General features: G+C 44.5%; 1 protein-coding gene across 1 annotated transcript; it reads left to right on the forward strand.

The window, feature by feature from the left end:
- Nucleotides 1–5,593: 5,593 nt before the first annotated feature.
- Nucleotides 5,594–52,523, forward strand: GPR174 (G protein-coupled receptor 174). Its single transcript, XM_072627141.1, has 3 exons — nucleotides 5,594–5,928; nucleotides 24,225–24,463; nucleotides 40,948–52,523. Exon 3 carries the CDS (start codon nucleotides 41,444–41,446, stop codon nucleotides 42,563–42,565), a length of 1,122 nt encoding a protein of 373 aa, XP_072483242.1. The 5' UTR covers nucleotides 5,594–5,928; nucleotides 24,225–24,463; nucleotides 40,948–41,443; the 3' UTR covers nucleotides 42,566–52,523.
- The last annotated feature ends 19,566 nt before the right edge of the window (nucleotides 52,524–72,089 follow it).

The following is a 72,089-nucleotide window of genomic DNA, read 5'->3' on the forward strand; positions in this document are numbered from 1 at the left end:
CATCCTGCCTGTCTGACATTTTTCTTTCAGGCCCTCCTCCTGTTCTTTTCTCCCTCTGCCTCAATGACCCTCTTTTGCTTTTTTTTACCACCCTGTCCTTACCCCTCCTTGCCCTCTCACCTCCTCACACTGTTTTTTTGAACCCAAATCTCTGATAATAAATATACTTAGCAAGCAAAACAAATCCCCACATTGGCTTTGTCTGGAAATGTATGTGTCCCTCATCCTGCATCTTGAGTTCACCATCTTGGTCAGGAGGTGGGTAGCATGAGCACATTGTCAATATTTTTTCCCTTCCATCTAGGCTCTCTTTCCTTCCCCTCTCCACCTTCATTATTATCCTCTCCAGACTCCAGCTGTCATCCAGCTCCCTGCTCTCTTCACCATCTGATCGCTGTAGGCACTCTCTTCTGACCTTGGTCTTACTCTAATGAATTTTCCAAGTTTGAAATTCATAAGAGGGAGCTTCCTTCCAGAAGGGGCCCTGCCTGCATTCACTCCATGGCAACAGAAGTGTTGCAATGGTGAAGCATACAGAGGAACATTGGCTTAGGCAATCTCTTTGAAGTGAGCAAAGGCAGATCTGGGAGGCTTCCTCATAATAAGGATGGGGTCAGTTCTAGGCTCTTACACCTTGGACTAACAATGAGGAAGGCCCAATTTTTAATTACAAAGAGGTTCTAGGAAGAGTTTGAATTGGTACATTTCTGTTCTATGTATGTATTTCAAAACTCCTTTTCTTGCTGCATCACTGTTTGAGGCAATGGGAAGAGGGTTTAGGCTCAGGGGATCCAGGTTTAGGTCCTGTCTCTGCTATTTTCTACCTGCAAGACCTTAGTCAAGTCCCTTCCCCTGTTCTGGGCCTCAGTTTACTCGTCTGTAAAATGAAGACATTGATATAGATGAAAACAGGAAACAAACATTTATTAAATGCCTTGTTGTTTCTCCTTCATATTCTAAGAGCACCAGTGACATCATGAGCGATGTCTTGAGTCTCAAGTGAATTGGATTTTGGGGATGATTGGCAATGGCCCAGGATGCAGTGGATGAACTCGGCATCTTTGATGTCTGACCAAACTTGAAGCGCTCCACAGTGCCTGCTTCAACCTCCTTCATGCCTCTTGGAACAAATTCTTCTCATCCCATTCCACAGGGGAAAGTCTTCACATGCTTGGGGTAGACACCCTCCAGCTCAGGGATGTGCTTGAGGTCTTTTGCTTACTGTCAACCTGGTTCAGCCCTTCTGCCTAGCCAGGTCCTGTGCTAAGCACTTTACAAATGTTATCTCATTTGATCCTCATAGCAACCGTGCAAGGTAGGTGCTGTTATCATTCCTGTTTTATGGATAAGGAAACTGAGGCAGACAGAGGTGAAATGACTTGTCCAGGGTCACACGGCTCATCTGAGGTTGAATTTGAACTCAGGTCTTCCTTACTCCAGGCCCTGCACTCTATTCACTGGGCCACCTGGCTGCCTTGGAGGGTGATATAAGAGGTCCTGACAGGCATCACAAAAAATAGGGTTCTTTGTTGTGCCAACATAACAAGGTAGAAAAGCAGCAAATGAAACTTACTAAGGTTGGAGCCATTTACTTAGGGCTAGGCATTAGGATGAAGCATAATTACTTCCAAGAATAATTGAGAAAGACTTGACTGGTCTTCATTAGGAGATCCTGATAAATTCCCCTGCCAATTCAGATCTATGACTGCTTTGCCATTCGTGGTCTTAGAGAGTTGCTTTGGGCTCTTGGAGGCTAAAGGATTTACCCAGGGTTCCGCTGTGACAATATGTCATAGGTGCCTTGAACCCATATCATTCTGACTTTGAGGTCATCTCTCTAGCCACTACTCAATGCTTCCAAAAAGAAGACCTGGTGAGGAAACTGAGATCCAGAGAAGTAAGCTCCATCACCCCTCTCCCAGCTCCACTCCTGACATTCTGGGCTTCTCCACCATGACCTCGGAGTTTTTTCACCCCTCTTCTCCTTAGTGTCCTCCTGCCATTGGTGAGATCTTCTCAGAACAGCCATTTTGTGAAGTGCCCAAGCCAGCCATGCTCCTGACATCTCCACACTGTCCTGGTTTGGGGGACTTTCTCCTCCCCTCACTCTTTCCTCTCCCCACTTTTCAACTCCCTTTTATGTGTTGTCTTCCTACATTAGAATGTCTTGGCACATAGTAAACACTTAATAATTACTTACTAATTTGTTGACTTGAAGCGATTTGTCCTTGTTCACATGTTTTAGAGGCAGGAGTCTCTTGACTTTGCATCCAGTGAGATTCCTGGGCCACTAAGTCACTGCATGCCTTCCACTCTCTGGGCTTCAGCCTCCTCAACTGTAAAAAAAATAAGGAGGTTGGACAATAGTCTGTAAGATCTCCTCCAACTTTGTTCCTCTCTGATTCGATAATATTGTCAGCTCAGAGCAGACTTGAGCCAAAGACCTGTAGGGGGATGGTGCTTTATTCCAAACCTAATCAAGCCAGACTCTTTTTGATTTGCATAGATCAATTGGTATAGTCCAACTCAAAAGTCTTGCCATTTGGCATCTCATTATAATGTAGATATGGGGTATTCAGGGAGTATGAGCACCTCTGGGGTTGCCAGAAGGCTGCTGTGAACTTTTCAGGGCTGCTCATCTACCTTTGGTGTCCACCTGTCCCCCAACTCTCACCTGTGACTCCAAGAAGCTATAGCACGCTCAGTGGCCACACCCCAGTAAACTATTTCAGCAGATGGGCTAAACCAGATTGACAATAACTGACAGGCCTCAAACCCATCGGTGATCTAGAGGGATGTCTACCCCAAGTATGCAAAGACACCCCCCAAAGGAATGGGTGAATGAGAATAACTTGTTCCAGTAGTGCTGTGGAATGCCTGGAGCTTGGTCAGGCATTGACGATGCCAAGGTCATCCCCTGCATCCCAAGCCATTGCCAAACTTTTGTTTTACCATTGCATTTTAATGATTTAGGAAGAGAGTGAGGATAACGATTTTGTGCAACTCTGCCTCACTGAAATCCGCTTCACACACAAGTCAAGACATCACCCTGTGATGCCATTTGAAAATGAAGGACCAACGTCAACAATAATGTAGATACTACATCCTACAAGTTATATCTGTCCCACAGAACCAAGTTCTTCTCACCAAAGGCTCAGACTCATGCCCAAAATGAGAAGGGATTGTATTTGGATACACTAACATTGAATCTTCCTCATGGTGGGCAGGAGACTCTGGGTTTTCAAAGGCTCAGCCAGTGGAAGGCCAGCTCTGGTGACATACCAGACTTGGAAAGCTTCTTGCATCAGCCTGATGATGACTTCTATCATCTTTGGAGAGCCATCCAGCTAAAGGTGAGGAGGCTCACTTGCCGCAGGTGGCCATGGGGGTGATGGACTATTTGGTCACAACAACTCAGGAAAACTTTCCACCAAAAGGCATGATTTCCAGTAGCATCAGAGAAGTGAGTATTCACTCTGATGAAATCACAGATCCTTGGTGGATTACCTGCTTCTTGTCTCTCCTTTCTTCCATCTATCTTCCACACAGCTGTTACAATTACCTTCCTTAAACACGACTCTGTCACTCCCCTGCTCAAAAGTTTTCAGGGGCTCCCTATTGCCTTCAGAATAGAACAGAAATTCCTCAGCCTAGTTTTGAAAGTCCACCACCATCTGGCTCTAACCTGACTTAGGTTAGATGATGATGACAGATGATGGACTATTCCCCTTATGTTGAATGTAAGAAAAAGAACAAGGACCTTGGAATTGGAAACCTTGGGTTTGATCAAATTATTGTATTCTTCTGACCCTTGTTTTTCTCATCTGTAAAATGAGAACAATACTTATACTCCCTTATCCACAGTGGCTGTAAAACTCAAATAAGAGAATAGACATATTTTGTAATCATCACATGGGAGCTATTTTTTCATATGTCTGAGATAACTAGGTGGTACACACTGGATAGAGTTGGGAAGGGAAGCCATGAGTTTGAATCCTGCCTAAAACACATACTAGCTGTGTGACCCCAGGCAAGTCAATGTAATCTCTCCATGCCTCAGCTTCCTCATAGGTAAAATGGGGATAATGGCACCTGCCTCACAGGGTCATAGTAAGGATCAAATGAGATGATATGTAAAGTATTTTGAGAACCTTAAAGAATCATGTAAATCTTAGATGTTATTATTATTAGACTTTAATACACCAAGGATCCAAGGAAGTGTGGTACAGTAGAATGAATATTGATTCTGGAGGATGAGGACCCGGGTTAAAATTCCACCTCTGACACTGCCTGTATGACATTGGACAAATCACTTCACTTTTGTGTGCTTCGGTTTCCTCATCTGTAAGATGAGGGTATTGGACTAGATGGTCTCTGAGTTCCATTCCAGCCCCAAGGATGCCAGTCCCTGCTGTGCTTTGGCAGATAGCCAGGTGAGTTTCTGGGCCCAGAGCAATCTTCCCCCTGTGGCTGAGTCTCTCCACATTGAGTTAGGCCCATGCTCAGATGAGAGGTGCTCAGCCCATGGTATGGTCCTTCCTCAGTACTCTAGGGCTTGTACTCCATTAACAGCATTTTCAAGAGCCTGAGGTAAACTCTACAGCACAATGAGACTCAGGAGGGCAAGGGGATGAGTAAGATAGAAGGAAGAAGGTAGGATACTTGGTCTATAGAAGTATAAACTCCTTTCTTTAATATGATCATCTCATCCTTGATACTTTCTCCACCAGTCTTGTGAAGCCTAGCTTCTCCAAACTTAGTGGTAGGATCCAAGGAGCAGGTTTGGTGCTCAGATGTCCCATGCCTTATTCTTTGGCTTAGGGAGTCACAGTGGTAGTGTGGGGTCTGTGGGGCTCATAGGTTATGGCTGCAGCCCTGTGTGCCTGGGAGCATCTCAGCCCAAGGCCCCAAGCTCTGGGATGTTCCTAAGTCACAAGGTAGGCACATTTGAGCCTAAGAACCTTTCTGGAGGGTGGGAGAGCTAGGGGTCCACTCTGAGTCTCTGATCCAAGGGCCCTGGGGATGGAAGGAGCAGTAGAGTAAAATCAGTCTAGGTCCCTCTAAGCTGCCTTTAGGGATAATTAAATTCTAAATCAATCTTGGGGAAAAGAGGAAATATATTGCTGCCCCCCCCCCCAGTAGCTTAGGGGAAGGAGAGTTAAATTTGGAGCCAGAGGACATGTATCTGAATCGTGCCTCTGCTACTTTCTCTCTGGGCTGCACTGTCCCCTTCTGTCAAATGAGGGGGCTGGTCTAGATGAAGTCTCTTCCATCTCCAACATTCTAGGTCCTGACTTAGGGAGCAGCAAATCCTGCTGCTCTTTTCTATGAGAACCACCTCTTATCCATCCTGAGAGAAGTGAAACCCAAAGTACCCAAGGGCTGCTGGGAGCTTGGCGTACCCCACCTAGAGCCTTTGCTCTCTCAGTGGAACATACCAAAATTTACCCAACCACAGTGCCCATCTCTAGAAACAAGTAGGCTGGGCGATACCACAAACCCCACACTGAATGTGACCACAAGTTCAGAAGACAATACACTCTGGCCTTATAAATAGAAAAGATAGTTGTGCCCCCCCAAGTGTTAAGCTGTATGGCCTCATCCCATGGGTCCCAGGGCGCAGCCCAGCCTCATTAATCAGAGAGAGGGAGCTGCCCCCGGGGAAACGGAAATGCTCAATGTGCACTCAGTCTCTTGTAGATCTCACTCTGACATTTCCCTACCATGTTTTATAACATGGTAGGAGGTTGAGAGCTGTGAGGTTTTTTTTTTTTTTTTGGTGAGGGAAGGAAGACCCACAGTCCCTCTCAGGCTAGGGAGCTGGAATCGATGCACAGATCAGACTGTCGGGTCGGACTGGCTGTCAGATAAGCCCTTTGGGGAGTGGGGGGAAGCTCACTGGAGAAGAAAGCCGAGAAAAGTTGCAAGGTAAGCACCTCATTTATTTTCTGCCATACCATGACTTCCATTCAAGATGCCTCATCCGTAGGGCCCTGTCCCCAGCTTGTTCCATCAGCTCCCAGGGGCATTTGAGGAATACCTTGAGCCTGGACTGGCTGTGGGGATCATTTCCTCTGGATTTATCTTACTAGGGTGAATCTGGTGGCTGGGTGACTGCTGAGGAATAGATGGGCCTTTGGGGAGAGGAGAATTTTATAGACTCTTGGAATGGGTTGGGGGGACTCTATTCTGACCTTTCTCCCAATGGGTCTCAAGCAATTGATGCTCATGAAATGGCCCTAATGGATTTTCCCCGGCAAAGCAGTTATGTGTGGTCTGACTAACTGTGTATCACACACAGAGCTGATGCTTGTCGAAGACAATTCTTGGTCCACAGTCCTAGATAAAACTACAGGTTTTCTTCTTTTTTGCCATCTACGGAGTAAATAAAGTGCGTAATCTACTTTCCCATCCATCCTTCCCCCCGCCCAACTTTGCGTCTATAATAAAAAACTCTACTGGGTGAATTAGGCTGTCTAGGGACCCCAGTGCACATGGCTGCTGCTCCCTCACATCCTACCCTATATATACATTGGATGCTTGTACTGTTAAAACTCTTTACTTTCTCCAAGGCTATCTGGAGAAATTATGCTTTTAAAAGAGGGGAGAGTGGGGGCGTAAAGACTCAAACAAACCATTTTTTATAATGAGAGAGAGGGGAAACAAGACAGATTCCTGCCGTTCCGTTCTTTGTAGATAAGCTTTATCTATTGGAAGAACTATTTGGCGGTGGTCAAAAAACAAAATCAACAGTGATTCTAAGGAACTGGGCTTCAGTTTGCAGTTTGCAAACACTTAAACAACCTTAATTTGTTTGCACCAAACAGAAGTGTCAGTTTACTGGTTTTCTCAAGAGAATTATCTGTGAAAATTCCCTTTAATTTGAAACCAAATGAGTCAAGCTGGAAGGGATGTGGGCCGAGAACTGCACAACATAGGAGAAAGTGGAGGGGATTTCTCCTCACTGAGAAGGGACGATGTTGCCCCCCCAGTGCTCCCACATACTTCCCAGTTCCATTGTCAACTGGGCTGTGCCAGGACTGCTAGCTAGTGTTTTCTCTTCCTGCCTGAGAAGGAGAAAACAGCAAACCTACGTAAATGTGAGTCGTTGCTGCTACAATTACTATCCTATTTGATTAGTAGGGCTAAGTATGTTGGTGAACCGAAGGGTAGCCACAAGAATTCCCAGGTGTGTGGGTAAAAGACAATATGGCAGGCAGATCGGCATTCAGCCCCCTCCCCAGGTCCAAGGTGCCAATAGTAGTACCAATCAGCCAATATTCTGATTATAAAAATCAACCCTCTAAGACAAAAGGATATGTGTGGCTGAGGGATGCCTAATTGTTCTGCCAATTGGCTTTGAAAAGACTCCACTCCAATGGACCCGAGTTCTGATCCCAGCTCTGTAACTTCCAGCTCTCTGACTTAAGAGTAAGTTCCTTCCCTAGCTTAGTCCTCAGTTTCCTCAAGCATCAAAGGAAAGTATTGAGCTAGATGATTTAATGAAGTCCCTCCAGCTCTTGATCCTATGAAAACCTTGGAAATGGAATCATCAGGGACTTCCTTCTGTTGGGACCGCTGACCTCTGGTGTTATATACTGCCAAAAAGCATAGCCAGAGAGTGGGTCATCAGTTCTGTTCCATTGACATGGAACAAATGAAATTCATGCTGAAAAACTAAGAGTAATGAACAAATTAGATTCACTTCTCATTTAGGTGAGGAAACTGAAGCAGAAAGAGGTTAAGTGACTTGCCCAGGGTCATACAGCTATTAAATATCTGAGGTTGGATTTTTAACACACTCTGCCATGCTGCCTGTCCCCAGGGTCATGTGGTTCGGATGGCCTGAAAGTGTGTTCAGCTCTAGGAACAGAATTCTTCTCCTTATACCAGTGGTTGACCTAAGGGTCACAATAGGTGTCCTCGAGTCTGATAAGTCAGGAAATGACTCCTAGGACTTTCTGAGCATCAGGCTGAAGATGGAGGCCCAGTAGCAATTTCCCATCTTTTGGGTTACAGTATCCACTTCTGCTTGAATGGCAGAATACTTTTATAGCCATTATTTCATTTCTTTCTCACTATAGCCCTTTAGATTTGACATCTAGAAGAGCTGAGGCCCAAGGAAATTGGGTGACTTGGCTTGAGTGAGTTTTTTGGGAGAGCTGGGGATAAAACCATCATCCAGGGCCCTTAACACTATGCCGATGCTACCTATCAAGGTAAGTAGGAAAATGGTACAGGGATAAGACAGCCTGGCTACGAATGCTTGCTACTCATGTGACCTTGGGCGAGTGATTTCCTTGCTCTCAGTTTCATCATCTGGACAGTTAGGGTATTGGACTAGATGACCTGTATGCTTTCTTTCAGTTCTCCACCTTTGATTTTTGGATGATATTCATTGAGAAAAGTTAAAGGAGCTCATTGCAAAAAGCCCTCAGTGGCCCCTACAAACAGGGGGCTTTTCCCCATAGTCTAGTCAGCATAGCCATCCTTCATTCCTGTTCATCCATCCATCTATGCATCTATTCTTTCATCTGTTCATTCAGTGTGCATTTATTAGGCATCTGTTATGTGCCAGGCACCATGCAGGTGCTGGGGGTGCAAAGTCAAAAAGAAAATGGTGCTTGCCCACAATGAGCTTCTATTCCATTGGGTGAGGAGTATAGAAAAGTAATGCCAAATATGGACAGAGTGATGACAAAATCATTTGGGGAAGAAGGACACTGACACCTGGGAACAAGGGAATGACGAAAGTCCCGGAGTCAGTTCACGTGTTCAGGGGCAGGGTTTCAGTAATGGCAGGAAAGAAGACAGGGTTTGAGCCAGGTAATTGGGGTTGCAATTCTGGCTCAGCCACTTACTATCTGTGTGAGCTTGGGCAGGTTATTTTAGTTCCATGGGCCTCAGTTTCCTCACCTGTAGAGGGAGTATGGCTTGTCATGTTCCTTCAAGGACATCCTCTGATGTCTGATGGGCTATCTCTTCCTTCCATTGTCTACTCCCATGGCAGAAGTGGCCTTTCAAAGGTTCTGCCAGCAAAGGGCTTGCCCTGGCAGGTCCCACCAAGCACCATAGGCCTGGCCACTAGGTGATGAATTTTTATCGACAGTTGCTCATAAAACCAGCTCTGGCAATGTGGAGGAGCTGCTATCTGTGTCAGAGGAGGGAGCACCCACACAGATGGAACCACACATGCTGAGGGGGAGGAGGCAGCAAGTACCTCATAATCAAGTGGGCAAAGATTGGGAGGAAGGAGGATTGTTTCCTCTGCCTGCTTTTATATTTGTTTCCACTAGCCCTGTAAGTCTAAGGTACCAGATTGACACTGAGGGGGCAGCCCTATCTCCTGACCAGGGCAGACATCCTTTTCCCAAATCTGGTTGGTTCTGAACTGCCTGACTCACCCACTTATCTTTGATGACTTTAACCTTGGTTTACTCATCTGATAAATGAAGAGCATTATGTAGCCTGTAATGGATCCCCAGTCTCTGAGTCCCCATGGGTTTGGCTTTGGGAAATACAGCCTGATTTGAGTGCCACTCAGGGCCTCTGGCTGGCATAAGGTCATAGATTATAAGAGGAAAGGATCTTAGAGCTCATCCAGTCCAATCTTGTCATTTTACAGATGAGATAAAATGACTTACCTAGGGTCATTCAGATAGTAAGTGGCAGGGTCAGGATTTGAACTGAGGGTTTTATAGTTTAGAAAGCTCTTTTGTACCCATCATTTCATTTGAGCCTTACAACAACCCTATGACATGGAAGCAAGACAGGAAATATCCCCATTTTTCTGAGAAGGAAACTGAGTCTTAAAGGAAGGAAAATGACTTGCCCAAGGCCACACAACTAGTTAGTGGTAGCACCAAAACTAAAGTCTAGACCTGGGGTGGGGAACCTATGGCCTCAAAGCCACATGTGGCCTTCTAGGTCCTTGAGTGTAGCCTTTTAACTGAGTCCAAGTTTTACAGAACAAAACTTTTTATTAAGGGGATTTGTTTGGTGAAGTTTGCATTCAGTCAAAGGGCCGCACTTGAGGACCTAGAGAGCCACGTGTGACCTTGAGGCTGCAGGTTCTCCACCCCTGGCCTAGGTCTTCCAACTCTACACCTTACTAGTTGTGTGACCTTGGGCAAGTCTTTTTCCTTCCTCTAAGACTCACTTTCCTCCTCAGAAAAATCAAAAGGCTGGACTAGATTTGTCCAAGGTCCCTTCCAGCTGTAACATTGTGTATTCTAAGATCCCTTTCCCCTCGGACATTCCCTGCCCTAAGGTCCCCTCCAACCCTAATACTTTGCAGTCCATATCTTATCTTCCTAGATTTTCACATCAGCAGATAATGGGAAGCCAAATTGATTGTGTAAATGAGAAGTAGTAATAAAATTCCTCCAAACTGTTGAAACATCTTTTTTTTTTATTCTGAATTAAAAAAAAAATAAGATTCCTCCCTCTTCTTCCAGGAAGGCAAAAGCTATTGAGCCTAATGCACATTTGGCACCAGGACAGGCCTAGTGGATTAAATTTAAGCATCAAGGAGCTGCCCTGGGCAGATTTGTAAACAACCCCTCCCCCTCCCAATAAAGGGCACTGGAATTATCTTTAACACAATGGGGCAGTAAAACTGCTTAAAAATTAACTATCAAAATAAAAACCTGCAGTCGGGCAGAGAGTGTGGCCAGAAATGAGGCTGGGTTGACATTTGCCAAGGTGCTTGAAGAGTTAAGGGATTATCCAGTTCATTTGGTCATCTGAGAAAGAGGACTTGAGCAGTCCAGGGTAATTAAACACACCTTTGTCCTCGAAGGAGGGGGAAAATGGTGTCGTCATTCTGCACAAAATATCAAAGGATACTCAAAAAAAAATAAAAAACAAGTAGAAATTCTTAAAGCTTCAGAAACATTTTTAATCAAAGATACTTCTAGTTTCTTTGATACCAAAGATGTCACCCACTTGGCACCATAAGAACAGAACCCCTTGCTTTTTCTGGTGACCTGTGCTCTGCCCTTCATTCTCCCCTCTCCCCTCTCCTCTTCATAGGCCTATGATGACATCATTTCTTGAGTATTTCTTAAGCACCTGCTGTATGCAAAGCACTCTCTTAGGTCCTGGAGCCTCCCAAACAAAATGCAAAAACAGCCCTTGACTTCAAGAAGCTTATACTTCTTTGGAAATTCCGGAGTCTGGCATTTTAGCCCCTCCACAATCGAGCTCCCGCCTATTCCATATTTTTTTTTCTTCATGCACTCTCATTCCATTCAAATTGGCCATCTCCACCTCTGTGGCTTTGCACAAGCGACTTCCTTTGTCTAGAATGTACAGTCTCCCTCTTCATCTTTCCCTTCTACAATCCCACTTTGCCTTCAACATACAGCTCGAGGGCATTCTCCTACCTGGCCCCTTTCCTGAATAAGATACAGATATATATAGATATGTGTGTGTTCAGCCATTTTCAGTCATGTCTGTCTCTCTGTCATCCTTTATGGGGTTTTCTTGGCAAAGATACTGGAAGAGTTTGCCATTTCCTTCTCCAGCTCATTTTACAGATGAGGAAACTGAGGCAAGCAGGGTGAAGTGACTTGCCCAAGGTCACACAGCTAGGAAATATTTGAGACCACATTTGAACTCAGGAAGATGAGTCTTCTGACTACAGGCCCAGCACTCTATCCAGTGTACCACTTAGCTGCTAAAGATAGATATAGATATATATATCTATATGTATGTATATATATATATATATATGTAGACACACATACATGCCTACACACATATATGCATGCATATGTATGTATGTATGTGTATACATACATACCATGTATAGCATTCCCAGTGCTCAGGTCCTGTCTCTATCCAGACTATCTCTGTGGCTCTGGGCAAGTCACTGAACCTCTCTGGGCCTTCATTTCCCCATCTGTCAAAGTTTCCCATATTCCCTAGCCCAGAAGCCATAAAGGCATAGTGGCTAGGGACCTGGACTCCAAACCAGGAAGACCTGGGTTCAAGTTCAGCTTTTGACACAAGTAGTTGTTGTGATCCTGAGCAAGTCACCACCTCTCAGTGCTCTAGGCAGTTGCAGAGAAGGTGCTGACCTATACTGATAGAAGAAATTCCCTCACCTGGGAATTCATAGAGCCAGCCCAGATCTCTCTCCCTATTACTTCGTTTGCAGGGTTGGGGGCAGGATGGTGGGGAGAAGGTGATTACATATGTAAAGCTCTATGGAAATGTTTGCCATCAGGATCAGGACATGGACAAGAACCAAGAGCCTGGAGGGGCTGCTTGGAGCCATAGCCCAGACTTCCAAAGAGGAGAGGACCAGTTGGTATGGGCGACACAGCAATTTTTTTTTCCAATTCTGGGCTTAGGAACTTGAGCGTACAACTTTGAGAACATTTTGTGATTTGCAAAGAACAGTGCTGTTTCTCAGAATAAATAAAGTATGACCCAGGTCATACTGTACACAGGCTTTCAAGGTAATAAGCGTCTGTTCAGGAGAAATAATTGCCTCGCGTGTGGAGAAATATTTGTATTCACTTAGATCTTTCCAAAAGGAACAGAAAACTAGTTCTGGGAACATTAAAATAGAAAATGTCTGTGACATGACCCCCATATTTATCTGGCCCAGTGATTTCACTGGGGCAGGGGATTCGATCAGTCAATCAACAAACATTGATTAAGGGTCAGACCCTGCGCCACTTGCAAAGACAAAAGTGAAGCAATTCCTGACAGCAGGGATTATGTTCTATTGGAGGAAGACGTTGTGTACACGTGTCACTATCTACAAAAACTTGGCGGAGGAGAGCACTAGCAGCTGGGAGCCTCAAGAAACCCTTGGTGATTGTGGGAGGTGGTGTATGAGCTGAGTTTTGAAGAAGCCTAGGAGTTTGAAGAGGCAGAAATTAGGAAGGAGAGAATTCCAGGCATGAAAGCCAACCAGTACAAAGGCGTGGAGTTGGAAGGTGGAGTATGCTGTGGAAGGAACAGTAAGAAGGCCAGTTTGGGTGGACCAGAGAGTGTTTTGTGAAGGGGAGTAAGATACAATAAGGCTGAGAAAGTAGGTGTGAAACTCTCAGTGGGGAATTAGCCACCACCAAATATGGGTCTGTAATTTGGCATCTTCCAATCTCCCAGAATCCTCTAAGAGCCCTGACACAGGAAGTCACATAACTAGTTTGTAGCACAAGGACTCAACCCTAGGTCTTCCTACGTCCAATACACATGGGCTGCGTCGTGGAGCAAAAGCAGGGTTAATTACCCAAGTTTCTAAGTTATTTCCTGGCTGTCATTTGCTCAAAAAAATGTAGCTAAAAGGGCAGGCAGCCAATATCTGGAGGCTATGAGCAGGCCTCCCCCCACTCTCAATTCATACAATTCTATAGGTTGTCTGAATTCCCTGCTCAGGGGCACAATCAGAGTTCAGTTTTCCCCTCTATTCATTCCCCAAAACACACACACACACACACACACACACACACTCACAGACACACAAGTACACACACACACCCATGCACACACACATCCCTTTTTCATTTTTTCTTTTTATAGTGTATCTGAGACCTTGATGCATTAACTAGGATCAGATGCAAAGAGAATGGGCCAGGCTAGCAGGAACCCCCAAGGTAACTGAAATAGATGTGGAATATGCCCTTAAACCAAAGAAAAATGGCCTTTTCCAGGGGTCTGGGAACCTCAAATCAATCATAGCCCCATATATGTGTAGATGTGCTGTCCTATTTCATTCTGAGTTGCCTTGGGAGGAGGCTGAGAAAAGTTTGTTCTCCATCTGTAAAACGTCAGGGTCTTTGCAATTTAACAGCCAACAGGACTTAATTCCCAAACTCAGAGCTTGATTTGGGAAGCCAGGTTTGATTTTTGGCAAAGTTTCTCTTTGCTCATTTGAAAAGATTTCTCAGGGCTTGGGATGTGAAGGGGCTTTTCTTTGCCTACCCAGTCTCCCTGGCACTGCTGATGACCCCATCTACTGACTCAGGGTGCCAGCCTGGGAGCTGGGTGAAGCAGCTGGCAACAGCTGGTGGTATAAGCCACTGGCTGCTACCAAGGGATACAAAGGAGAGGACTAGAGGGCAGTAGATTACCACAGAAAAGATACAGAGAGATGGTAGAAATAGGGAAGGAAACACAATGAGCATTTATATAGGTCAGTTGAGAAACTGAGGCAAACAGAGGTTAAGTGACTTGCTCAGGGCCACACAGCTACTGAGAGAGTCTGAGGCTGAATTTTAACTCAGGTCTTCCTGATTTGAGGCCCAGTACTCTACCCACTGCGCCACCTAGCTGAGCCAAATGGTAGCATGGCCCTCTAGAGAGGACTACTAGGGGCAAGGAAACCCAGGCCCTTGGCATACTTCTGATGTGCCTTCCATTAAGTGCTTTGTCTCTGTGGTTGGTCACTTTGGTCCAAAGTTCAGTCCACTTGATTGTATAGCACTGTATAGACCAATCAACTGGGGGACAGAATGCTTCATAGGATCACCAAGGTAAATCTGGAAGGGACCTCCAGAGGCCATCTGATTCAATCCCCTCATTTTACAGATGAGGAAACAGAGACTGAGAGACATAGAGAGATTTGTCCAGAATCATACAGCTAGTTAGTAGCAGACCTGAGATTTGAAACCATGACCTCTGACTCCAAACTGTGTTCTTTTCTACTGTACCATGCTACAGATAGCTATTTTTTGTTGTATAGATATCATCTCACTTTGGAAAATAAACTTATTATTTTAGACTATTCTAACATATAACATAGTTCTCCCCCCCCCCCCCCCGACCCTCCCCGTGCCTGGAAACAACAGGCAGACCACTGGGCCTCTGTGGGCCTAGGTCGGGAAGGGGGAGTCAGACAATTGTACAAGGTTGGAAGGGAACTCAGAAGACAGCCATCTCAACCTCTCCTTGAGCAGGAGCCCCCCCCCACTTGAATACTTCTAGCAAGTGATCTTCCAGCCTCTACTTGGAGACCTCCAACAAGATAGAGCCCACCCCCTCTCAAGGCAGCCCATTGCATTTTGGGACCGTGGCAGCTGTTGGGAGGTGCTCTCCTTACATCAAGCAGAAATCAACCTCTCTCTCTCTCTGTCTCTGGAAATTCCAATTTAATTCTAGTCAGAGAGCATTTAGGAAGCATGTACTATGTGCCAGGCACTGTGCTAGCTGCTAGATATTCAGAGACAAGAGTGGAACCATCCCTCTACTCAAGGAGCTTCTTTTCCCAGAAGAGGTTCTACCAGTGCATAGAGAAGTAAACACAAGATAATCAAAGGGGGTAGAGAGCACCATGAACTGGGATCAGTCCATGGGGATGGTTGTGGCTCTGCCTCCACATTCTCAGCTGTATTACCTTTCATCTACTTTGAATCTGTCATGTAGATACATAGTTGTTTATCTATCATCTCCCCTATTAGAATGGAAGCTCCTTGAGGACAGGGGCTGGTTTTGCTTTTTCTTTGTATCCTTAGCACTTAGCATAGTATCTGAACATAGTAAGCATTTAATAAAAGCTTATTGACTATCTTCCCTGAATTATGAAACTGGCAACTTAAATCACACAAGGAAATATGGAAAGACTTATGTGAAGATATTGTGTTTGAAATCAACAGAAGTAGATCTTCATACACACTGATGACCCATGAAATTAAGGAGAAGGAGGAACCGAAAAGGAGACCAAACAGAATAAGTCTAATGTTTCTTCCATATCACAGTCCTTCTGAATACTTGAGGACAGCTATCAGGTTCCCCTTGAATATTTTTTTTCCTCCAACTCAAATATCCCCAAGTCCTTTGACAGATTCTCATATGATATATAGGGCAGCTAGGTGGCGCCATAGTGGATAAAATGTCAAGGCTACAGTCAGGAAGACCTGAGTTCAAATCTAGCCTCAAGCACATACTACCTGTGTGACCCTGGGCAAGTCACACTGTTTGCCTCAGTTTCCTCATTTGTAAAATGAGCTGGAGAAGGAAATGTCAAACCGCTCCAGTATCTTTGCCAAGAAAACCCCAAATGCGCTCACAAAGCGTCAGACATGATTGAAAAATGACTCAACCACAACGGCATATGACATATGAACTGAAGGCTCTCATGAAGCTACATTTTTTGGAGTTCTCATAGGGAAAACTGTTGACTCAGTATATGACATAGTAAGAACAGAAGAAAGAGAGAAAGATAGAAGGAGAAAAAGAGAGAAAGGAAGAAAGAAAAGAAGAAAGATAATGGGCCCAAAGCGGTACAGTTTCTGATAGCCTGGAAGGAGAAACAGATCCAAATCAACCATTTGCTTATTTATTGTTCATTCCTTTGGTTCTGTCTTGTAAAAGGTCAAGGGACTGGGACAAGATTTGGCCTTTGTTTTCCATGTTTGTTTTTGTTAGTGGTTATAAAGTTTATTTAAATTTTTAAAAGAAAATTGGTGACTAAAAAAAGTCTTGAAATATCAAGTAAAGATTCAGCCTATTTCCCTCCAACAGACTTTTATCAAGCATTTATTATGTCCCCAAGAAAGACAGAAGTAGTGTAAGACAAAGATGGCCATGGGTCTTGGAAAGTCTAGTACAATGAAGAAAGTGCTATACATGGAGGCAAGAGACCTAGGTTTGAATTGCAAGTCTATCACTTACTTGCTAACCTCCTCAGCCTCTCTGAGTTTCAGTTTCCTCATCTGTAAAATGGGAATGGTAATACTTGTACTATCAACCTCCAAAGTATGTTACAAGCAAAGTGCATTGTAAAAAGTGCTGGAGAAAGATTAATTGCTTGGAAGAGAAACAATTACATATCAGAGCATCAGCCTTCTTGCTTTGTAGAGGTCACAGGATTTTAAAGTGACAGGTAGGAGGAACTTTAGAGATCTTATAGCCCAATCCTCTCACTTTGCGAAGGAAGAAACTGAGGCCTAGAGAGGGGAAGTAACTTGCACCACGTCATGTAGCTGGTCCAACTGGAAGAAGTTGGCTTACTTTTTTGCTAATCAAGTAGATAATTTTTGAAAGTTGGAATCTGGATGCTCCCAGATCCAGCCCTAGCATTTTGTCATTGACTATGGAAAAAGAAAAATTTTCACTTTAGAGAAGAAGCTGGATGAGATCAAAGGGAATCTTTTATTTCTAGAAGAAACAGGAGGAAGAAAGGATGAGAAAAGAGGTATAGAGACAAAGAATAAAGAATTGTACAAATACAATTCATCACAAGAGGTTTGGGGTAAGGATTTAGGGTCAGTCTTTTAGACAAGTTGTCTGATATACATCCTTGCACTGTCCCACCTTGAGATTCCTAATCTGGGGGTTGGGAGTTAAAACTACAGGAAAACTGTGTTTTCTTTCATATACAAAAATAGAGGAGGAGGAGGAGGAGGGAGAAGAGGAAGAAGAGAACAAGAAAGAGAAAGAGGAAGAAGAAGAGGAAGAGGAGGAGGAGGGAAAAAGGATTTGGAAGAATAGGAAGAGAGGAAAATGAACAGGGAGGAGAAGTAGGAGAAGAAGAAGAAGAAAAAGAAGGAGGAGGAGGAGAAGGAGGAGGAGGAGGAGGAAAGAAGGATTTGGAAGAATAAGAAGAGAGGAAAATGAACAGGGAGGAGGAGGAGGAGAAGAAGAAGAAGAAGGAGGAGGAGGAGAAGGAGGAGGAGGAGGAGGAAAGAAGGATTTGGAAGAATAAGAAGAGAGGAAAATGAACAGGGAGGAGGAGGAGGAGGAGGAGAAGAAGAAGAAGAAGAAGAAGAAGAAGAAGAAGAAGAAGAAGAAGGAGAAGAAGGAGAAGAAGGAGGAGGAGGAGGAGGGGGAGAAGGGGGAGAAGGAGAAGAAGGAGAAGAGGGAGGAGGAGAGAAACAAATCATTGAACCTCTCAGTGTTCTATGACCTTAACACTCCCAACTCTGGCAAAATCAGATTAAAATGTAATTGGTAATACCTAACAGAATAAATAAAAATACAGTCGAACATTGATAATGTTGACACTTGGTTTTCTAAAGCAATATGCAGCCTATAGGCATCCTTGTGGACAGTTTAATGGCCTCTGTTTCTATTTGTTTGACACTCTACACAACTCTTTAAGACCTTGAGTTGCATGGCAGGGGCTGATCTGAATTAGTGGAGGGAATTTCCTCACCTGGGAAGGGAGAAGAAGGGAATATGCATTTATTAATCACCTACTTGGTGGCAGGCACTGTGCTATCCACTTTACAAATATTAGCTCATTTGATCCCTGCATCCCCCCACACCGATGGAAAGGCCGATCCAGTAAGCAATAACGCATCTCCACGATAAATAACATATTTACATAGCATTTTAAAGTCTTCAAAGCACTTTTTACCAACACGGTCACAGTTGAACCTCACAAACCACAGATGAAGGTTTCCCTAAACCAAAGCAGCCTATTCCCAATGGGACAGCCTTGGTCACTAGAGAGCTTTTCCTTAGGCCAAACCAAAATCTAAGTCCCAGTAATAGGCGTCATTCCTTTAGAATTGTTAAGTTTTCCAAACTGCCTTCCTCCCAACAGTCTAAGCTCTTGGCAGGTGGTGTAAGTATTATTACATTATCCCCATTTTAGAGCTGGGGATTATCCATCCTTATGGCTCAGAAAGGTGAGCTGACTTGGCCAGGGTCACAGAGTCCTTGAACATCTCAACTGGGGCTCCAGGCCAGGTCTCCTGACTCCAAATCTAACACTCTTTCTTCTGTTCTACATTGGAGAGTTGGAGGGGGTGAAGGAGCACAGCGGGTATGCCTCTGTGCAAATTCCCGATCTGCTGCACGCTGGGCTTTATCCATTTAAAAACACCCCAGAGAGTTCCGTTGCATCTGTTGAACTAAATTCATCTGTCTTTTACCTGTTATTCTAAACCAAATTATAGTGTAAAACTCATGGGAAACAACTGCTGCTTCTCTCTCTCTCTCTCTCTCTCTCTCTCTCTCTCTCTCTCTCTCTCTCTCTCTCTCTCTCTCTCTCTCTCTCGCCCCTCCCTCCCTCTACTTTTTTTTTTCTTTTAGCTGAAAGGTTTCTTTCAGCACACAGGGACAGCACACTTGGCAAGGCTTATGGCGGGGGATGCCAGGGAGGGACCAAATGGTTAAAAGGTTTGCAGCTGGAGGAGCAAGGAGGATCATGGGAGCATGGTTAATCCATATGCAGGAGAATTGAGAGCCAAGTGCTGTTTATGGTCTTTCTGGTCTTGAATTTTCCAAATAGCACATTGAGGGGCCCCATGTTGTTCCGGATTCGAGCTGGACTTTTGCCCTCACCCTGGTAGCCCAAGCCCTTCTACAGAGCTGAATAGTTCCTATACAAGGAACACTTGGCATTTTCCAGTTTGAGTGTTTTCTTCATTATCTAGCATGATCAAATGCTTCTTCAATGCTCCAAGCTCCTCAAAGACAAGGGTTGTTTCATCTTGCCTCTGTATCCCCAGTTCCCAGCCTGGTCCCTGGCACATAGCAGGTACTTAATAAGTGCTTGTTGGATTGGATTGAGTTGGATCTGCAAGCTCAGTGATTGATATGAGTGGGCCCCCAATGATACAAATTACAATCAAACCAGCCCTTTGCATCTTGGGTGACTTGGGTGACTATCCTCATAGAAGTTCTACATAGGCGAGCCACCCAACCCTCTGGAGGATTGCCTCTGAGACTTTTACCACTTTGTGAGTCAGTACTGTTATAGCTCAATTCCTCTATTGGTATGTCTACTCATTGGCCATTGGGAAGGGAAGGGAAGGGGAACAAGAATTTATATAGAACCTACTATATGCTAGGTACTGTGCTAAGAATTTTACAGATACCACATTTGATCCTCATGACCTATTGAGGCAGGTACTATTATTAGCCCCATTTGACAGTGAGGAAACTGAGGCAACTAGAGGTTAAGTGACTTGCCCAGAGTCACATAGCTTATAAGTGTTAATTCCTAATGCCAATGAAATCTCAGGTCCACTCCCTATCCCTATAGCCATAGATATATTGGACCTGGGCTTGTGTTTTCTTCAACGAACATGGAAACTAGTATGGAACTTCCCTTTGCTGATGACGCCCAGTCAAATGCATGAAGGCAGACCATGTGAGGATCCGCATCACTCCCAAGTCCAGTCCAGACCAGATTAAAATGTAATTGGGAAATGTTGAACAGGATAAATACAAACACAATAAAACAAAGATAATACCACATTTAAAGACTAAGTTCATCTGTGCCCCATGGGGATCCTTCTGTACAGATTAATGGCTGCTGTTTCTATTTGAATTGGACACCTAGTCTTAGAGAATTGCCTGGGCCACTGAGAGATCATGTGATTTTCTCAGGGTCACGTAGCCAGTACATGTCAGAGACAGGTCTTGAATCCAGGTCTCCTCACCCCTGGCCATGCTTCCCTTTATGTCTTAGACTCCACCCACAACAAAGGACAGAGTGAGTCAGAAAATTGGAGAGCTTCTTTCTGTAAGGTACTTTTCTGCGGACCTGGTATTTCATCAGTGTAGGTATGCTCTCTCTTGGCACATCATATCCTCTTGATGCCTTAGTAGATTATTTTCATGAATTACTGGGGAGGGGGGGAGTGAGGACCTTCTGGTGTCAAGCTTCTTTGAGTCTAACAAGGCTGGCCCCTGGCCTGTTGCTAGAACCTTCTAGAAGCCTTTCCAGCTTGGTGGAAACTATCAGAGTTTATGCTTCCCTGCCATAGCCTTCAAGATTGTATCTGGAAGGAGGAAGCAGATCTCTTCCACGTTACCATGAGGTATCAGAGGAGGAGTCTAGTGGAGAAAGAGATTCACTTATTCTGTTAAAGAAATGGACTGGGTGCCCCAAACCAGAACCTAGTATTTGTTATTCTGCCAGACCCTCATCTCCAGCATCCAAACAAGAGGTAAGCCATTTTAATAGAACCATCTAAGCCAGCTAGCTGCGTTTATTTGGTGTTTATTCAATGGCAAAGATGAATCAATCCTTGACCCCATTCAAGCACTGAACTCTGTCCCTATGAACTCTGTTCTGGATTGTGCCCACTGACCTGTGCTCCACTTGGGTGGCATCTGGCCAGTCTGGGTTCTGGCCTCACACAAGGAAAGAGGGAATAAGCACTAGGCCAGTTTCCACCTTCCCCACCTAGGCTTCCTTTTCTAACCAGACTTCAAGTCACAGAATTTCCAAGCTAGAAAAGGACCTCAAAGTCCTCTCTGATCCAGCCAGTCCTCAAACAGAACTTGCCCCCATACCATCCTGAGCAAGTGGCCAGTGGTAGGATGGACAGCTCACTACCTCCGGAGGTGGCCCATTCAACTTTTGGACAGCTCCATTGGGAGGACATTTTCTTACCACAGGCTTAATTTTCCTCTTTGCAACTTCTCCCCATCATCTGTAGTTCTGACCCTGGTCTGCCAAACAGGACTTGGCTAATTCCTCTTCTGTAGCCCTTCAAGTCCTGGAAGACAGCTATCATATCTGCCCCCAAGTTGTCTTTTCTTTGGTCTTAGCATTCCTGTTTCTTACTTGAGGTATAATCTGGCACGTCATTTAACATTTCTGAGGCTTAGTTTCCTCATCATTAAAAAGAAGGGGTTGAGATAGATGGTCTCTGAGGATCCTTTCTAACTCTTGATCTATCATCTTATGTGCAACCTTGGACAAGTGACTTCACCACCCTGGACCTCAGTAAAAGGAGGGTGTTGAGGTAAATGGCTTCTGAGATACTTACTAGCTCCTTATGTGGGATAGTCTCCAGGCTTCTCACCATCCTGGTCACCCTCCCTTGGGTGGTCTCAAGTTTGTCAATGGATTTCCTAAAATGTGTGGCTTAGAACTGACCACAGTTGGCCAGATGTGGCCAGACCAGGGTGGCCCCTCCTGGGTAAACAGTCAGAGACATCCGGACTCTCTAGACCTGGCTTTGTGTTTGTTCATTGACTTGGGGGGCTCTGTTACCCTCTTTGTTGGATGCTTCTGTTAGGGGCAGCAGACTTTAGAAAAGAGCTTTTGTCTAGCTCAGCCCTTCTCTCCCCTACTCCAAGGGTTTTTTACACATCTACTTAGCAAGCACCTGCTATGTACCCATTCCTGTGCCATGTACTGGGGGATTCAAGAAAGAGAGGAGCTTGTGTTTTACCAGATAGACTTGGCCCAGTTGGGTGTTGCCTACCCTCTCTCTCATGCATTTTTCTTCCTCCCAGACCCATTTCCCCAGTGTTCTCTACCCAGGGATGGCAAAATTCCTTACTGAGTTTCTGTAAATGAGCTTGTCACTGCCACACACTGGTGATATGATAACTGACATCTAGGGAGTCTTAATAATAAATGTTTGTTGACTTACCTTGACAACCTCATAACAACCTTAGGAAGTAAAGGCTACAGTTTTATATCTATTTAACATTGGGGAAACTGAGCCTTAGAGAATTATGTTGACTTGCCCAGGATCACAAGGCTAGCAAATGTCTGAGGCAAAATTAAAAGCCAGGTCTGAAGCCAAGTCCAACACTCTTCCAGTTCCACTATGCTGTCTCTCACTACTATTCCCTGCCCTTTTCTCTCCCCAGCCTTGGATCCCATGGTCTCAGGGTCCTGATCTCTGCTTTCTAAGGTGAAATTCATAGGGGCCTCCTGGTGACACAAAGCCTTAACCCAAATAAATGACTCTTTAATGGTAGGATTTCCAGACCAGTAGGGGAGATATTTGTGGGCATGAGGACCTTTTGGTGACCCTCCAATCAAGCCATACAGACTACTGCCTATTCTGTTTGCACGTCAGGCTGGGAATATTTGGGGTACAAAATGTATATTGTAACACAGCTGTACTGACAGGCTGCTAGGCCTTAATCCATTCAATCAACAGGCAGTGAAACAGCTGTGGTCGTGAGAACTTCCTCCTAAGAAGATTCCTGACTGAGAAAACACATTTGTTGCCCTCCAGTCACAGTGAGAGTTGGGGAGGGGGGCTGTGAGATTCTTTTACAGTAGATCCGAGTAGCTGAGGGCCTTGTGAGTCACAAGGGACCCTCCAGCTGCCCCATGTTTGAGAGTTTTACCTGTTCTCTCACCCATCCCCCTAGGCACTCTCTAAGCTCAGGGGGACTCCTAGAGGCAAGGGGAATTCTCTCCTCTGTGTTACCCATCTTGTCCCAAACTACCTCCCCCAGTCCCCTTCCATCAGGAATCTATGTGTCCATGACTCCAGAATCCAAAAGATGCCAGTACCTTACCTGCTGGACCTGGAGTCAGGAGGCCTGCCTGACAATCCTGCCTCTGCTGGGGAGGCGCGGAACAAGTCATTTCAGCTGGAGAGCTTTGTTCTATGATCCTTTGATTCCTAACATAGAAGCATGGGCTATAGAGCTAGGAAGGACCTCAGAAATCATTGAGGCTTTTAGATGAGGAGAGTGAGACCCAGAGAGATGACATAACGTAGCCAAGGTGCAGAGCTTGGATTGGAATTCAGGTATGTCTTGAATCCAATCTAGTGCTCTCCTAGTGACATTGGCTCCCCTCTCTGAGCCTAAGTTTTCCAATCTGTAGAATGAGGATCCTAATATACTACTTTCCTCACAGGGTGGTTGTGAGGGAAAGAGCTAGATGGTGTAGTGGTTAGAGCACTCTACCTGGAATCAGGAAGTTGTTGGTATTAAGTGGTTTTCCAGTAGCGTCCAACTCCTTGTGACCCCATTTGGGGTTTTCTTGGCAAGGATATGGGAGTGGTTTGCCATTTCCTTCTCCATCTCATTTCACAGTTGAGGAAACTGAGATAAACAGGGTTAAGTGACTTGCCCAGGGTCACACAGCTAGTTAGTATCTGAGGCCAGATTTCAACTCAGGAAGATGAGTCTTTCTAGGCCTGGTACTTTATCCACTGCAGCGCCACCTAGCTGTCCTTGAAAGAATCTAGAGAATCTATAAATCAGAACTAAGGACAGTAACAGTGCTATCCTGGTTCAGCTGATGCAAGCACATGGAGGCAAGAGATAATGTGCCTAGGATGGGGAATGGCATGAAGGCCAGTTGGGCTGGAATGTAGAGTGCCCAAATTGTGGCAAGGCTAAAAAGGTGGGCTAGAGTCAGAGAGGAAAGGGTTGTAAATGCCAGGCTATGGGACCTCCTGCTACCCACCCACTGGGTTCGCATCTCTTTCTCCCAGGGATGTTCCCAGATAATGAAGCAGGCCATGATGCAGTTGTAGCAGGTGGGGTGTAGACCTGCCCAGATGAAGCTCACTGGTTCAGTAACGTTATCTTCTCTTTCCCAGGCTTCAAAAGGATGCCAGAAAATGTGGAGACCCCGCCCATTGTTCCTCTTCTGAAATTGAGCGTCTTTGAGCAGATGACATAGATAGTCTCACTGTTAGCCCTCAGACCCAAGTTTCTTTTCCTGTTGCCCACATTATTATATTTGAAAGAAGGAACATGCAGAGGGAAATACATTGTGTCCTGGGAAGGAAAATTCAAGTCCATCACTGAAGGCCTGATGATGCGACCAATAAAACTGGTAGGTACGGGGCCCTAAATTAAACAGTGGGAACTGGGCTAACTCCAGAGGCTCATTGATGCCTCTGAGTTGGAATTGAGCAGGAGACAGCATTTGGAGGGGGTATTGTCAACCCATTTTTGTGTGAAAGTATTTTTATAAATATGATCTGAGGATGCCAAACACTTTCTACGAATGCAGTCAGGCCTCTGGGGTCACTGAATGGAGAGAGAGAAAACGAGAGACAGAGACAGACGGAAAGATACAGACAGAGAAAATAACCTAGAAACCTAGAGAACTAACTGGACCTATCCTCCCATTGTTGAAAAAGACACCCATTTAGTAGCAATGAATCAACTCACTCTGGAAACAACTGGGGTTTGAGTTAGTGAAGTGTAATGGATAGAACGCAGGCCTCAGAGCCAGAAAGTTCCAGTTCAAGTTCCAACTCTGGCACTTTCTGGCTATATGACCCTGGACAAGTCACCTAACCTCTTGCCCCAGGCAGCTCTCTAAGACTGTAAGTTTCAGAGAAGGTGCTGGATTGCATTTGTAGAGGGAATTTCTTCTGCCTGAAAGTTCTCTATGCCAGTGAAATCATGTCTAGTCCTTATCTCTATATATAGTTATGTGTGTATATGTATGTATGTATGTATAAACCAAATTATATTTCTAAACACACTTTCTTGACACAACCTACTATTTCTGTTGTTGAGTATCATGTACATATACATACATGCACACATATACATATATGTGTGTATATATACATATACATATAGATATATAGATATATAAAATATATCTATATATATATATATAGATATATAGATATATATATATTCTTCTCTGTAACTTTCAGTCTCAGAGAGTTGCCTGGAGCACCACGAAGTTTAGTGAACTGTCCAGGGTCACACAGACAATAAGTAGTAGAGATAGGTCTTAATTTTGAGGTCATCCAGAGAATCACAAAATCTGAGGATTGGAAGGGACTCCAGCAGCCATCTAGTCCAACCTATGCATGAAAGAAATGCATACTATGAGATACTTGACAAGAGGTCCCTCCACTCTTCCTGATGGAGGAGGATCCCACCATCTCTCAAGGTGATCCGTTCTACATAGGGAGAGCGCACATTGTTAGGAAGGATTTTCTGACATTAAGCCTAAATTTTCCACTGTAACTGCTTTCCATCAGTCCTGATTCTCAGTCCTACAAACAGTAGGATCCCAGTTTCTCCAGCTTATCCTCTGTTCAAGACCCTTCACCATCCGGTTAAGTTTAGCCATGAGTTAGCAAGAATAATCAGCCAAGGAGCAGCTAAATGGTGCAGTCAATAGAGGACCTGAGTTCAAATCCGGCCTCAGACACTTGACACTTACTAGGTCGGTGACCTTGGGCAAGTCACTTAACCTCAATTGCCTTACCTTCAACCCCCTCCAAAACCAAAAGACTAATCAGTTGAGATAGGAAGCTAAAAGACTATGGGTTGGGGTGTGCTTCCTCCTCCTGTCTTACACCATTCAGTCAAGGGCCTGGACACAGCTTGTACTAGGACCCCAGATGTGAAAATTTCAACTTTTAGCTCTGTTTTGGTCATTTTCAAAACACAGGAATTAACATTTGCCATTATTGAGGCCTTGAAAATAATTCTCAAGGAGAATCTCAGAGTTAGAGCTAGAAAGGACATTGGAAGCCCATTGAATCCAATTCTCTGATTTATAGATGAGGAAACTGAGGCTGGAAAAGTGATGTGCCTAGGGTCACACAGCTAACGTGTCTGAGGTAGGATGTGAACTTGGGTCCAGCATTCTATCCACTCCAATATGTTGGATTTAAAGTTATAACAGAGGCCTGAGATAGAATTTAGCCCAACCAGTTAGAAGCAACTGATTTTTGGTCTCACAGCCAGCAAATATTGAACATCAACTGGAACCAAGTGCTCTCTCCTTGTCATGAGCCTGCATGTTTGGGAAAATGGAAGCGTGACTAGAATGACGGTGATGTGTTCCCCCCTCTCACCCCTGAACCCCTGCTCAGTCTTTAAGGGGACACAGTCATGTGACACCGTTCCATATTTGTTTATCTATTTGAAAAAAATCTTCATATTTTATAAGCTCCCCTCATACAAAGTAGAAACCAGAGAGATTTTGTGGGGGAGAGGGAAAGGCCAAAGGGAGGGTGCTGTGACCTCGCTCAGATGATGTGCTTGCCTCCTGGGGAAATCCCCTTAACCTTTCTGCTGAAGGGGTTTTCCTTGGCTGGGAATTTGTTGCCACATGTAGGCTATATGGATGGGGTAGGCGTCAAGATTATGGCCACATCTAGGAGTGAGGGGGTTCAGACGAGGCAAAAGGCTCTGGGTGCACAGAAAAAATGCTGAGCTGAGAAGCTGTGCCAAGGAGGAAGCAGCAGGACTGCTTAAGGATGATCTGCGTGTGGGGGAGGCTGTGGGGAGGGGGTGTCAAAGATGATTTCATGGTTTCCAGCCTGGGGGACTGGGAAGGCAGTGTTAGCACTAATGATAGAGCAGGGTGGGGAAAGCTATCTCAGCTTAGCTTGAAATCAACTTTGTTTGGGCTTTCTGGGTATCCAGTTTCACTTCTGTGACAGCGACTTGGATAAGTACTCTTAGTATTCAGTGTCCATCCATCATGGCCTAATGGATAGACTAGATTAACTTGATGGTCTGCAAGCCAGCAGTCAAGAAGATACTCTGAGAGGAGGTGGTTGAGCTGATCACTGTATTTGTAATTACCAGGAGGGCAGCCTAGTATGATGGGAAAAGCATGGGAATTGTAAGCACAAGACCAGAGTGAAAGTCCCAGCTCAGACATGTACTAGATGTATGACATGAAGTAAGAGCTTTCTTCTCTTCTCCAAATCTCATGAAACAAAGGTTGAACCTTTAAGAGTCCTTTGAGCTCTGATGTTTTGTCATGTGTAATTGTTTGGTGACCACCTGTCAGAAACACTAAGACAGTCAGTTTGACCCTAACTTTGGCAAATTAGTGGCATCCTAGAAGTTCTGCTTCAACTGGCTCCCAAGAGCTTTCTTTACCAGCATAGGTGGTGTGTTCCTTTGGCTGGAAAATATACGGATCTACACGTCAAGAAAACTCACTTTCTGTACTGGCACCATTTTGGCATCAAAAATACATTCCAACTTTCAGTTTTCCTAGAATATACTTAGTGTAAGGAAGTTTGGTGGGAGAGGAAGAAATCTGGGACAACCCATCCCAGTTGAAGATTTAAGAGGCTAGATTAACCATCTTGCCCCAGTACAGGGATTCTTAACATTTTTGTGTGTCATAGATCCCTTTGCTAATCTGCAGAAGTCTATGGACCCCTTCTCAGAATAAGATTTTTAGATATATAAAATAAAATATGTAGAATTACAAAGGAAACTGATTCTATTGAAATAATGTTCTCAAAGTATTAAAAAATAAGTCATGGAATACAGGTGAAGAACATCTGTCCTAAAGCTATCTTGAGAGGCAACAGGGTATATGTAGTGGACAGAATGCTATACTTGGTGTTAGAAAGTTTGGGGCTTTTTTGTACATTCTTTGTTTGCCTGTTGTCTTGCCCCACTAGATTTTGAGCACCATTCCCAGCCTTCTAGCACTGTGCCTGCTGTTAATAAATGCTTATTGACTGACTGATTCAAGGCCCCCATCAGACACTTACTACTAGATATGTAACCCTGGGCAAGGCTCTTAATCTCTCCTGGCCTCAGTTTGTCACCTATAAAGAGGGGAATGTATTCAGTGACCTCTAAGACACCCTCTAGCTCTCCATCTGTGGTCCTATGTTTCTGCTCTTCCAGAAGGCCATGCTTCCATCTTCTGGGCAACAATGGGGAGACTCAGCTGCCAGGGTCAATATTGCTTCCATCAGGCCTCTGGCCTCAACTCTCTCCTCCTCTTAGACTGGTTAAGTCATCTTTGGTTCATCATACTGTCCTCTAGGTCCATCCTCTGGCGAGGCAAGGAGTCACTTTCTTTCATAGAGAGCAGCCCACCCAGATCAAGGCCGTACTCTGACTTCTAGGTGGTTTCTGTTAGTTCTTTTAAAAACTCTATCTGCTTGTATTTTTGTTTTCTCTGCTATATCACACAGGTCCATGAAGGAAATACCAATTATGACTCTCTCTCTCTCTCTCTCTCTCTCTCTCTCTCTCTCTCTCTCTCTCTCTCTCTCTCTATATATATATATATATATATATATATATATATATATATATATATATATATATATATATATATATATATATATAAAGTTCACTACTCTCCCCTCCTTCCCCACTAATCCCTTCTGATTTTGTAGAATGGGGTAGTTCAGTTGTATGTGCAATGAAGTTGTTCAATGTCTTTGTTGCTGTTCAGTCATTTAGTTTCAGTTGTGCCCAACTCTTTGTGACTCCATTTGGGGTTTTCTTGGCAAAATACTGGAATGGTTTGCCATTTCTTTCTCCAGTTCATCTTACATATGAAGAAACTGAGGCAGACACGGTAAAGTGACTTGCCTAGGGTCACACAGCTAAGAAGTGTCTGAGGCCAGGTTTGAACTCAGGAAGGTGGATCTTCCTCACACCATGCACAGCACTCTATCCACTGTGCCACCCATATACCTGTTTAATTTCTAGTTAGATTCAAAAATGCAAAGACCTGCTTGGGGCAGATGGGAAAGCACTTTGCAAGGGAGATTTTCCCTATGTCTATTTTGAAATTTTTGCATTTTCATTCCCAGTCCTAGTACCAAGACCTACATGGGTTCAAATCCCATGTCTACTACTGGTGTGACCTTGAGTAAGCTACCTAGATAGATCTCTCTGGCCTTAGTTTCTTTCTATGTAAAGTGAAGGACGACTTGTGAGTTATCCTTCAGCTCACAATTCTCTGATCCTAGAAGTGGACCCATTGGGAGGTGCACCTGGAAGCCCCTGGGGGGGGGCCCTAATTTATCCAATGGCACAGGGGCCAGGTCTGTGTTTATTTTTATCCCTTGGCAGATAAGCATTGAGGAAAAACAAATTGCCCAGTTGACAAGCCTAGTCAGGGAAATTGGAATATAACCTGCTCCCTGGGCAGAAAAGGGGGGGAAGAGGCTCAAAAAAAGTGGCCTCTACCGTGGCCCAGGGCCTCCCAAAGGCAGACAACCAGTGATTAAAACAACAGCTGGGAAGTTGCTAAATAAAGTTTGATCATGAGGTTTTACAAGAGGAATGACCTTCAAGCTGGTGACAGAGGTGACTTTCACACTGAATACCTCTCAGGCCCAAGAATGCACTGAGCCACAATGGACCTGGTGCTTGGCTATTGTCTGGTGGAGAACAAAGAAAACTGTGCAGAAGGCTGGCAGCTCCTAGGAGAAGTTCTGCTCATTAAACATCTTTTTTTTCAAAAAAGGAAGTTAAGGTAGTGCTATTATACACAGGGCACTGTGTTTGTCCCCAGTTAGATAAGAGGGTCCCCCAGTGGATGCTTGTTCCTCTTTTGGAAAGATTACTGAACACAAGTGACTTTGGTCCAGAAAGACATAGAGGCTGGAATTACTGCTGGAGCTATGCTCAGTAGCAGCGGCAATCCTCATCCTCGTAATAACATTTCTAATACCAACAATAATAGCTAGTATTTATAGGGTGTTTTATAGTTTCTTATCTCATTAGCTCTTCATGACAACCCAGAGAGGCAGGTGCTATTATTATCCCAATTTTACAGATGAGGGAACAGACTAGGAGAGTTTAGGTGACTAGCTCAGGGTTGCGGAACTAAGTGTCTGAGGCAGAATTTCTGCTCAGGTCCTTTTGAGTCCAAGGTCAGCTCTCCACCCACTATGTCATTGATTTGTTTCAAATATTGACCCTCATTGGCCCTCATAATCAAGCTTCTATTCTCTCTGTTCAGTTCCTGGTTGGGTGGAAGATGTCACTGTGTCCCTGCCAATTCCTAAGGTCCCCTCTTAGGGAACAGCTGCGTATGATGGTTCGAGGGCCCCACAGAAAAGACAAGGGTAGCTTAGATTTTTACTCTTCTCAGCTATCTCCTCCACCTCAAAATGGATAGGAGGAATGACAGACATGGACAAAAGGGGGAGATACATTTCTACTTTTGGAGCCAACTGGACAGAAGCCAATGCCTTGTACCCGATAGGTTAGCCTTTCTCTTGACCTTGAGTCTAAATAATATCCAGTGACAACAGTTGTCATTAGCTGTCCCACTCTGGTGTCTCTTTGTGGCATGAAGAGCAGCCTGGGCTCTTGAAGGCCATGCCAAGGGAGGGCAAGCTCAGGCAGGTCCTACTAAGTTAGAAAGGTTTCGAGTACAGGCCAATGACAGACTGGGCATCTCTTGTCCAAGACCCAGCCTGGCAAAGTATACAACACCTCAGGACCAAGTTGGGTACAGTGGGAACAGGACTTTTTCCACTATTTGTCTTGAAGTCTGCCCATAGGTGTGCAAGGAGAAAGGCTAATGGTTAATGCATATCCTGTGTCTAGGAAGACGGTCTATTAAGACATCAAGAAGTTGTAAGCAGCAATTGGAAGAGAGAGCCCCCACACCAAGGAATAATGGTTCCTTGATGGCTTGAAGCAAGGGTTCCAGTGGTGTAGTGGAAAGAGAGTCAGTTTGGGGCTCAGAGGACCTAAGTTCAAATCCCAGCTCAGCCACATGCTTTCCCTTCTTGGGTCTCAAGTTCCCCATTTGTAAAAATAAAAGCATTGGATTAGAAAACCTCTCCTGTCTCTTCCAGATTTAATATTCAGTTTCCATGGCAGTAAATGAGATAACTTTTTCAAACCAGGATGCTTTGAGAAGGGGGACTCGAGGCTGGCAGTCTCTGTCTCATGAGGGGGCCAACCCAAGCCTGAACAAGAATCTCCTTCCATCCTACCAACAAATGGTCATCTAATCTTGGCTTGAAGACCTGCAGGGAAGCCCCCCTCCCCTCCCCCAGACTAACTCGAGACATCCTGTTTCACGTTGGCATAGCTCTTCTTGTCAGGAAGTTTTCTCTCACATCAAACCTCAAGCTGCTTCTCTTCAGATTCCACTCATTGATCCTGTTTCTGCCCTCTGGGACCACATGGAACAAGCCTAGTCCCTCTTCCACATGACTGTGCTTCATATATTTGAAGACAGTTCTCATGTTTTCCCTCATCTTACCCAAGTCTTCTCTTCCTGGGGCTAAACATCTTCAGTCCCTTCTACCAAGTTTTCCATGGCCCAGGCTTAAGGCCTTTCCCCTTCTTGCTTGCCCTCCCTTGGATCCTCTCCAGAGCATCAACGTCCCTCCTAGGCTGTGGCGCCCAGAGTGGAAGCCAGCCCTCCAGCTGTGGTCTGCCCAGAGCAGCAGAAGACAGCCGGACCATCAGCCTGGACACTGAGCCTCTCTGAATGCAGCCCAAGGGGGCATTAGCATTTTTGGCTGCCACCCTCACACTGTTGACTCAACAAGCCAGCCCAGGGCTGGCATCTGTTCCTCTGGGTGAATGTAAGGCCCTGTGTTTCCTCTCTCGGGGTATTTGCATTTCAAGGCTGTCTCATGGAATGAATGGCTTTGTCCCCAGGTAAAAAAAAATCAAGCCTCAGTGAACAGGTGGAGGGAGGCATGAAAGAGGGGACAAGAGGGGCTTTGGGGCCCCTGAAATCCCACCAGGAGACAGCTGCCTGATCTGCCTCATTCTCAAGCTGGCTTTTGGAGAAGAACACCAAAGACTACTTCCATTGTTGGTGTTTTTGCCTTGTATCCTCTGCCCTTTTAGCTTCCAACTCCAGTGCTCCAGGCTATGTCTTTCAACTCTGAGACCTGCAGTTAGAATGTAGGGCCCAGAGCACTGGACCTATCCTCAGGAACCCTGGCATCTAATCTCACTTCTTACTTATTAGCCATGTGATCACCAGCAAATTACTTGATCTCTCAAAGCCTGTGTCCTCATCTGTCAAATTCGGGTAACTAACACCAGGACTGAAGACCTGGGAGGTGGCATCAGACATAGTGAATGACTATAAACTTGACCAGGACCCTGAAAAAGACAGTGGTCTTCTGTGGGCATGAGTTTGCTACTGTGTTCATTGCGATGGACATCAGTGTAGAGTGAAAAGCACCTTGAATGAAAGTGTGGAAGACCTGACTTCAAGCCCCAGCTCTTCCACTCACCACCCTTGTGACCTTGGGCAAGTCATTCCTCATTTTGTTCCTCTGCAAAATGAGATTTATCTGTTTTTCGTCTACCAACCCCACAAGCTGAATGGGAAAAAAATTGAGCCATAACTTGTAAAGTGCTAAAGAAATGTCAGTTACCACTGGTATTATTTCCAAGGCTCCTTCCAGCTCAGAATCCTCCACTTCCGTGGGCGAGGTTGCTGTATTGCTGCTCTCATTGAGTAGTAGATGAGTCCTGTAACTCCAAGAGTGCAGGCCCCAGAAGGCCTGCATGAAGGTAAAACCTACCAACAGGGCTCGATTATCTTGGAACCGAGTCTATTTTCTATAAGTGTGAAAGCTCAGAACATCCCCCCCCACCCCTAGATCCCCCTTCTTGTCCAAGCGTTCCTGTCTGGCCCCAAACATAAAGCGAGCATTCAAGAGGGCTGAGGACAGGAAATATGTACACTTTCCCCACTGTAAACAGACCTTGTGATCTTTACATCAACTTCTCCAAACTGAAAAGGCTGGAATCTTGAAACTTAAAAGGGGCAGACAAGGTGAGCTATCCTCGAAGAAGAGCGTATTCATTACAAAATTTGGTGTGTATACAACATACACACACACACGCACACACACACAAGTGCAATGGGGTTTGAAAATATGGTGTGCCTTGACAAGCAAATATTTGGCTACCTTTAGTTTTAATCTATCTACCTCAGTGTCTTATAGGCCGACCTCAATACTTTCCCTGGCATGCCAGTGATGCATAAAAAGAGGAGAAAAAACTTTTAGAATCATGGAAGTGTGATGGAGGGAAAGCACACTGTCCAGAGAGGCTGTGTTTCTACTTACTAGCTGTGGCTCCCCGGGCAAGTCCCGCAGGTCTCCCTGGATCTCCTCCTTTGTTTCCTCCTTTGTCAAATAAGGGGATTGGACTGGATAGTCTCTAAAGTCCCCCCACCCTAGCTCTAAGTCATGGCACCTCATTGATGGAACATAAGCTTTCAGTCTGGAGCTGTTCTTGAAGCCTACAGACAGAGGTGCCCCAGGTCCAAAAGAGAAGGTAACCTCCCCAAGCTATTCAGCTCTACTAGACTGCTCCATTCCCAAAGAGGAGAGCCTTGCCATCAAGATCTTAGGATTGTAGGATCTAACTAGAAGGGACTTCAGAGGCCATCTAGCTCAATTTGTTTTATAAATAGGGAAACTCAGCCTCAGGGAGGTCAAGAGACTAGCATAAGGTCACACAAGTTGTAAGCATCAAAGGTGGGGTTTGATCCTAGGTTTTCTAACCCCAGAGTCAGTGTGCTTTCTACTCTAGTACAGTGGACTTTCAGTTACCAGAGTTGAGTTTAGAGGTAATTCGAGAAAATAGTCTAAGCAGAACCCTATCTAGTGACCCAGTGAGGGGCGGGAATGAGGGCAGGGAGGGGCAGGGTCTATGTAAGAGGTAGCCTCACCATTCTCCTTCCTACCCCACCCCCTGCTTTTTTAAAGTCGTCTGTCAGCTTCTTGGGGGTGACTTTCCAGGAAAAGGAGCAGCTTATGGTCAGATTCATGCCAGTTTGCCAATTTCCAAGTCCCAACAACTTCTGGTGCCCAGCCATGGCAGCCTCCCCAATACCACTTGCTCTGCCATGGTTGGAAAATAGACTATCCTGCAAGGGTAAGGCAGCCCAGAACCACTTTGCCTAACAATGCCAGGCTGAGGGATGACCTCGTCATGGGCTTCAATGCAATAAGACTCATGACACAAGTGGAAGGGCCAGATGTACCCTTTCTCTCCCTGAGGAGGAGAGAACAAGAGGAAATGGCTTTTGCCTGTAGCCAGTGGAATGTAGATTAGCCACATGGAAGACCTTCCGGTCCGACAAGGGCCGCCTTGACAATACTGTATTGTTTGACCTCCAACTTTTTCGTCCTCTTTCCATTGCTCCATGGGGCCCTAGAGGAGGTGTTAAAAATAATACTGGCTGGGAACCTGCTTGGGTTTGACCATTGGCCCCCAGTTGGGAGGCTTGGGTCGAGAAAGGCAGCGCAGACCTGTTTGAACAAACACTGTGATGACCCCGTGAGCGGGGCAGAGCTGGTTAACTCCCAAGGAGGCATGGTCTGGTTAATTGCTTCCCAGGCTGTTTAGGCGCCATCCTGTACACACTGCCTCAGGGCTGTTTTAACTACTGGAACAGGTTTCCAAGAAAAGATTGTGTGAGCTATCCCTCCCAGGGATCTTGAAAAGGGAAAAAGCTGTACCCTCCAATCTGTAGAGGTGACCAAGGTTAACAGGCAACTCTGTCTGAGGCCAAAGGTCAGGACTAAATACTCTCAGAAGGTCTATTCTAGCTCTCCGATTATGGGATTGCATAGACGGTATAGCTCTGGGGATGAATGAAGGATGTTGAATGCTAATCAATCAACAATCCTCCAGCCTTGCTAGGGCATGTGATGGGTCGCTCATTCACAAATGGAAGAGTGACTCTGTTTAGCAAAGCTTATGGGTTGGATTAAATAGTTTTTCCTGAGCCCCTTGGTCAGAAAGGTCCCTCTATTACACTAATTCTTGGCTCAATGAAACATCAATCCTTCGTATCCAAGTGGTATTTCAACTTGATTCAACAGAGCACCCATTTGGCATGTGCCGCAAAATTATTTTATTACCACATATCTTCATTGGCAAGAGGTGAAAATGGGGCAAACAGCATAAGTTACCCATTCCATTGGGTTTCGAGTCACAGAGTGAACAGGTAAATGGTTAACTCTATTATAAACAGAGGCCTTCCCATGGAAAATTCTCACCCCCATCCCCACCCCATTATTTCTCCTCTTCAAATTATTCATAGTATGTTAAAGCTTGAAGAAACCCTAGGGATCCCTTAAGCCTCCCTTTGCCAGAGAAGGAAAACTGAGGCTCAGAGAGGGTAAAGATATGCCCAAGGTCAAACAGGGTTGGAATCAGTGGCCATTGAGTTGCTGGAATTCTGGCCCTCCAAAGTCAGTGCTATCTCTCCTATATCACAACTGTCTCTCTACTAGCTCTGAAGCAAGATGGAAAACTCCTTTTGCTAGAAAGGAAATTTCCCTAAAGAAAATGTTTATCTCACCACTCCTACCTCCTCAATACATGCACAAAAGGAATATAGCCTCAAGTCCTGTGTGGCATTCTTCTTTGTAATGTGGGTTCATCATGCCAAGATTTTTAAGGAAAGAAAGCAAAACAAGAGGGAAGAGTTGGTCAAATGGTAGATTGGCACATATTGGCAAATCCCAAGGCCTTCCTGGAGCTGTCCCCAAGACAGTTGCTGATGCCACAAATCTCTTTCTACCGTACCAACCTTTGCTATGATTCTCCCATCCAGTCAGCTGGCAAGACCAGCTAGTCCCACACTCTTCTCAAAGACTTTACTGACCCCCTCTTTCCGTTCCCTCAAGATGATCTCAATCAACCTCCTTGAGGGAAAGATCTGGTCCCCTTTTTGTCTTTGTATCCCTAGATGGATTGAAAGTGAAAACTACCTTTGTTTTTGCTTTCTTTGCTTAAAAGAAATATTTTTAAATTATGAACTTGACGGTCAATAACAAACATGAACATTTCCATTTACAAAAGACTGAAAAAGGACTGCAAAGGAAATTGAATCAGCCACATACGTTTTATTTCCTTTTTAAGCTTCCGCCACATTTAGCATGGTAATTCCAACACTGCCCTCCTTGTGTGTGTACCTTTACGGACTTACCTTCTGTATATTTTGATAAAGTTCCACCGATGTTCTTTTCTTTCTTTTCTTTTTTGTTTTTTGTATCATTAGCACTATCCCCACTCCCCAAATACTTTTGTTAAAGATTCAGAAACCCCCTCAAAGAAGCTTCTTGGTTTAGCAGATTGATGGAATCTTGTTCACTTCTCAGGACCATCTGTTTGAGAATAAAAATCCAGGTATTGGGGGGCTCGTTCTTATCTACATTCAGTGTTTCGTGCATTTAGAGTTGGAAGAGACATCAAGTCTGCATGGTGAGAAGGGGAAGAGAAAGTGACCTTCCCAAAGTCACACCCAATGCAATGCTCAGGGTGCTGTGCCCTGGTGCCCCTGAGAAACTAAACTGAGTCCCCAGATCTGGGATCCAGCATTTTTCTGTGCTTGTTTGTCCAGGAGAATGCAAGAGTTGAACAACTTCTGCCTTCAACTGGAAAGGCTATCACCATATGGGCAAAGTGAAGTGGGTAGCATGGAAGTCCTAACAGGGATGGCCTTGGCATAGGCAGCTAACCCTGTTGGATTGGTGTAAACAACGCCTTCTCTTTATCCTATCCAATAGGAGGATGGGAGATTATCCCAATGAGCCAGGAGGTTGTCACAGAATCTCAGAGTTGAATGGAACCTACAAAGGTCATTGAGTCTAACTCATACCTGAACCAGAATCTTCTCTACTACTCTTTATCAGCCTAGCCTTTCAAATCCTCCAGGTTAGCTCCCATCCACCTATCCTTCAAGTCTTTTCTAGGCAAAATATCCTCAGTTCCTTCAACCACTCCTCTATGGCATGGTCTCAAGGTTCAAGGCCTTACATTTATTCTAAATAAATATCTTTGTTCATTTCATGAGGGTCGTGGGGGTCACCTCAATTTCTAATGGCTATGCTGGCCTCACAAATAACCAAAAGGTACATTAATGTTTAAGCCCACACATCTTATGTTGGCATGTAGACATCACCTGTGCCCAAGTCCCTGCATCCATAAAACTCCAATTTCTGACTGCTTTGCTTGAGTCTTGTTGAAGGTTAAGCAGAACCACTCTTTTTAAGGCACTCTGTAAGTAAAGTACTCCTTGGTATTTAGAGATGAGGCTAGGCCAAGCCCCTGTTAGGGATGAGTTGAAGAATGGTTGTCCAGACTCCTGCCTCCCTTCCCCAAAATATTTCTGCTCTCCACACCCAGCTTGTTACAGTGCCCCAAAACCCACCATTCAAGACACTTATTCACGTATTAAGAATTTTTCTGACCCTATCAAAATGCAAATTTTCCCTGGGGAATAAAAAAACACCTTAACCAGGTAGGAACAAGGCTCTGAGGGAATCTACAGTGGTATAATGGAAAACGTTCCTAATTACAGATCAGAAGCTGATGTTCAAAGACCCTTGACAGTTAACATTTCAGGGCCTCTAGAAAATGCAGGGGCCTAATCAGATGAGTGTCCAGGTTTCTTGTGGCTTTAAATGTCTGACCCAATGAATGGGAAGGCAGAATTGATATCTCGGGGTATAGAGTAAGGAGAAAAGGGAAGGTAGAAGGCAAGGACAAACTTTGCCAACTTTGCAGCTTTGATGAAGGGTGCTCTGTTCCAGAAAAAACTTCCTTCCTAAGATGGTGGAGAGAGGCTGCCATAGACCTGCAGGAGAGGTGGCAGGCAGGGCATAGTGGAAATAGTGCTGGACTCGACTTCAGGAATAACATGGGCTCAGCCCCCACTCTGACAGTTACTGTGTGACCACAGACAAGCCAGTTAATCCCCTCAAGCCTCAGTTTCTTCATAAATGAGGACCCTAGAAAAGGGCAAGCATAACACCTGTGCCAGCCTGTCTCCAAGTTGCTATGAAGATCAAATGAGCTAATGCATATAAAGTGTCTTGCAATGCCCAAAGCCCTATGTAAATGTCAGCTATTATTACTGCTCAGCCTTTCTAATCAGAGCCATCTGTAGGGTATGTCCAATTAGGGTCATAGGAAAGAGGCCACTGTGGCTATTTCAGATAGCTAAGATGACTCGGAGAAGGAGGTAACTCTACCAGCTGGTGCTAAAAATGATTCAAGCCTCTCATGCACACATTCAAGCCATATAGGGAGGAACTTGTCTCCCGGACTACAGCAGAGTGCTAGGGATCTTAGGAATCACCATTACTAGTCCTGACCTTGAACAAGGCAGTCAACTTCTCTGTCTCTCAGTGTCCCTATCTGTGAGATGCATGGCCCTGTGACCCCTGAGTTTCATCTCAAAGAATATCTAGCTTCCTCCAATGCTCAACTCAAATGTTACCTCCTTTAGGACAGCAATCCTGATTCCCACAGTCATTATTACCCTCTCTCTTCCAGTTATTAACTAGTTGTCCAAAGACTGTGGAATAGCACATGAGCCAAGTTCAGAAAGCTCATTAGCTCCTGGATTGCCAATGACATTAGGTGTCCAGGGTGACAGATGGCACCTTGAAACCAGGGGTTCTTTGGCTCTTTCAAATGAGTAAGTCACTTAAGGGTCCCAGTTGCCGCCAGGGGCCCAGCGATAGCCCTTGGGTTAATAATCCCATTGAACCAGAGCATAAGTCAATTTAAGTTCTACTTTAGAAGGCTTGGGTGAAGAGATCAATAAGTATTAATAATTAACAGTCAGAACTGCTGACCACAGCTCAGTCTGAACCAGCTTCGGTCCTTGGGGGATTTTTGGCCAGCTTGGCAGGCTGTCTGTGTTTTGGTCCATTTTTGTTTTAGTTGCAGAAGCAGCTTTGCATTTATGAGAGAAAACTCTGGAGAGCAAGGGGGAAAAAAATATGCCTCCGTCTTTGAATGGGGACGCTTCCTTCAAATCATTATCTCATTCAGGCTGAGTCCCTTACAATGTGGATGCTTTCCTGAGGAAGGAAAGTCTCAAAGAATAGTGGCCCGCCCTAGAAAAGCAGCTCCATAGTCCTTTGTCTGCCTTAAAGACAGATAAGGGACTGTTTACATTCATCACAGCTCCGAGGGTGAGTATTCGAAAGTGCCTAGAGACTTAGTTACTCACCCTAAGTCCCATTTTCCTTGAAATAGAAGGTTTGCCAGGAGGGTGGGGAGGCAGCAGATCTCCTAAGGAGAAGCAACCAGCTCTCACATGTGGCCCTTACAGTACAACTTCTCTCCTGGACGGAAGGGTCCATGTTCACTTTGGGGAATTCTCTCACTATTACTTCCTAGCCCCTCACCCAGGAAACTTGGGACAGTATGTGCATGGTATCCCCAGGATACAGTGACCTTCCCTCTCCTTGCAAGCACACACTTTACAATGTCAAGGGGAAGTGGAAATGTTTCATTCAAAGGGGGAAAGCAAATCAGAAACCTGTGAATGAGGAATGATGAGTCCACAGTGTCTTGGTAAGATATCTGGGTAAAGAGCCCTTCTTCCTCCCAAAATCCTGTCCCCTTTGTCTGGGGGTTGGGGAGGAGAGATTGTGGCTCTCTCCTTCTCACTTCAAGCTTATTCGTTTCAAACTTCACTCCTCAGGTCTCTGTAGCCAGATCAGGGCCTGTTTTGAAAGCCCTCCGATCCTTGACGCTATCACACCAGTTCAAGATAAAGGCAAAACAACCGAAGTCCTTTGTTTTTCCCCATCTTGCAACTGTTTGTTGCCCATAAACCTTTCCAATCTTTTCTTGTTGCCAGCCTTACCCATCAGTACACACATCCCTTAGAGTTGGCACTTTATTTTCCAAAAACTATTTAAATGGGGGAAAGTAAGGGAGATGGGTCACATACACAATCTGGTACAAGAGAAGGATGTAAGGGATGGGGGCTCCTGGTGGGGTGGTGAGGAATAGGGTGGAGGGGATGGGACTGAGAAAGGTGAATGAAGCCAGAAAGGATAAACATATAATCACAGAACAGGGATCTGATGGGGGGACTGTAGCTGAGAATGCCACAAAGAAGAATGAATGTGGAAGGAAATTGGGGGTAGGGCAGAGCATGAGCAAAGATAAAGAGGCAAGAATGAACAAGGTGAATGTCTCTGTCTCTGGTGCCCAGCACAGTACTTCTCACTTAGTAGGTGCTTAATAAATGTGTTTAGTGAATGGTAGAACCTGTTTCAGAACCAGCAGGAGCTAAAGTGGGAATGTGTGGAATAGTGGGAGAGAAAGTTCAATTGGCGTAATTTAGGCACAAGAGGGCCAGGCAGAGGGCTTGATGGATTAAGCAGGAACTACTTTTAGTGGGAATATCTAGATGGAAGCTCTGCCCTTTGGGAGGGGAAAGACTTAAAGGCAATGCAGGAATGCAGTAAGGAGGGCCTGGGCCACCAGGGAGGAAGGGTTCTAGAAGGTGATATTTTGAACAAAGAACCAAAGAAGATTGAGGAAATGAAAAGAACACTGAATTGGGAGTTTGGAGGGCTGGGTTCTAGTCCTAGCTATGTGACTTGCTCACTGTGTGACCTTGGGAAAATCATTTGCCCTCTAGGAATTTCAGGTCTCTCATTTATAGAATTAGTGGATTGGTCCCATCCAGTTCTAATATTGTACAATTCACCTGTGTTCCCTTGCAGAAACCTTGTCTTCTTCCCAAAATGCCCCTCACAATGGTTCAATGTTTTGTTTTGTTTTCTCTTTTCCTTGCAGTTCTGCTCATTACTCCTGGTTCCAAGCCTGAAAGTTTCCATGGAAATGACCTGGACAAGTTAATTTTCCCTGAAGTATGATGGACAGACCCTTCTCCCACTTCCCCAAACCAGTATCCCCTATGGTATTTTGCTCCAGCATGGTCACAAACAACTCAATTTTTTCAGAAACTTGGGGGTCTCCCAGAGAGTCCTAAGACAGCATCCCACCACCATAGCACATGATAATACCTGCCAAGAGATATCTGTCACCATGTGGGGCTTGGAGGAGTGTTTACATGATACATTCAGGATCCTCCAAAGAGGCAACCAAAAGTTATAATGTCCCAGAAGGACTTGCCACCATAACAGCAAGAAGGGAAACTCCTACATGTTTGTCAGTGGCTCATACAGACTACACTTTCATATCCATGAATACTGAATGCTAATCCAAGGCAAATGTCCACATAATTCTATGAAAGGCGCCCAAATCATGTACAGGGGCTCAAGCAGAGGCAATGAAAGGAGAACATTATTCTATGCCTTTAGATTTCCCAGCCCATCCATTATCTGTCACTGAAAAAGCTCTGCAGTTGGCAGTGGACTTAGGCGTTGACCAGAGGGAGTCTCTAGAGAGAAACATGAGTAGTAACAATTCATGTACCCCAGCAGATATAGCCAACACAGATTCTCGGTACTTTATTTATATGGTCACGTACACAGTCATCCTGGTGCCTGGTCTCATAGGAAACATACTAGCTCTATGGGTTTTCTATGGCTATATGAAAGAGACCAAGCGGGCTGTGATCTTCATGATCAATTTGGCCATCGCAGACTTATTACAAGTTCTCTCCCTACCTTTGAGGATCTTTTACTACCTGAATCACAACTGGCCTTTTGGGGAAGGCCTCTGCATGTTTTGCTTCTACTTGAAGTATGTGAACATGTATGCCAGTATCTATTTCTTGGTGTGCATTAGTGTGCGGCGGTTCTGGTTCCTCATGTACCCCTTCCGCTTCACTGACTGCAAGAGGAAATGTGATCTGTACATCAGTGTAGCTGGTTGGCTCAGCATCTGCCTTGCCTGCCTCCTTTTCCCCTTTCTTCGGATCAATCATGAGAAGGCTAGCAACCAAACCAAGTGCTTTGTGGATCTGCCCACCAGGAATGTGAATTTGGCACAGTCCATTGTCATGGTGACAGTGGGGGAGCTTGTGGGCTTCATCACCCCTCTTATCATTGTTCTCTACTGTTCCTGGAAGACGGTATTATCACTAAAGGAGAAGTACCCAGTGTCCCAGGACCTAGGGGAGAAGAAGAAGGCTTTGAAAATGATCTTAACCTGTGCAGCAGTTTTCTTGATTTGCTTTGCACCTTATCATTTCAGCTTTCCTTTAGATTTCCTGGTCAAAGCCAACAAAATCCAAAGCTGCAGGGCCCAGAAGGTGATTTTGATATTCCACTCGGTGGCCTTGTGCCTGGCAAGTCTGAATTCCTGCCTGGATCCAGTCATCTACTACTTCACCACCAATGAGTTTCGGAGGCGGCTGTCCAGACAAGATTTGCAAGACAGCATCCAACTCCATAACAAAAATTATGCAGGCAGCCATGCCTCAACGGTGGGGTCGGGACTATGTTGAAATCTGAACACTTGCACTGACTGAAAGCCCGGAGATTAAGACAACTTTTTGGCACCCTGACCAGGGAAACTACGGCAACCACACGCATGTTGGTGTCTTCCCGGTTATGTCCTAGCCCGTCCATGTGGGTGTATGTAGATCCAAGTGTTGGCTCCCATTCAGGGCACAGTACTCTTCCTATCACCAGAGTTGGCTTGACAACTCATTACATTGCCCGTCAACTCTCTGTAACCTTTGTGCTGACAATAGCCATTGTTCAATGGCTTATCATTCATGTCAACATTCAAGAGTCCACAGAGGGTGGTTGTACCACTAGCAGAACGATTTTCTTTTACATCAGAATTATTTCAAAAACTGTATTCTACCACATTAGGCCATGAGGCTGTTTGTATTCAAGTGCAGCACAATGATCTAGTTACTCTACCAAACATAGGGTTAAAGTGCAGTACTGTATTGGTGGGAAAGGCAGCCTTTCCCAAAGTTGACCAAGGGCTGGCCTTTGAGATAGGAAGACCTGGGTTCAAATCCTAATGTTGATACTTTGTCACAATGGGCAAGTCAGTTGCCTTCTCTGACCCCTGGGCAATATTCTCTGAGAATAACCTACTATTTTATAGATAGATCTCAGTCTCCTTTGATCAAAATCACAGATGCTCAACAATACATATGATATTTGTGTTATATTCTGGAAATGAATTATAACTTTTTATCCTATAATTAACTCACATGTTAACTCATCCAAATTTGGGAGCTTAGAGATCTTTGTTTTGCCCCTAACTTGTGAGGTCAAAAGTGCCATACTGCCACTTTATAAACATGAACCCTGACCACTGTTTTGGCTTCATAGCCCAGGAGGGATCATTGATCCCATTGGAACAGCCTGTCCCAGCTATGCCCCTAGGGGAACCCCTAGCTTCTGGAAAAGGCAAAGCAAGCCCCATTCCTACCCCCTACCTCTTGAGAAGAGTGAAGAAGGTCTGTCTGGGAAGCCTGGGGCCTCCTACAAGATCTTAATGAAGAAGAAGAAGAAGAAGAAGAAGAAGAAGAAGAAGAAGAAGAAGAAGAAGAAGAAGAAGAAGGAGATGACGACGATGACGACAATGATGATGATGAGATGATGGCTCCCATTTCCATAGCTTGAGAGCTTACAAAACATTGTGACAGCCCAGTGAGGTAGGAGGCATATGAAAAGCAAACACAGTCTGAGAACACAAGAGGCAGTGTGGGTAAAGAGCAGGGCCACACTCAGGTTTGATTCCCACCCTTAACACTTCCCCAGGTGTAACCCTGGACATTTCTCTGAGTCCCTCTCTGAGGCAAGTCCCTCTCTGAGTTACAGTTTCCTCATCTGTTAAATGGGGATAACACACTTACAGGACCAGCCCCATAGGGTTGCCATGAGGCTCAAATGAGATGATGCATGTAAGGTGTATCCTTTGCAACCCTAAAGTCTATCTCTGCATTAGCTATTACTAGCTGATATGCTACTTTCCATGCCTTTCAAAAAAGAAATATGTATTTATGACATAGGAGAAGATTACTTCCTTGGAGTCCGGAAGACGTAGGTTCAAAATCTATCTCTCACCCATCCTGGCTATGTGACTCTGGGCAAGTCATTTAACCTCTCAGTGGCCCTAGGCAACTATAGCAGAGATCCCCATCTGCATCACTGGAGGGCAATTCCATACCAAGATTTCCCTATACTAATGAAATCATAAGACTGGACAAATACACACATGAATATTATATATGCTTATCATCCAGAAAGACTATGTAAAGCACCTGAAGGCTAGGTTTTATGGACAGCACAGGAGATTATTTGAGATATAGGAATCTGAACTCAATAAATATCATTGAAAAATCAAATGAAATAGAAAGGAATCCAAGCATGAGACATTTATGGGGCCTTTTCTTTAAATTTTTTTTATGGATTTATGGATTCTTTTGTTTTTCATCACATTCATCACTACCCCTACCTAACAAGCCCAGTTTAGCAAAACCAACAGACGTATTGATGATGTCCGACAGTTTCTACAGTATTCTGCATACATAGTCCTCCGCTTCGGAATGAAAAAAGGGAGGTTCATCTTCTCATCTCTTTTCTGGCACCAAATTTTATCATTTTATTTATATAACATTCAGTTTTGTTATACTCTCCACATTTACATTATTGTAGTCACTGTGTCTGCTGTTTGCTTGAGGCTGCTTACTTTGTTCTGCATCAGTTCATATAAGTCTCTTGATGCTTCTCCGAATCCCTCATCTTTGTTGTTTCTTATGGCACAGTAATATTCCATGACATTTGTGTACCATGATTTGTGGTGCAGAGAGCACTATGCATGGCACTGGGGAAGAGCCAAAGTTTAGCCATGGCATAGTCACTACCCTCACTTGACTCTGAAGTAGTCTTTTGAGGGGCTAAGTCACAAATGCAGATAACGCTAATACACAAAATTGCATAGTAAGTAAATGGGAAAGGTGCAAAGTACTGTATGAGGGTCTGAGGGGGAAGAGAGCTCCTAAGTGAAACGGCTGGGAGGAATGTTAGAATGGAAAAGGCACTTTAAGCAGAACAATCCAAACAAGAAGGAAAGTATGATTATAGCTATCGCCTTCCCTTTGAACCTCCTTCCTCATGGGATTTTGAAACCACAGAATGTTTAGAGCTACAAGGGCTCTTTGAGGTCATCCAGTCCAGCCTTCTTATTTTACAGATGAGGAAACTGAGGCCCCAAAGATGGCAAATGATCCTGTAGTCAGTAGGTGGCAAAGCTTGCAGGTATCCAGGGTTCCTGACTCTTATGTATTTTTCCCACAACTTATAATATTCCCCTGCATATCAATCTTGTATCATTCCTTACTTAGCATGGCTCTTGAGGCCTTCTACAACCTGGCCCAGTTTCCTCTTAAAAAAGTGGACCGGCCTGGAGTTGGGAGAGCCTTGAACTTGCTCCTCTGACACTTCCTAGCTGTGCAACTATGGGCATGTCCCCCTCTCTGATGAGCAAAACAGTAACACCTTCCACCAAGGATCATTGTGAGGCTGAAGAAGATGATGGTGATAAAGTGCTTTGCAAACCTTAGAGCACTCTATCAATGCTCCAGAGCAGAATCAGTGCTAAGTATTATTATTAGCATTATTAACCTCAGTTTCCTCATCTGCAAAATAGCCTTAATAACAATAATACTAAATAGCAACTATTTCACAAGTGAGATAATAACCATCAAGGGGCTTTCCACTTGCCAGCTGTTCCAGTTTCATCTTCCATTTATTTGGGGTTCTCTTTCTTGGCCCACTGGGAGCTTCTTCAGGTTGGCAGGGTATAAGTAGAACTCTTTCTCTATAGTAATGGTCTCTGGCATAAGAAGAAAGACCTCTGGCACAAGGGAAGGCAGCTTGACTTTGGGTTCCTGAGCCCCAAATCCAGATCTGAACATGACAGAATTTGAAAATGGGACGACATGTCAATCGATTGTGTTTTTCACATTTGAGGGTCAATGAGACAACTCATTCTGCTCACCACTGAGTCTCTAGAGTGGAACCTCCTATTCCAAGAACCAAGGAATCTTGGTCCAAGTGGGATTTCAGAGGATCTTGGGGGCAAGTGAATTTTCAAGTCAAAGTTTTGGTTCTTCGAAGCCAGTGCAGTCTTGTGGCAAAAGTATTAGATTTCACTGCCTGTGTGGCCTTGCCCAAGTTAGTGACAACATCTCTGGATGTTAAGTTTCCTCCTCTGTATAATAAAAGAGATGACCTCTAAGATCCCAGACAGTTCTAAATCCTATAGTTAGGGTTTTATTTTTTTCGTAAAATACTGTGAAAATGTATTTTAGCATAATTTACTACTATAATTCATAAAGTGCATTTTTGTCTCAAAGAGACTTGTTGTGCTACTTATTACCTCTGGGACCTGGAGCAATCACTTCCCCTCTCTGGGCCTCAGTTTCCTCAACTAATAAAATGAGGAGCTTGAACTCAGAGGCCTCTTTGGTTCCTTACAGCTCTAGGTTTGTGCCATGAGAGTAGTCATTGATACCGTTTTGGCATCCAGAGGTCCAGAGTCCACAGATTCATGTTTTCACAAACTGAGAAACCCCTCCCCCCAGGGCTGGGCTTCCCCTTTTTCCAATAGACAGACCCTGTTTCCTCACAGAGAAGGCCCCTCTGTTCCCCTATCCCCTCCCAGAATGGCCACTGCCATGTTCTGGATCACATTCCCCCTTGTTTGTTCTGACTTGCCTCCTCTGCAGAGTTGTACCTAGCAGTTCTGCATCACAGGAACTACCAGTGCCCTCATTTCAGTTTTTTTAGGTTGAGAGGAGAGCTTGGTCTACAGGACACATGGCCTCGTACAGAGAAGGAACTCAAGAGGCCACACTATGGGGGAGAAACATCCCCTGGGACCTCAGAGCCTGTGAGTGAAGAGCCCACAATAGTAGGAGAGGGAGACTGCTATCTGAGAGGGAGCGTGGCAGAGCCAGGCAGGGATGAGCCACCAGCAGCTGGTAGCTCCCACCTGAGTTCCTATCTAGGCAGCTCCCTAAGTCTCCAAGTTGCTGAGAATTTGCCAACCTGCCTTCGTAAAGGGAATTTCCTCCTCCAAGAGTCCTTTATACCAATGAAATCACAGGTCCAGGCCCTCCCTGTAACCTTGCAAAGCATTTGCTGAGTCTAGTTGTTTTTCTGGTAATTGAGGGGTGCTGAAGCACAGGCCAGGTCCTGGCCCTGCTCTGCTCTGTAGCAGAGAGCAGGCCCATTCCCTCTATCCCCTGGCTCCAGAGGCTTCCTGAGGTCTCTACTTGGCAGCCTGAGCTTGTATACAGACAGCCCAGAGGCAGAAAAGCGAGTCAGCCTTGTTAGTGAGAGCTGAGACTAAGCAAAACTGCCAGACAGGAAGAAAAAAAAAGACCCATTTCCAGAAAGCTGTTTAATTACATGGAATGATACTCTGTTTTCTAATTGGTATCCTCTTCATTCTTTCCATCTCCTGCAGTGGCTGAATCTCCCCTGCCTGGTGGTAGGACGGAGGTGGGCGACGTGCCCTTCCTGGGACACCTGGAGAATGGTTAGAGAGGAACCTGTCCCAAAAAGAGGCTGGAAAGACAGCCTGACTCCCCAGCTTGGGAGGCCTTGATGCCCAGCCCTGAGCCAAATTGGGAAGTTGGGGAAATGTGTGTTTTTTGGCCCCTGCCTCCCTTTCCTGTGTCCTTTCCCTATTTCTAACCCCCCTCTTTCCCTTCCTTTCATAGGGACCCTGGCCAGGGGCTCTCTGACTAGGATAATGTCATTTGCACTAAAGTGTTGGCACTTTGCAGGCCACTAAGTCCCTTCTCAGCACTCCTTACATCCCAGCCCATCTCTTGCTAAGCTCAATTCTGCTCTTGGCCCCCACTCATCATGACCAGCCAGATGATTGGCAAGTTGCTGCCCAGGCTGGTGGTCAATCCAGCAGCAGGGAGTGGGGAGCGACCTGGCCTTTGTACTCAACGGACCAGTGGCTCTGGTGGTTTCTGGGACACTGCTTAGAGAAGAATCTCAGTTTGCATTTTGGCCCCAGCAGGGCCCAAGAGGGCAACTGTTAGCCTCTCAGTCCCTGGTTTCTAGGTTTGGACAGGATCAGAAACCTTCCTCCTCTTCTGGCCAATGGCTCCTTGGCCTTGGTTTGCAACAGTTGGCATTGGATTAGTTTCAAACCTGGACAAGGAGGGTTCTTTGCCCACATTAGTCAAAGTGTGTTCTGAGGAAGCAGACGGGGAAGGTCTCTGGGATTGCCATGATTTAGAGAAAGAGAAAGGAGGGACTTCCCCACAGGGAATTATGATGAGGGACATTCCCAAGTCCCCACTGGATCAGTGAAGGCGGTCACTCACAAAACCACTCCCCTAAATTAATGGTAGGTTTCGGGGCGGGGAGCTAGAAAACCCATGGCTTCTTTTCCCAGAGGACTCATTCTGCTCCTCCATCCCATCTTGGAATTAGTGCACACCTTCCCTAATTTCTCTCTTAATAATAACCACAGAACCCTAGTGCCCACCACAGCCCTATGAAGGAGACAGTGCAAATACTATTGCCCTCCATTTATAAAGGAGGGAACTGAGGCCTAGAGAGGTGAAATAAACAAAGACAGGACTTGAACCCAGGTCCTTTGTCTCTGAATCCAGGGTGCCTTGGTGTTTAGGGTTTAGCCTGGTTGAGAGAAGGAAAACTTTTACTTCCTCAAGGCCAAAGTAAAAAAAAAAATGAAACATTAACACACAAGATATTCAACCTAGAACAGTTTGCTTTAGAGTAAGCAGGTGCTCACGTATGCTGATGCTCTGGGTTCCAGGTTGAGCCTTGAATTGCAGTCAGAGCTATAACTAGAACCAGGTGACTGGATGTTTGTCCTGAGGTGGGAAATTCATGCTCTAAGGAAGAAGATGAGGGCATGGTCTAGTGGTTGGGTGGAGCTTCTGTGGGGCAGTCTGGTGGCAAGATGGTAGGAGCTGGTTCCATCTGGTGGGGTCATGTTAGTGAGGGGAAGAGAAGCAGAGGTCTTCCTGGTATGCCCTGTGCTTGGGTCTGGCCCAGGAAATGGGAGGGATCATAGTATCCTAGACTTAGAGCATTTAGTTAGACCTTAGAGCTCATTCAAGACTCCTTCCCTGCTTATACATGAGGAGAGTGGGGCTCAGAGATTTACACAAGGTCATATGACTATTAAGTGGAAGAGTCAGTATTTGAACACAGGTCCTCAGATTACAAATATAGAACTTCTACTGCTCCACACTGGCTCGTTCCCCACTCTGAATGCAAATCCATGAAGTTTTTCCCCTTATAACCAACATGGCAGGCCAGTTTCCTGAGCAACCAACAGGACAGGGAAGAAAAGGCGGGGTAGTACCTGTCTGAAGCCCATAGCCCTACTCTATGCCATCTTGTTTCATGTCTGACTAGTCCCAGAGGCCTACCACCTGATACAAGTGATCTTGGGGCCAGTATGTCTGGAAAAGACCAAAGGGCTCCATTCTCGTTCAGCTGTACAAATTGTGCCATGAGACGTAGACTGGTGCTCAGAAAGGCTAGCAACCTCAGAATGAGCCTTGACCATGTCACAGAAGGCTGTATTCCAATAATTTGGCTGAAAGAGTGCTGGACTGGGTGTCATCAAACCACCGATTTTGAAAGTGGCCAACTAGTCCAACTCATAGCTGGAACATAGCAGTCAAGTGGCCGTGGAGCTCAGCTGAAAGATCCCCATGGTGGGCAAACCCACCATCTTTCAGGGCAGTCCATTCTACTTGAAGGCAGCTCTCATTGGGATGTTTTTCGTTGTTCCTGACATTAAGCCCAAACTGGACTCTGCTGGCTCCACTCATTGCCCCGGTTCTGTCTCTTCCATAACAGTCCTTCACATACATGAAGACAGCATGTGCCCCCTGAGTCTTCTCTAGGCTACACACACCCAGGCAAGAGATCTGGGTTCCAGTTCCTGTTCTGATGTTAATTCTGATGTCTTGTTACTTCATTTATAAAATATTTATATGAGATTCAGTGAAGGTTCCCTCCCCAGATGAATCCTTCCTTAATCTCACCCCTCTTAGTGCTTTCTTCCTTCTCAACTTTCCTTGTACTATAATTATTTGTTGTACTTCTCCCTCCCCCCCCCCACTCCTTCCCATCCAGGGGTAATGGCTAAAGAATGAGTCTCAAAATTGGGAAGACCTGGGTTCAAGATCCATCTCTGACACATCCTGGATGTGTGACCTTGGAAAAGTCATTTAACCTCTTGATGCTCTAGGGGCAGTTCTCTAAGACTCTTAAGTTGCACAGAAAGTTCTGACTTACATTGATGAAGGGAGTTTCCTCATCTGGAAAGTTTCTGCCCTGGTGAAATCACAAGTCTGGTGAAGACAAAGATACTTATGTTCATGTTGTTTTATGGTACAGTGGAAAGAGTGTTGAATTTGGAGTCAAAAGACCTGGGTTGGAATCCTGACTCCTCTACTTAGTACCTGTGTGACCTTAGGCAACTTGTTTAATCTCACTGTGCCTCAGTTTCCTCATCTGTAAGATGACCGGGTCAAAAGTGTCAGACATGCAGACAGCTCTGGCCACATCTCAGCCTACAACACTCCCAAGTAGAGTCTGAACTAGATTAAAATGTAATTGGGAAATAATTAACAAAAATAATACAACAGCACATAGATAATGTTAATATGTGATTTTTGTGCCACTGAAGTAGATGAATGTCCTCTAAGGTCTCTTCCAAAGTCCCTTTCACAAACCCAGATTCTAAGACAATATAGGCACTTAATATTTAGGTGGTTGGTGAATTGAACTATTAGATTTAGAACTGTTAAATGACCATAAAATCAGGGAGGGGGACATAAAGAGAGTTAGTTACTCATAGATTAGCTTGATGTGAAATAGAAGTAGGTACTAGACAACTAGAAGCTGTATATCCCACCATGTTAATATCCCCCAAAAGGGAAATTATCCTTCCTTGCCCCACATATAGTCTTGAGCCTCAGCTCAACTCTTTTTTCTGTAGGGAAAAGTATCTTAGAATAAGCCCCTTCTGGTGCCTGTGGTCATTGGGGGCATGACTGGACCAAATACAGTAGACACAGGGAGAAGGAGAGCTAGGGGGGGAGTGGGAACAAAGACCCTGAGGTCATTATTGGAATAGCTAGCTGGCGCAGTCATAAGAGCCCTCCAGGGATGCAGGTTGACCTCACATTTCAGACCCTAAGGGCCGGCTAGGGCTAGCTCCAAACTCCTTTGAGGTCCTGCCACCTGCTGTGGGCCACTTGGGCAAGTGGCTTCCCCTCTTTGGGCCTTAGTTTCCTCCCCTGTAAAATGAGGCAGTTTGACTAGTTGGTTTTCAACACACCTTCCAGGTCTAGAGCTATAACCCTATGATCTCATCCAGTTCTGACACTCAGTGATTCAATGATTTGGGTTAACTGCTGTATACAGGGACATTCCAAAGTAAGAACAGGATAGAAAACAAGCATCCTGGAAGTAGAATGACTCGCTTCCCACCCCCCAAAACAACACCAATTACCAGGAATGCCCAAGTGAAGAGCTCTCATTCCTCTAGTCCAGTGGCTCTCAAACATGGTGCTCACTTCCATCATTCCAGCTTGGCTTGTCATTTCCTTCCAATCCTTGACTTCTAGAAGAGAGCCATACTATTCTTCCTATCACCATTGCTGATAATAAGCTGACGATTCTTACACTGCTACTTTAATACTTCATGGGGCCATGATTTCATCCATGTGACCATTCCCCTTGGTGCAAAGCATAACACACCCACTTCTCATCCAATGTGCTTCCTTCCCTCTCTTTTATAGAGACACCGCAGAAGATTTCTCTGACAAATGGAAGGCCTTCTTCTGGGTCTCTTTACATTTTGTGGGTGCCAGTACACACCATCTGTCATCTTTCCTCAATCTCCCCACCATGTTTGGCCTGCCTCCTTTTCTAATGATCTGTTTCCCCTCTTACTGTTGAGCATACCATCATCCTCTTGATGGGGTGCTCGGGCCCCACCCCTAAGGTCATGTCTCTGGATGCCTCCCAATTTCTCAGTAGGCCCCTGTCCTGTGTGAAAATATGTTCTTGTTGCAGACAATTCTCTTATCAGAGCAGATACAGGGATGCCTGGCCCAAGGATTTTTGTCCCTGGCTGGCCCAAGGACTCTCTCTCCCTCTTAGCTCCAGATTCCCAAGGTTCATGCCTCTGACAACTCCCTTAATGTCGGGCATACTCCCTACACTTTTCCATCCATAACTCCTAAAGATACCTGGACCCCTTAGATTACCTAATTAGTATCCCTGGCATTACTTTCCCATTCCTCTTTTCCATATAAACCCCAGCACCATCTTCAGTCTCTCACAAGTTCCCTTAAGGCCCCATGCCTACTTTTGCTAAAGCATTACAATAAACTTTTTGCCACTTGACTAAGAGAAGGCTTGAGTGTGTGAATTCATTCCAGGTGACCCTGCCTTGGCATTCTTGGGATGCCATACTCCCAAACCTCTGCAACCTAGGAATCATCCTTAACACATCATTCTCTCTCACCATCCCACATCCAATCCAGTGCCAAGGCTGGATGTTTCTACCTTTGCATCGTCTGTCATCCCCACATCTATAGTTCTCTGGGTCTGTGAGATGCAGCTTTGAATCTTTGGGGACTGTGATAATTTAAGAATCACAAGCACACGCAATCAGTGGGAGAACATGTATATTTCAAAGATGGGTCTCTTTCGAAGTTATTTTTGAAAAAAGTTAATTAATTATGATATTACATACAATTAAATGTTATTCATTGTTAAATTAAATTATTAAGTACAAATTATTTACACTAGGTTTGTAAGTAGACAATTTCATAAAATGACAGAGAACGTATTTGTATCGCATTTCAACATCTGCTAAATGTTGTTACTGTACAAAAAACAACGCTCCAGTGAGGTCTATAACGTAAATATTGTTATCTCTTCTGCCACCTGTTACCTGTGTGACCCTGGCTAAGTTATTTAACCTCTCTCGATGCCAATTCCTTTTCTGTTAAAAGAGGCCCCTTTCAACTCTAATCTCTGACCCCATGATCTTATGATCCTTGTTTTACAGATGTGTCTTGCCTCAGGTCACAAAACTTGGAAATACTTTCCAGAGCCAGGATTTCATGCCAAGGCTCATTTTATTTCCCCTGCCATTAATCATCATTGGCATCATCCCCATTAACAGGGAATGTCCATTAAGTGCCTGGATGAGTTGGGGCCCTGTGCCGGGTACTGGGGTCTCTCTGGTCCCTGGCCTCAGAGAGTTTATGGTGTGGTGGGGGAAGCGGACATTGAAGTAAGAAGTTAAAGTACACTCCCAGACAGCACGTGCTCCTTGGCCCCTGGGTAACCCATGCCCAGGTAACACGGGAGTCATTCACTCCAGAGCCTGGTATTTAGCTTAGCTAATTATTTACACCTTATGAAGGGCATTGACACAGAACAAAGGGGAAAGAGAGGAAATGCCAAAGGTTACAAGGGCTGTCAGGTGTGACTCAGAGTCCATTCTCTCTCCAGGAGCTCAGGGACTTGAGAGCTGGACGAGATCTTCAGTGGTGACAAAAGGAGCTTGGACATTGCCAGGTTACTACAGGCTCAGGACAAGGAAGTGGCTTGCCCAAGGTCATACAACCAGTAACTGGCCCAACCAGGATTTGAACCCAGGTCTTTGGCTATTCCAGAGCCCTGAGGCTCTTTTCATCACATCACCCGAACCACACGAGGGTTTTGGTTGCCTAACGCAAACTCAAGTTGACTCACAGACCTATAAGTTCAGAAAGATGGACTTGGAGCCAAGGTTGGAAATGAGACTCTTGGCCGTGAGAAGTCGCTTCTTCTGGCTCCTGTTTCCTGGAGCTATTTTTCTGGCCCATGTTTACAGTTAGGCAGCCTACAAGGATAGGCATAGGGCTGTGACCAATATTCAACTTGGGATCAGGAGTCTAGGATTCAAATCTCAGGCATTATACTTACTAGCTGTGTGACTATGGCCAACAGTCTTTACCTCTCAATGAATGAAAAGGCATTTATTAAGTGCTTGTTATACGCAAAGCAGCGTGCTAAGGACTGGGGAATAGAAATAGTACTGTCCAGTATATAGAAAAGGAAGGCTTCAGCTGCAAGTCAGATGGAAAGGTCCCTTGGTCCTTAGGGTATATGGCAAAACCAATGGTAATGTCTCCATTGATGTCATTTCCACTGATATATCAGTTTCTGATGTTAAACTTTTTGAAAGCATCAAGGACTTTGGGAGTAAGGACTCTCTTTTCTCACATGTTCAGTAGCTTCAGTTGCAGCATCCAAAGAACCCAGGGCCAGGCAGCATCTCCACAGGGGCTGCTTCCCAGGATAGTGGCTGAGGACACTGGGTTGGAAGCATGGCTATCCAAAGGCTCTTGAGCTATCTCCTGGGGTCTGAGGGAAAGGAGATGGTGATCAGGATGGTGGTGATGGCAAGAGTTTGACTTGCCTGGCACTTGCTACCTCCTATCTCCAACTCAGGGTGCTTTGATACTTCAGAAAGTCTGGCTTGCCTGCCCTGTGGGTGGCAGTTGATTGATGACTGGCTCTTTTTCCATGGGTGATGGCTGAGAGGGCCAGGCTGGAAGCAAGACTAATGTTCTGAGAGCTGCTGCCATTGCCAGAGCCCCTGTGCCTCTCTCTGAGCTGTGAAATGAGAATAAGACAGGCACTATCTACTTTTAAGGGCTACTATGAAGACAGTGCCTTGCAAACTTTAAGAAGCTATCGAAATCTGAGTCGATATTTGTTAGCAGATGCCTTGATGGCCCTGACCAAGTGGCATCTTTCAACAGCTTGGTTTCCATAGCTATGTAAGGTTTACAAAATATTTTCGTGTGTGTGTGTGTGCGTGTGTGTGCATGCATATTTGTCTGTGTGTCTTTTGCAGTCCAGATCTGTCACTGCACTGGTCAGATTTCCTTTACATTTTTGTGGTCACTGTGTAAAGGAACCTCTGCTCTCTACTTACTTCATTATATATCAGCTCCGAAGTTTCTCTGAGTCTTAATATTAGTTGTTTCTCATAGTTCAATTGTATTCTATTACATTCATATCTCATGATTCATTCAGCCATATCCTAGTTGATGGGCACCCCCTTTGTCTCCAGGTTCTGCCACCAGAAATATTTTTGTACATTTAAGACCTCCTCTGCCCCTGTCTTTGATGTCCCTGGGGTCATGGTTGATAATATCATAGCTCACAGTTACGTAGTGCTTTTAATAAAATGGATTATCTCATCTGAGCTTCCCAAGCTTCCTTCTACAGAAGGGGAAACTGAGTCTGAGAGAGGGGAAATACCTCGCCAAGAATCGCACAGCTAGAACCAGAGCATTCAAGGTACAAATACTCTTGTCCAAGTGGGGTCCAGTTCTGTTATTTCTGCCGTTCTAAATTATCCAAATCAGTTCTTTCGGCATGAGTTTCTTCCAAGCAATCATTCTCATTGTTTGTTTAATCGCGCTTATCACTGGCTTCTACCAGCAGGTGACTACCATTTACATCATTAACAGATCTCTGCCAAAATATCCTGACAGCTGAATGATTTTTTTTTAACTCAGGCAGAACCAACTGACCCATTCCTCTCTGCAATTTCCGTATATGGATTGTACCCGCTAAGTTACCTCTGAGGGCCTGCTAAGGGGGAAGAAAGGGGGGGCTACTGACAATTGGATGGGCTGGTGAGATGTTCCCTGGGGGCAGCAGATGTTTTGGAATGCTGGGCCTGCATTCAGGGAGCCCTAAACCAACTGATCTGCCCAAATTGGCAGGAAGAAGGGAGAAAGAGACAATCTCTTCCTTTGTACTATACAGTCTGTAAGGTTCCTTTCAGCTCTGACATTCACTGTAGGAAAACATGACTAACAGTCATGGTATCATAGGATTTAGAGTTGGCAGGGACTTTTGAGATCATCTCACCCAATCCCCTCATTTTACAGAGGAGGAAACTGAGGCCCAGGTAAGGATAGTGACTTGTTCACACACAGGTAAATAGCATAGCCAGGATGTAATGAGATCCATTCTGAAAAGCACTCACGCAATGCCAGCTTCCATGATTCTCTAGCAGTTTTTGATCATGCTACAATATTATTCTTTGCCATATAGGAGAACAGGGAGACTCACATGCGCAGGGGGTGGGGGTGGGGGGATAGCAAGTGTAAATTCCATACAATTGGCAGGAGAGCGCCACATGCGCGATGAGATGGCATGGGTAAGGTCCATACCATTGGCTGGAGGCTGTCCTGCCAGGGGCTAGATAAGCCCCATCCAATTCCCAGGACACCTAGAGAAGTCAGGGCACACCCTTCGGCCTGCTGTGCACCAGGCACTAGGGATACAGAGAGGGAAAAAAAGACAAGTCCTGCCCTCAAAGAGCTTACATTGTACTGGATTTCTCGAAACAGGTGAGTGATTGTTCTATGTGTCTATTTATTAAGCCATAAACTGTAATCATTTGGAAAATAGGGGGTTGGTTTGGAAGGCCTCTGAGGTCCCTTCCAGGTCTAACTGTGTGATTCTATGTATGTGAGACCTTGAGTGGGTGGCTTCACCACCCTGGGACTCTGTTTCCCTCTCTGTAAAATGAGGGGGCTGGGCTGGCTGGCCTCTGAGGTCTGTTCTAGCTCTAGCTCGAGGAGCTTATTATGATGAATCAAAAAGTAAGTCTCCTCCATGTGGGTGTGAGGCCCTGCTGGGACTCCCCCATGAGGCCCCAAGCTCCCTTCCTGCTGGCTTTCACTCTGGGCTACCCCCAAGGAAAACAAGGCGGGAGGCATTTTGAGCCATGCCAAGCACATTTTGTGTTCCTTCTCACAGCTCTCACTCAGCTAAAAAAGGTGAAATGGATCTCTGGACAGCTCAGTCATTATTATCATTGCTTTTCTGCCTGCTGGTTGTTTCCTGGAGCTCTGGCCCTGATCCCAGTTGCCCCCTACAGCCCCACCCCACCCCCACTCCAGCTTGTGCCATCACTCCTAGGCTGGGTGAGGTCAGGGTCTTTTAATGGATATAGGTTTCAGTGTTCAGGACTTATAAGGAAGACCCCCTTACACACATACCCCGGCTCTGTCCTCCACTGCAGCAGAAAGCGGGATACAGGTGTCATTGGGCGAAGAGGGAGGGGCCCTTAGGCACTTATTGGAGTCCAGTTGTCCCCTCCCCAGAAACCTCTCAGACCTCAGAAAGACAAATCTCACTTTTATACCAAACTTACTTTTGAAAAAAAATCTTTTTGATTATTCACTTAAGTATCAATAAACATGACCATTTCCATATACAAAGAGGAAAATAAGACAACATAGTAATCTCTTAGGTACAGCTTGGGTTTTTTAAAAGTATATACAGATAAATTGGTAGTGCCAACATTGCCCCTCTTCCCTGTGTCCTTTTGGAGCATCCTTCTCTCTTCTATATATTTTTAAATGTTTCAATTTGCTCTTCTCTCTTTTTCTTCTTTCTCTGTTTCTCTCTCTCTTTCCTTCTTTCTTTCATATCGTTATTGCTAGTTTATCAGTGCTCTCCCATCCCTGGAACGATCTATAAAAGCTCCTTCTTTTTACATATCTGTACAGTCAAGCAAGTCTATTCATCAGTCCTATGTAAAGTTGTGCTTCATTCTACCCTTCTGATTCATACCTCTCTGCCAAGAGAGAGAAAATGCTTCCACATTAATCTAAATGGAGTCATGATTGAGCATGGAAATGATCAAAGTCCTCAAGTCGTAACTGTTTTCCTTTCTGATTTTGTAGGCATAGAAATCATCCTGGTTCTCCTTGCTTTATGCTCCTTCGTTTCAGACAAGTCCTCCCAAGTTTCTCCAAATAAGACCCTTTTGGCGTTTCTTACAGCTCAGGAATATTACATCATATTCATTCAAAAGTATTGCTATAAATACTTTGCTGCATATGGAGCCTTGCCCTCTTTCTTTGATTTCTTTAGGATGTATGTTTAATGTTGGTTGTACCTGGTTAGGCTTCAGTGTAGGCATAGTCTACTCACTTTTTGGGTGGAGTTCCAGAAAGATTGGATCAATTTACAGCTCTTACAACAGGGCATTAATGTGTCTGTCCTCCTTCTTCTTCCCTTACTAGCTATCCTTTTCATTTTTTTATCTTTTTTTTTTGACCCATCTGAGGGATATAAGGCAGAATCTCAGAGTTGCTTTAATTTGCATTTCTTTTATTATTGATTGAGAGCATTTTTCTATATGGTTGCTGACAGTTTGCCTTTCTTCTTTTGAGAACTGCTAGACTCAATTATCTAAAAGGCAGTGGGTCTTGCTCTTGTATGTATGTATAAATTCCCTATGTATCTTGGATATGCCTTTGTTGGAGAAATGGTACAAAGACTTTTTTTTCACAGTTAGCTTCCCTTCTAAATCTAATTACATTAATTTTTATGCATAAAAAACCCTTCAATTTTATATAATGAAAAAATGCCTATTTCTTACGGTTCTCTCTAAGCCTTATTTAGCCAAGAACCCTTCCCTGTCTATAGCTGTGAGAAGTATCCTTCCCTTTTCTCTTCATTTATTTAGGTAATGTATCTATTTAGAGCATGTTATGGAATACAGCATGAGATGTTGATCTATACCTAATTTCTACCAATCTGCCTTCTAGTTTTTCCAGTAGTTCTTGTTGAGTTTTTAATCCAGTAGTTGGAGTCCTTGGGTTTATTGGACTCTTCTCACTTTGATTGCTTCTGGGTCTTGGAGACCTAATTATTCCATGGATCAGCTTTTCTATCTTTTAATCAGTACTAAATCATTTTGATGACCGGTGCTTTATGATGATATTTTGAGATCTGGCAACACTACTCCTCCCCTGGCCCCTTGAGGGTCTTGCTTGACCTTGGGAGTTGGCCCTATGCCTTCTTGTGGCCCTAATAGGTCCTAATCGTATATCAAAGATGACACTGGGCTCTGGACTCCAGGAAGTTCCCCAGGGTTGCAGGCTGCTCTGTCTCTTGCTGTAACTCCAATAGGAGTGTTGACTTCAGGCCTCCTGGAGTGTCCTTAGCCTTGTCTTCTTCCTCAGTGACCTACTGAAGACTGGTTCCATCCCTCTGTGGCTGCTCCAACAAGCCAGAGCCCAAATTCCACAGGTCTCGGGCCTCATTTAAAAAGGAAGCCAATTCTATTGAAATATAGTTGTCAAAATAGTAAAAACGAAACAAGATAATCCAAGTTCCTTGACCCCAGGTGAAAAACTCCTGCCTTAGAGTTCTGATCCTAGTGTTTTAGATTTGACTTTGACCCCAGCTGTGTGACCCTAAGCAAGTGGCTTTCCCAATCTGAGCCTGCATCTCCCTTTCCGTAAAAAGGGAGCAATAATGCTTGTATTGCCTTCCTGAGATGGGGGAAGAAGGAGGGTGATCAGCCTTAATGTCGGTTATTATCATTAACTGAACAAATGTGAGTAATTACTACAAAGAGTTGCCTAGGACCTCAGAGGTGGGCTCTCCATTTGATCACCCCCGATGGAAGAGAATTTACTGCCTCAGAAAGTAACCTTTGATAACCCAGCAAGCTAAAATCGGCCTCTCAGCCACATTACAACTCTGGGATGAGGTGGGGGCTGGAGCTGGGGGTGAGAGTGGGAGAGAATTGGATCCTCCTGAATCTCTGAGGACAGGTGAGGGCTGGGGGTGGGAGTGGGGGAGAACTGGATCCTCCTGAGCCCTCAAAATAGACTATGCCTTCAGCCGTCTACTCTGCTTGCCTCTAAAGGCAATTCTTTGCAACAAGTCCTCCCTCTAAGGTCCTTCCCCTCCCCACCCCAGAAAAGGAAACAATTGGACTGAAAAGGGCTCTTCAAGCTCAAAAATGATTATTATCACAGATGCCCCAAAAGGTAAAGAAATAAGAATTTATAAAGCATCTGCTATGCACCAAGCCCCGTACTTAGTGTCTCACAAACATCTCATTTGACAGCAAGATGTGAACAAGTTAAGGAAACCTTCTTGTACCCCAACTTTTCCCATCCCTTTCATGATTACAGTCTTTCTCTTCTCAAATTCTCATAATCCAGGTTCAAGCGATTCCTCAGAAGCCCCTGTCCCACCCCCCAGGAGAATAGAAGTTCCTTTAGTGCAGGTCATGCCTAACATGGGGTACACAGTAGGCCTGAATACTTGTTGGATTCAATTGGTTTGATTGGGTTGGATTGGTCTTCCTCGAAATCATGTTTGATGCACTGCAACCTACTATGCTAGAAAGCACCTTGGCTTTGGATCCTGACTGCTCCTTACTACCTGTGGCTGGAGGCAAATCACTGAATTTCACCAAGCCTCAGTTTGCTCACCTGGAGTACATGATCCCCAAGGGCCCTTCCAACTCAAAATTGATCATACTGAGGCTTGACACATGATCTAGGAATAGTTTGAGATCTAAGATCGTCCTTGGCCCCAAATTTCTCCCTATGGGTTCCTGAAATTCAACCAGTAGTGATCCATTTTCTTTGGTTTAAGGACAATCCCCCTCCTCCCCCCAGTAATTTTTTAAAGCCTATCAATGACCCTAGGAGGATGTGGAATACAAGTCCCTAACTCTTCATTATGGGTGGAGCTGCCTTGGCAGCTAGGTGATGCTGTGACTACAGCAAGGACCTTTGGAATTCGGAAGAGCTGTATTTAGACCCTGCCTCAAGCATGTATTAGCTGTGAGACCCTGGGAAAGTCAGTTAACCTCTCTCAGCCTCAGTTTCCTCCTAGGTAAATTGAGGGGGTGGGACTTGATGGTCTCTAAGGCCCCTTCCTACTGTGACCCCAGGCAAGTCCAGGATGCCTGGTGTGCAGGGTGGGGGAGGGGGAAGCTGTCCTAGCTTGCCTCTCAGTTCCTCCACCCACAGGCTGGCCCTGCCTAGGAAGCCCACCCTGGGAAAGACAAGAGGGCCCCTTTCCTTCACAATTGAATTCAGTTCCAGTGGCAGCCCCTCTAATTCCCAGCCCACATTTGGATCACATTCCCAGGGGATTGTGTAATCACAGACTTGGGTATTTCTTCCTCCTTTTTAATGGCTGTAGAATCAATTACTCGGGGTGAGTGAGAAAGGGAAGCGGCAAAGCTCTACCTCCCTTTCCCAAAGGGCAGAACTGTCCCAACGTGCAGGGTTAGGTTACCCTGTGCTGGGGGGAACAAAGACGCAGCAGGAAACTGGAATGCGTGGAGTGGAGGCCAACACATCTGCTGCAGCTGCAGCTCAGCCCAGCTTCCCTGGCCAAAAGGGATCAAAGGGAAGAAAGACTTGAACCCCGTGAAAATCTCCCATTATTGTCGGGGTGTCATTTCCCTGCCTTAGTCTGGATCACCAAGGCCATCTGTGTCTGCTTCCCCAAAGCCATAGAGTCCCAGGAGTGCTGATCTGGGGGATGGGACCATCGTAGGGCAGGATGATTGTACTGTGGAGGAGAGGGACTGCTCCCCATATCCCTTGAGATGACAAAACTCCAAAGTGGATCACATATAATGAGGAAAATCAAGGTGTGTCCAGAGAATAGACAGTAGTGGCCATTGTGCTCTCCAGTTCAGAAGTATTCAGAGGGTTTCAGTATCACCTACACAATTATTTATTTCAAAATTTTTAACCCAGCATTCAAGGTCCTTTACAAATCAGCCCAAACTCTGCCTCCAACAGTGTTACTCCTTACCTTTCTTGAATGCTCCAGGACAACCTTTCCTCTGCCCCATAACTTTGTTCACATAATTCCTCCTGATCAGAATGGGCTTCCTTCTCCAAAACCTACCAAGACCTTCCAGATTCATCCATTCCTTAAGGGCCTTCTGTATGCAAGAACCGATAGAGACTTACCAGATAATATTCCCTAATCACTCAACAAGTGTTCATGGTTGTTGAGGTCAAGGATTTTTTTTTCTTTTCCATACTGTTCAATTAAAGAGGCCATTCTGAGGCAATAGAAAGAGTCAGGAGACAGGCTTGAGTTCTAGCTGTGTGACATTGGGTAAGTCACTTAGCCTCTCTAAACCTTAATTTCCTTCTCCGTAGAATAGGGTAAGATAGACTAACACTTGAACAACCCAAGGATAACACTTGCAGTATCTAACAGGATCGTTATGAAAAAGTGCTTTGCAAACCATTACTAAAAATACTGATTTATTTCTCTCGTATTATTAAGTTAGTTGGGTTTTTTTTTTTTTGGTATTGCTCCTTGGAGGGTGGACCAGATGCCTTCTTGTCTTTACACCCCAGTGTGGAGCCTGAGGCTTCAGATACAGCAGGTGCTCATTGTTTTTGACTAATGACCAAAGCAGAAGCAGCTCGACATTGAGAAATGCCTTTTATTTGAAGGTTCTCTGAAGGCAGGTACACACACACACACACACACACACACACACACACACACACACACACACACACACACACACACACACACACACACACACACACACACACACACACACACACACACACACTCTCTCTCTCTCTCTCTCTCTCTCTCTCTCTCTCTCTCTGTCTCTCTCTCTCACTCTCTCTCACTCTCTCACTATCTCACTATACCTCGGGCGAGTTGTGTAAAGAGATGAAGAGGAGTGGGGATTATCACGTGAGTTTCTAAGAGCAGGTGAGGGCCCCTGGTGAGTCTTGTTATGTGGGCGCCCTGCTAAGAATGTGGTTTGTACACATTAGCACAAGTATGTCTTTTTCCAGGAAGCAGCGTCTAAGGTTCCTTGTGGCTCCCATCCTTCTCACCCAGAGAAGGTCTGGCAGAGCCTGAACAAAAATCCAAGGTTTTAGAAAAGCCTGCTGGGTATTTTGTTTTTGAAACATGCTCAACTGTGTTGAATTAAGGGCTTTCAGCAGGGGACTTCAGTTTAAATTTGGGCCCCCTCAAACTCTACTTGGCAAAGGCCCCTTCTCTCCTAGAGAAAAAGAATTGGCTTTAGGGCAGGGGGTCTTAACCTTTTATGTGTCTTCGACCCTTTTGGCAGTCTGGTGAGGCCTATGGGCCCCTTCTCAGAATAAGGTTTTAAAATGTGAAAAATAAAATACACAGACTTACAAAGGAAAGCAACTATCTTGAAATACAGTTGTCAATACATTCAAACAAACAAGTCTATAGACCTCACGTTTATAACCCTTAGATTAGGAGATCAGATGATTGCGGTTCTAGTCTAACCTTTGCCATTACCTACCTGTGTGACCTTGGGCAAGTCACTTCTTCCTGAACCTCAGATTTGTCCTTTATGCAATGAATACAAAATAAAGGTCGCCTAGTCTTAGAGCCCGGAGATGCTTCAGTCCAGAGCTGAGAGTCATAGCAGATTGTAGATTTGTTATACAAGAGTTTTATGGGATCATAAAACTGGAATGAAATTTGGAGAGCAGATGGTCAAACCCCCCTCAATCTAGATGGGAGAACAGTGAGACCCAAGGAAGGACAGGCAGAACACCTAAATCACATAGGTAATAAGCAAAAGAACTAGAATTCAAATCCAGGTCCTCGGACTCCACATCCAATATGTTTTTTACTAAGTGTTCAATTCAGCAATTTCATTTTAAGAAATGGAGATTTTTTTTTTAATATAACCTTCACTTCTGAACATATTCCTCTCTGCTCCTTGATCCAGAGAGCCATCCTTTGAAATAAATAATTTTTCTAAAAGGAAAACAAAGCATTTTAGCAAAACTAACCAATATATCATCTGAGGCTGATGGTTTCATACCTCTAGTCCTCCACTTCTGCAAAAAAAATAAGGGAGGTGCAATTTCTCATCTATTCTCTGGTGCCAAGCATAATTGGACAGAATTCAGTTTAATTTTGGTTTTTGACCTTTCCATTCACATTGTGTCATTGTGTGTCATTTCGCTCCTGGTTCTATGTATTTCTCCATGCATCAATTCATACGTCTTCCTGTGCTTCTCTGAATTCTTCATACCGATTTTGTCTTATAGCGCAGTAGGATTACATTATATTCATGTGTTACAATTTGTGTAACCATTCCCCCAATCCTTGGGCGCCTACTTTGTTTCTAGTTCTTTTCAAGCATGCAAGGTTATTAAAATACAATGCAACCTTATTGGGAGGGGGAGTTGAAAGCCTAGGATTCTTGGGGTTGGGCATAAATAAATACATGTGTACATATATATTTGGAACAAGGTGCTGAGGGTAGAGTGATTTGTCTTGCTGAAGGATCCACCTGTTTTTCTTTGTTTTCCTCATTTTCCCCCTTCTTTTCCTTTGCACGGGAGACCCAAAGACTGGGAAGGCTGCGAAAATCCACAAGCCTCAGGGCTTTCGGAACAGACTTTGGCATTTGGTATTTGGTGGGAAAACAGCCTCTGAAATGATTTTGAAGGGGTTCAGGTTGGCAAGTGGAAATTGGTGGAAATTAAAGGATGCTTTCTCACCCTAAGTCCGAAACTTGGCATGAAGACATTGGCCCCATAAACAAGAGGACAGGATTCAAAAACAAACATAATGTTTGTGACTTTTTTTAGTTAACTTGCTGTTCTGTGTTTTAAAAGGGCTTGCCCCCTTGGAACCTGAGTCTTGTGAAGAGACACTCCAACAGAGCCATGCGTGAGCGCCCACAGGTTCTCCTTGTTAAGGAGAGAAAGCAGATGAGGATTTCTTCCCAATCTGATGACTGGTTAAGTGAAGGGCCTGCCTCCCTCACAGAAAGAACCAAAACCTCTAAGCTAAAAGAGAAATGGTAGAATCCTCCTTCTCTTACGAAGAAGTAGCACCTTAACCCAGAACTTGATAGTCAGCAAAATCATAATAACCAACTGCCCAGTAGAGAAACCCAGTGTCATGAGACCTGGGAATGCCTGCACCAAACTAGCAGGGAGCAACACCTGGAAGAGACCTTCCACCCCACAAAGTGGTGAACAGACCCAGCTAGCTTTTCTAAAAAAGAGGGGTGTGTGTGTTTCAGTGTGTGTCTCTGCGTATGTGTGTGTGTGTTTGTTTATGTGTGTGTGTGTGTGTGTGTGTGTGTGTGTGAGAGAGAGAGAGAGAGAGAGAGAGAGAGAGAGAGAGAGAGAGAGAGAGAGAGAGGATGACGATGATGTAACAGAAGATATAGGCAGCCCTATAGCATGAGAGGCATGAGTGGCCTGTCCATGTGCCCCACATCTATTGACTCTGGTCACACATTTCCAGCAATGGGCATATCTACCCTCCCCATTCGTGGTATGTGTACTTGTGGAAGACCCCAGGTTTAGAGGGGAAGGGAATGTCCTATTGCCACCTTTTTTTTTACTATCTTATTTGTTAAATGTCTTTGCTTTATGTCTTCTAGTGGAATAGGAAAACTTGGTGGGGGGCTTGTGAGCTATGATTTGAAGTGACTGAGGACCCACAGAATTCCTTGAATGCAGTCCTGCTTTTCTGGGGGAACCATTTTAGAAGGAGGTCGTCTTCAGGTGTTACATTTATTTCCTCTGATCATTTGGACCCAGGCATGTTAAGGAGAGATTCCTCTGATGAGTCCCTGGGTCAGGGAGGAAGTGGGTGTGAAAGGGTAGAAGGCCACAGGAAGGGGAGGCAGGAACCACCAAACACTCATCTCACCAACTTCACACTTTGACCCAGTCCACTGCATCCCCTAGGTATCAAAACTGCATTTCCCCAAATTTCTGGTGCTGATTTAGGGGTAAGCTCAGTCATTTTCCAGGTGTCCCATGGAAGGGCAAATTATCCACCTCCATCACAAAATGAGGTGAGGGGTTTGGCTCCTGGCTGTGGTGAAAAAAGGCTCTCTTTGCAGAGAAAGCACTGAGGTTGAGATTTGGAGAGCATGGGCCCAAGGCTACCGATCGCCCTGCTGCAGAGAAGGGTGGGATTGAGAACAGTGTCTGGAAGTTCAAAAGACACAAATTGAGGCTTCATTCAGGAAAATGTTCCTAAGAATTAGATTAGAGATTCAAAGTGTGAACTTGTCACACTTGGAAAATTGAATCCCATTCTATGTCATTAAAAGAGTGGAGAAGAATGTGATATACTAAAAGGAACATGATATATAATCAGGGGACCTGGGGAAGAATCCCAGCCTTGCCACTGTCTAACATTGGGCAGATCCCTTCTCTTGGCCTCAGTTTCCTCATTTGTTAAACAAGGTAGTTGGATGAGATGGTCGCTAATGCCTCTTTTAATACCCTATTAAATAGTTTTCTTTCTTCATATCTATTAGCTTTTCTTAGTTTCATTTCTCACTAACAGGGCTAGTTTGTCTTTCTTTATCTTACTTGGAAACACAAAAAACAAGTAGGCCATCAAACAGAGGCTTCAGGAAGTATCTCTGATGGGGAAGAGAAGAGATCTGTCTTCCCTTTTCTTCAAAGTGGAGGGTCAGCTGAGCAAACCCAAACCATTTTTCCAGAATGGGACCCACTGGCTGGGTGATGGGGAGGAGAATCTGTTGGCCCCTCAAGGGTATGTCTCAGGTAACCACATCCCTTAAGTGTCCCTTTCTTGGAGAAGAGGAAAAACAAAGCCCAATAGATTTTCTTCTTCTTGAGAGCACAGACTCATAGTACCTAATAACCTCTTAGTGCTAATGATGTCTCAATGGGTACAGTCTTTTTAAGGGAAAAAAAGGGAGGAGTGGTGTATGAGGAGGCAGCCTGGTGTACTAGAAAAAACATTGGACTTGAGAGTCAAAGGACTTGGGTTTGAATCCTATATTAAAACTTCTGTGACCTTGGGAAGTGACAAACTACAGCAGATTTTCCCATCTCTAAACTCTGTCTTGTGTTGAAAATTCGGCCCTGAATTTTGGTCATATAGTCACCAAAAGGATACGAGTTCCTGAAAGTGACTGCTTGGGCTTCCATATTTTGCTTTGGCTCTTAGAGTTAGTATGATGTGGGGGAAAGGAAAGGGAATGAGCATTTATATGTTGCCTACTATATGCCAGGCACTGTGCTAAGCACTTGACATATATTGTCTCATTTCTTCCTCATAATTACCCTGTGAGGTAAGTGTTTTTGTTATCCCTATTTTACAGTTGAGGAAACTGAAGCAAATAGAGGTTAAGTGACTTTCCCAGGGTCACACAACTAGTAAGTGTCTAAAGCTGAATTTGAATTGAGGTCTTCCTGACTCCAGGCCTAGTGCTCTACCCACTGAACCACCTAGCAGCCCCATATAGAAAATGGGATCTGAGAAAACTATTTACATTTCTGGCCAATGGCTTTCAATATATGAATGATGGGCTTTTGGCCAGAAATGGTGTGCACCTTAAACAAACAAGAGTCAGTAAGCATGTATGTGCCTGGGAACTTGCCAATCTAATCAAAAGGCTTTTAAACTGAAATGGAAAGGAGAGGAAGAAAACAGCCTTTGTTGATCCACCATCTATATTCCATAGAGAGTATTTACACTGTAGGAATAGAAATTCCAATAAAGATAACCAGAAGTTCGCAGTAGACAAAATCCAAAAGAGAAACCAGTAATAAAACTCATGTCTCAGCTATTTATACACAGATGTACATAGCGTATATGACAAACAAGATGAACTAGAGATATTGATGTGAGGAGGTAAATTTGACCTTTTAGCTATCATCACTGAGACTCAGTGGGATGAGGCTCATGACTCTACTACAGTTCAATTTCAAGACAGAATAGGTTAAAGGGGAACGAGGGAGATGGATCATATCATATGTTAAGAAGATACACTTAATAAATGTTTGTTGATGGCTTTACTGAAGTTATACACGATGGAAGAATCAACAAGAGGACCATCTATTCTGGATCTTATTGTCGTCAGTACAGAGAAACTAGTTAAGTGGCCACTCCATCTTAGAATTTGTGATAGAATAGACAAGGAAAAGAAGAATAAAATAGTCTTGCCATGCACTCTGAGTTTTGGGAGAACAAATTTCAAAGTGTTTAGAAAAACCTCCTCAGGACTATGGTTCTTTAGAGGAAGTTAGCCCAGTGAAGGATGTTCTAAGCTCTTGGGAATGAAAGCTTAAAGACATAATTAAACAATTTTGAGGAGCAAAGAGGGAGTTGTCAAAACATACTGAGGTGCATGCATGGTGGACTTGTTGACCAACTTACATTGTTATCCAGACAATAGGAGCAAGAGCAGATAAGAAAAGGTGAACATAGAGAATTGTGTGGTCTTGTAAAATGGTGTGAGGAAGGTTAAAGCTCAAAATGGATGGAGGTTGATGAAGAAAGCCAAGGATGACAAAAAGGATTTTTAAAACTCTATTTTGGAAAAATGGGAGAGTCAAAGAATGGATAGGATAACTGCCTAGAATGGATGGGACGGTGATCATGCACAATGGAAACAAAGAATGACTTGTTCAATGTTCACTTCGTATGTATTTTCTCTGCCAGATATTAAAAAGAACAACCCCAAAAGTGATTAATAAACAAGATGAGTAAGGAGGTAGCAAGGAGACGTAGAAGCTGTCTGAGTTTGATGGTCAATCAGAAAACATTAAGCATCTACTATGTGCCAGGCCTGATGCTAAGTGCTGGGGATACAAAGACAACACTTAAGTCAATAAGCTGAGATGAACCCCATCTTGGGGTACTCCATGCAAGAATTGGCAGGTGTGATTGGCAAGCCACTGTTACTAATCCTTAAGACTGTAGGTTCTGGAAAAGAGCCACAAGACTGATGGAAGGTAATTGTCCTGATTATTCAAAAAGCGAATAAGAGTAATGGTGCTCAGCCTACAAACTACACACCAATCGGTGAGCTTTCCTTTTACTCTTGGTAAAATTTTCAAGTGTAACATTAAAGAGATGGGTGAATTTCTAGAAAAGAAAGCAGTGAAAGAGTCAGTATGACTTTTTCAAGAACAGGTTATGCTAGACTAACATAGTTTCCTTTTTCTATGAGGCTCCTAGACCAGTCAACCACAGGGAAGTTGTAGATACAATTTACCTGGACTTTTAGCAAAGCATTTGGCGAAACATTTTATGCTATTTTCCTGTGGTTTACATGAAGAGATGTGGGCTAGACAATTAGATGGATTTGGAGCTGGTTTGTTGGTCAGACCCAGATGGTTTGATGTCACCTTGGAAGATGTCTCAAGTGGTCCCTGGAGACCTTGTCCTTGGCCCTATGCCACACATTTTGTCATGACTTGCATAAATTTCAAGCTTAGGAAGTTTGCAGATGATAGAAAGCTATGAAGAACAGCTAACTCATTTGATAATAGACCTCGATGGTCTAACTCTGACTGAATCTAAGATGATGACGACAAATAGGAATAGATGTAAAATCATATAATTGGGCTCAAAAAACAGTTATTTCCCAAGTATAACATGTTGCAGGCCTGGCTAGACGGCAGTTCATCTGAAAAAACTGCAAGATTTTTAACAGATTGTAAATGTGATACGACAGTAAAAAACAAAAAAAAAGATGCAATCTAAGGTATGTTGAGAGGCATAATGTTTCAGACTAAGGAAACAAGAATCTCATTGTACTCTGCCATGATCAAACCAAATCTGAGATAATACTAATGATTTCTTAATTACCAAATCCAGTGGTCTTTTCTCAATCCTTATACTTCTAGATCTATCAGCTGCATTTGATGCTGTTAACCTCCTAGAACTTTTTCTCCCCTGATCTGGCTAGGTTTTCATAATATGGAGCTCCTCTCCCCTCTCCCTTTTCCCTTTTTCCCCCTCAGACTTCCTCCCCCTCTCCCTGTCTCTCTCTATCTCTCTACCTATCCCTTCTCTTTCTCTTCCTTTCTCTCTCATCAATTCCTATGGGTTCAACTATCATCTTTATACAGATAACTCTCATATCTACATATCCAGCCCTAGTCTCTGCTGAGCTCTAACCCCACATCACCAACTGACTAATGGACAATTCCAACTAGATATCCAAGTGGGTGTCTTAAGCTCAGCATATTCAAATTAGAACTCACTATCTTTCCCTCTAAACCTTCCTCTCTCCCTAACTTGCCCATTTCTGTTGAGAGTCCCACCATCCATTCATTCATCAAGGTTGGCAAAGTCAGTCATCCTCAACTTTCCCCCCTTCCTCAGCTCCCATGTCAAATCAGTTGGCAGGTCCTGTCAGCTCCCAGTAGAATATAGCCTCCTTGAGAGCAGGGACTTTTTCTCTTTTGTCTCTCTATTCCTAGAATCTAGCACAGTGCTTGGCAAATATCTAGTGTGTAATAAATGCGTGTTAAGTGACTGAGTATTGCATTAATCTCTTGGCACTGCATTTTAGGAAGGACTTTGATCAACTGCGGTGTCCATCCTGGCCTCAGAATGATAAACTCAGAGTTATGGCATATGAAGGAACCAAGGATGTTCAGCATGGAAAAGAGATGATTTAAGATGGACATGATAATGATCATCAAGTATTTGAAATTTCTTCTTGTCCCCTGGTGTCAAAACTAGGGGCAAAGGGAAGAAGTGGCAAAAAAGGTAGATTTGCACTCTGAACAAAGTAAGGAGAACTTTTAAGGATTTGAGCTATCCGGAGGTTAAATGAACTGCCTTGGAAAACAGAGCCACCCTCATCAGAGGTCTTTGACCAAAGGTATGGTATGTTTCAGAGTGGATTCTAATTTGGGTCTAAGCTGGACTTGAGGGCATCTGAGATTCTGATATGGAAGAGCATTAGACCTGGCCTCAAAAGGTCTGAGCTGAAATTTTGGTTTTTCTATTCATTGTTTTGGGGAATAGGAATGTAAACTCTCTGGCCTCATTTTCCCTCTCTGTAAAATGAAGGCTTCACTTCCAGCTTCAAATCTGATAAATGCACTCACTTCCAGGAAGAGCAAATGTTTGCAAAGGCTTTTACCAATCACAAGGACACCCAGTCATCATTTTCTAAGAGCATTGGATAGTGCCAAAGGGCTTGCCCAACGTTCCTCTTCCTTTCACCCTCTGGAAGGCAGCTCAAAGCTCCATATCATTTAACACTCAAAGGCAAAGAAGGTCCTGGGAATTGAAGGACTTGCCTAGGGTCTCAGTGGAATGCTTTCTCCCTGGTCCCGTCTTGAACTCAGAAATCGACATCTTAAGATGCTTTCAAAGGCATTTGGCCATATATGGTTGCCTCTCGTCTGGCAACTCCTTTTGGGAAAAGTTAAAGAACATTCTGGCTCAGCAGGTTTGTTTAAATCTGAACACCATAAAAAAGCTGCTTTCTTTAGCTTCTCCTCATAGCCCCCCCCCCCCCCACCCTATAACAAAAGGAAGATGGCTGCAGAAAGATGCTAATCAAATCTCTTTCAGATCTGTTACCTTCATGTGCTATGCCAACAGAATGCTGCTCCACCCTCCCAGCTGCATGGCATGACATTTTAGAATACAGCTGCCTCTACACAAGGCCAAAACTTAGCTAGAAGAAACAGGAACAATTCCGTCAATCACTTGGATGCTTTAGCCCCATGACACCCAACACCTGGATACTTACAAACACCAAGAGATTGAATAGACTGCCTTTCATCTAGATGTTGAGTGCCACATAGACTTACTGCCTGTGGCCAACAATGTCTCTGATAGAACTAATTACATGAGATTAATTTAACATTTAATGTTCTTTCCATGCCTGCTGCTCTGTAAATAAGTTAACATTAAAAATATTAATGAGTATTTAGTTTCCATGATTCATGTTCTTTTCAGGTACACACACACACGCACACACACACGCAGAGTATCATCAGGGGATATGAGGGAATTTCCTAGGTAACTAAAGCTGACTCGTTTAAGTGCCAACACTTTTTAATGCTTTAAGGATTTTTGATGGAAATCTTGCCTGCTTTGTAAAACTAGTAAAGGTCAGAGGATGCTTGGTTTAGTGGCGAGAGTGCTAGATGGAACGTCAGGAAGACCTGGGTTCCAATCCTGTCTCTTAAACTGATTCATGATGCTGGGCAAATTACGTAATTTTGTGGAGCCTCGAGTTCCTTCGCTGCAAAGTGGTCATAGGAGGACCTACCTCCCACAGTTCTTACGAGGCTCAAGAGAGATAATATATGTAACACGCTTTGCAATTTC

The sequence above is a fragment of the Notamacropus eugenii genome, chromosome X, assembly GCF_028372415.1.
Source record: "Notamacropus eugenii isolate mMacEug1 chromosome X, mMacEug1.pri_v2, whole genome shotgun sequence".
NCBI classification, from domain to species: Eukaryota; Metazoa; Chordata; class Mammalia; order Diprotodontia; family Macropodidae; genus Notamacropus; species Notamacropus eugenii.

Bases quoted from the DNA above. Each gene is read 5' to 3' on its own strand.
- GPR174 (XM_072627141.1), top strand. From the start codon at position 41,444: ATGAAAGGAGAACATTATTCTATGCCTTTAGATTTCCCAGCCCATCCA.